This window comes from Ipomoea nil, unplaced genomic scaffold (assembly GCF_001879475.1).
Source record: "Ipomoea nil cultivar Tokyo-kokei standard unplaced genomic scaffold, Asagao_1.1 scaffold1259, whole genome shotgun sequence".
Lineage (NCBI taxonomy): Eukaryota > Viridiplantae > Streptophyta > Magnoliopsida > Solanales > Convolvulaceae > Ipomoea > Ipomoea nil.
Genome location: NW_017617687.1, coordinates 3018328 through 3079275, shown reverse-complemented (window position 1 = coordinate 3079275; position 60948 = coordinate 3018328). Strand labels below are relative to the sequence as shown.

The following is a 60948-nucleotide window of genomic DNA, read 5'->3' as shown; positions in this document are numbered from 1 at the left end:
TCTCTCAGAGTATAATAATTTTACCACGTTTAGTCTTAAACTTTCAAATTAACTACCTGTGATCCTATCCGTGGTTCTTCGGTTTTCAAATTGTTACCATTCTGGTCCAAGTTAACCCGTCCATGGTCAACTATCAAATTTTAATAATTTATGGTTCTTCCAGGAAGACTGCAGTTGTTTAAATTTTAAAAGTGGTCAACTATCAAATTTTAATCATTTATGGTTCTTCCAGGGAGTTGTTTAAATTTTGAAAGTTGAAAAACCGTAGGTAGTTAACTTGGACCATAGATGGTAACAATTTGAAAGTCGAAAGATCACAGTTATCAATTTGAAAGTTTAGGGGACCCCATATGACATTAAGTCACAAATTATTTTAGCCAAACCAAAGAGAAACAACCAAGGACAAGTTTAAAAAAGTAACCATAATCAACAAGTAATGCCAATATCTGCTGGCTGCTTTTTATTATTTTCTTATTTTCTCCCGGATGCAAGAGCTGAAAATAACTATACAACCAGAATTTATTGTCAAACACTCCTCTTCAGTGTGGCTTCTATTTTCTGAATCTCCTCTCATTCTTCTATATATCCCTTTATTCTTCTTTGGTTTTCAGTCTCCTTTTGCTACATCTCGTGTTCTATGAACAATACAGAGAGTATACGCAAGGATAAACCTTCCTAAAGATGCCACTTTCGTGAGGAGTTGATGGTGAATTTGTGTCGTTGAATCACATCAGGTTGTTCTTATGGCCTAGGTTGATCATCTGGGTGAACCTGGAATTCAATATGATAATAAGTTAATGTTCTCCGAATTGAAAATGAAAACTAATCTAAGAAAGAATGATTATATTGGTTTTCAGAGTTACAAACCACCTGATGCCTTTCATTGACGCTGGTAGACCTGTGTTTCAATTCGCCTCTGCGAGTGGTCATCTCATCCAATATTTCAGCAGAAGTGTAATCGTCGTCTTCATCATCTCCCTCCTGGAACCAAAGAGGATGTTTTATTCAACATAGTCGTGATTTTCATATAAACATTGAATTCAATATCATGAAAGTTGCACCAAAATCACATGGAATGTATTGTGGATCAATAGTATATCGGAGACAAAAATAGCTCAAAGCAATCTGTATGTGCATGGGAGAACATAAACCAATATTTAACCTACCCCAACTAACTAAGAGCACGACCATGTAAATGTGTACCTTGGGAGGCGTATCCCTCTCCCTCGAGTGAATTGAACGGCCAGCAATTTCTTCATACTCAGCGGCGTCTAATTCCTTAAGGTACTCTGGAGGAAAAAACTTTGGAAGAATGTGTTCTCTTATGGATATCATAAAGAAGAATGGCAAGGGGAATAGTATCCCAGCAATTGGTATCCATGTTACTCCAAAGCAAATCAAGAGATACACAAACTGGAAGGCCGTGAAAGCTGCAATATACTTAAATGGTACTACCTCCACAAATGAGGCATGGAGACTCTGCAAGACTCTGCAAAAAGAAAGGGTTATTGAGTAATTACTAATTAATTTTAAGCTACAACCGAAATCCTATTGCTTGGTTCTGCAATGCCAAAAATATTAGTGTGTGCTAATTTGATTCATAACATACTTGAATCGCCGGCTAGAAGGAACAAAGAGCAGTAATATTCTCTCCCAGAATTGATTACCAGGGAGGCTGTCAGTTGCCATGTATGCAAAGTAACCCCAAAGAACTGATGTTGGTATCATCTTTATCACAGGCATGGCAAATATAGCAAGTCCTATGAGAAGGGATTGCAATAAGTTACTGACTCTTTGTTCATTAACTCTAACAGGCAAGTGGGCATCAATGTGTTTGGCAGGGTCAAAGTTCTTATCGTCTTCTCCATCACCCTGTTTCAGCACAGCTTCCTTCAAATTTTCCAACTCTTTGTCCACTACAGGCTACAGGGGATCAAATAAATCTTATCAATACATAAACAAGTTACGACAAAGATATGCAAGTATATCCTTAGACCCATATAACTTACTGTTGGAGATGCCTCCATCTCAATGAATACAGCATGCATTCTCCCATAAATCTCTGATTTGCTTGCTTGCATTTTCATTCCTTCTTTTGCAGTCTTCACCATTTTCTTTCGAATCAACTACAGGTCAAGTATCAAAGAGATTAATGTGTATCAACACCGTATGCACAAGAGGTAAAAAGAGGAAATATTCTTAAACTCGTTTCCTACCATCCTTTTAAGGGTAGCAAGACTCCTTGTATGCATTGGTGATTGAGGAAGAACTCCATTTGAAGGAGGGAGTCCGAGTAAACCACAAACCAAAGTCTGCAGAACAAAGTTCAAGATTTTTGTTATGAAACAAATGTATTACAAATCTGCTTAATATAAGGTGTAGGATACATTATACATACCATGACGCCAAGCACAAAGATATCATAATGGTATGCAGATGGTTTCTTAAGATTGAACTCATTCTGTTGGGCCATCTGTGAAGCTACACTGTGATCAAAAAAGTATAGGCCTGCTACCATAACAGCAGGAATGATGGCAGCAAAGATGTAACCTACTGGGACTCTTGCCATATCCTGCAATATATGATGTCCAGTGGGAGTTCATGAATTTTTCAATGTGAATGCAGAACTTAGGAAGTATACACCTATTTTATACTTTGCATCAAAGGAAATCAGATACAGAGCCTAGAACATTTAACAGGATTTTAAAGTAATTATTGCATAAAAGGAAATCAGATACAGAGCCTAGAATATTTAACAGGATTTTAAAGTATTTACTAGGAGAATTGGTTGCCCAGTGCTTCCACATCAACCCCACAAGCTCACAGTCCAATCTCAACTAGTAAATTGGGTCTTAAATGTACGAGGATAAAAATCAAGATAGAACCAGAAATACCTTGGCCACTGTCCAGTGGTACAATGATGAAGAATCCCAGGGAAGAGGAGAAAAGAGCCTTCTAGGAATACTGGATGGAATTTTTCCAGGTACTGCATAAGACATTGCTGTCCACAACACAACCATTAGCGCAACACCATAGTCTGCTATAAAACCTCGCAACCATCCTGTTCGTAGAGGTCAAGAACAAAATATTAAAACTAACCAAAATCAGATAAAGTAGCCACAGTATCTCATTTGATCACCTACCTGTACCATAAGGCCAAGTCCTAGCCTCTATGCTTATAAGGGATGTTATAAGTACCCCAAATGAGAATATTATTGCCAATAACCCATTTGTATAGAGCCATTGGAATTGGTACTCCTCTAATGCAGGATTATCACCTTTAGGAATCCCAAATTCACTAACTAGTCCCTGTGATTAGATAACAAATACCATGAGCACAGAACTTTATCCATTTCAACAAAAATTTTCTTTTTCCTTTTCAATAGTATCATCAGAGATGTGTTCACACACTGTAGGGAGGGAGATATAAAAACCTTTATAGCCTCTTGGTAAAAAAGAACAGTAATCAGCATGCCAAAAAGTTCCCCTGAAATCCTTGTAAATCTAGTGATGATTGTGCAAGCATTAAATATAGCAAGAAGAAACAGCATGAAAGCAGTCCAGACACAAACCCTGCAACATTATATATGCAAAATTTCCACTTAAAAAATCCATTTTCAAACCCAAAAGCTTGCAGAATATAAGGAAATAATAAATTTCTTTACCATCCTGCCCAGGCTATAAACAGTTCCTTCCCCATTTCTGGGCTCCTGCCGGCAAAAGTGTACAGATAAGTATACATGATGATTGTAGGCTCTGCAACTCCTAAAATCAATAGAGGTTGTCCACCAAAAATTGAATGAATGATTCCACAGATTGCAGTAGAGGCAAGAGTTTCAACTGTGGTCAAGCTTCCATCTGTTACACAACCACCCTCATACGTTAATAATATACTCTGTATAATAATAGGGACCTCATAACCAAAGGCAAAAAATGGTATAATATATTCAAAATATCTCTAGTTATGCATATGATAAAAACAAACCGACCTGTCTCCCTGCTCAACTGTTCACCAAAAGCAATGACCGGAAGAGCAGACGCAAAGAAAATGTAAGTTGTTGGAGCCAGTATCCTAATATCAATTACAATATATGTAGTAATATTATCAATTTTACTGAACTAAACAGTATTCCATTCTACACTTGATCCAAAATCGATCAAAAACATTATACCTCATGCCAGAACTAAATGAACTCATCCAGTCATCTTTGTAACATTTTTTCCTTCCTTTGAAATCCTCCACCATTCCCTTGAAGGGAGTTTTTAGGTTATCCATGGCCGAAGCTGCAAAACACGAAATTAGCCAAATTAGAGTGCTCGATCTTAGGTTATAAGAATCCTTCCAACCGCACCCAAACAGTTTATGTTGGTCTTAGTATGCAATCATGCACTGCATACAGCTTTGATTAAAACCGATTCGCGTGACAATACGAAGCAGTACTCGCATCATATTCAAAGCTAATGTTCATTGAGCTTGAACAATCAAATTCGACCAATGCATTTCTTTTCCTCTGTAAAAATATCTACATTCGATTTCAAAACCGGAAAAATCAGGAAAATTCAGAAACATATTTATTCGGATTCTTTCCATTAACTAAAAAACATCAAAAAATTCATCCGCACACATTTCCACATAATGAACTGCCAAATCTGCACATCATATTTCATACATAGACAGCTAGGACCAAAATCATACAATAAGTGCACATGCTTTACATATCTATCCTGTATGCTCAATGCACACATGCAGGAGTTTAGAGTGTACATACGTCAGAATGTATGGCCGTGCAGGTTGATCTGAGGAGCTTGGAAAATGAGGAGAACGAAGAAGGAGGTGATCGGAAACGTGCCGGCGACGGAGATAAGTTTAACAGTTGCGGTGAAAGTGGAGAGTGCAACGGTGGAGGGTAATGAATGGAAACGCGACAATGGGAAAAGGAAATGGTGAGTGATGAGGATCTGAACTTTGACGTTGATGTACTTATAGCAGTTTGCCGTAGCCCTCGCTTACCATATGAAATTTGCTATTTTCTAGCTCCGCTTGTTGTCTGTTTTTTTTTTTTTTTTTTTTTGTTTTTTTGTTTTTTTTTTGTTTTTTTTTTTTAAAAAATAACATAAATATTTTTTGCTCTACTTAAAGACTAATTATTATTATATTTCAAAAAAAGACTAATTATTAAATTATTAAATAATAATAATAATAATAATAATAATAATAATAATAATAATAATAATAATAATAATAATAATAATAATAATAATAGCCACATGATTTTGCCAAATAATAATAATAATAGCCACATGATAATTTGATCAGCTTATAGGAAAAATTTATCATGCCATTAGGCATATTGGGGCTACAAAAGGCAAAACATCTCGCCCCTAAGGCTCCACATACCGACGGGATTGTGAAAGGGATAAATTATGGTGACTCAGCAGTCCATTATATGGAACTCTCACACTGCAATTGTCAGGACTCAATCCTACGTCCTTACTTACAAACGGCTACTCAAGAACCAACTGAATAATCCGTGCAAGCTCATTAAAAGTATTTTGTATTTTGAAAAGTTGTGCCCTCCTCTTACATACTTTTATCAAAGTATAAGATAAAAATTTACAATATATATATATATATATATATATATATATATAACAAAAGTGTCTGGACAAGTTTTCCCATCCAAAAGTAATCATTACCATAATTTTATATGTGTAATAATATATAAATTGGAATAATTTGCATAGTTGTATGGACGTAATAATATGTGAATTAACGTAATAATCTGTGAATTTGATTAATTATCATACTTTTTTTAATCTCCTTTAGTTATGGACGTAATATGTATATTATCAATTTCTTTCACTAATTAGATAAAATTTATGTTATGAAAAGTATTAATTCCTTAATTGTCATAAGTTTATAGATTTTATTCAAAAGTAATCAAAGAAGTGCACGTAATTGATATTATTTGAACTAAAAATAAAAATAAAAAATCAGAAGGGATTCTCTATGTTTAATTACCATAATAAATTTTGAGGGAAATTGCACTTTTCGTCCATAAATTATAGGGTAATTGTAAAATTCGTACCTGAGTGTTGGTCATGCTCACTTTTCGTCGCTAAGTTATCATTGGCGTTGCACTTTTCGTCCCTGAGTTATAAGATAATTGTAGGATTCGTCCCTAAGTGTTGGTCATGTTCACTTTTCGTCCCTAAGTTAACATTGACGTTGCACTTTACGTCCTTGAGTTATACTAAATTGCAAATTTCGTCCCTAATCACTACTACATAAATGGTATACTACGTCACTTAATAGATGACAGTTTTTTAAATAACCGTCGTCTAATATATTCTGTTATACTACGTCACTTAATAGACGGCGATTGTTTAAATAACTATTGTATATAGTTGACATACACGGCGGATGTTTAACCGCCGTATATAGTTAACATACACAACAGTTTCCAAAATTGTCGTAAAAAGTATATATTTACAACGACAGTCACTTACACGCGCAACATTTTGAAAACCGCCGTGTGTGTGTAAAAAAAAAAAAAAATCATCGGTGGTTATTTAAAGTGTATGACATAAAAAATTAATTAAGGTCTATACGGCAGTTATTTAAAAAATCGTCGTCTATTAAGTGACGTAGTATAACAAAATATATTAGACGGTGGTTATTTAAAAAATTTCCGTCTATTAAGTGATGTAGTATACCATTTATGTAGTAGTGATTAGGGATGAAATTTGCAATTTTAGTATAACTCAGGGACGAAAAGTACAACGCCAATAATAACTTAGGGACGAAAAGTGAGCATGACCAACACTCATGGATGAATTATACAATTACTTTATAACTCAAGGACGAAAAGTGCAACACCAATGATAACTTAGGGACGAAAAGTGAGCATGACCAACACTCAGAGACGAATTCTATAATTACCCTATAACTTAGAGACGAAAAATACAATTTCTCCTAAATTTAAATGTTAAATACGGTTGGTAATTACCACGGGCTATTTAGATGGTAAATAGTGTATTGTAATTACCTATATAGATTACTATAATAAATGGATTAACATATGGATCAATATTATAACAAAGGAGGAGGCCTTTTAGGTAAGATATATTAGGAAAGTATCATTTAATTAAAATATGATAGGAAAATTATATTATATAATTATAAAATATATTAGGAAATTGATTAGCTAGTATCAATCCTGTTAATTTTTTCTAATTCTATATTTGTAATTTTCATTATAAATGGATTTAATAGGAAAATTTAATTAGAAACTTATATTATGAGTTTTGGATTATTATTATTATATTATTAATATTAGGAAAATTATATTAGGAAATTATATTAAGAATTTTAGATTTTTATTATTATTATGGAGTATTTTATTATTATTATAATCTTAACAGAATAGATTTTAAATCAAGGCTACAAAATTTAATACTATTATTTCATTTATTCAAATATAGCAATTACCATTTTTAACTAATAACTGTGCAACGGGAGATTTCAACTAAACAACAGTATTGTGAAATAATTAATGATAAAGATTAGTAATAATTGGAATCAACAATCAATGATATATGGAATGATACAACGACCCATGTTTAGCTTCTGATGCACCATTTTTAATAAAAGGAAGAATTGGAATGATATAACGAAGAATTGGAATGAATAACCGACGATTTATTCAAGTATAATAATCACATTTTTTATTGAAATTAATGATAATCGGAATCTGCATTCATTGTGATATGGAACGATACAACGATCCATGTTCATCACCAACCCACTCTGATTCCACCTCTTAGTCATGATTACCATAATCATCATCGACTGTCTTAGGTTCATGAGTGGATATCCCAAAACACTTCTTATCCTCAACACACTGAGCAACATCATCGTTAGATTCGGTAACATTACCTTATGTTCTCTGCTTTGGTTTTGCTACTTTTTGTGTTGCAGTCTCGACGTCTTCATGGAAGTCGCCATCATCTTTGCAGCTGCCAAGGAAGATGTGGGGAAATTCAGCCTTGCTTTGGCTCCCCTTTAACTGAAGGCATCATGATCATAAGCTAGGGCAGCATCTTCTACGCTGAAAAACGTGCCTAACCAAAGGCGAGCTCAATTGAAAGGGAAGCGAATCTCCGCCACCCATCTTTCCAAGTGGTGCTGCTTCACTCCCCGGTACAGTTTGGGCAAGGGAGAGGATGCCTCATCATGACCCAAACCAACCCGCCCAGAGCTAGATTTGCGACATTATTGTTGGATTTGCAACATACAGATTTTTGTTGCCTTCAATATCATCCATTGTTTCTCTACATTACACAAAACCAAAATTTTAAATAAATGCATCCATACTTTACATGCATACAAATCCAAACGATAGAGTGCAGGAAGAGACATACCTACTAGTGAGGAGCTAGGCAGAGAAAATATTGAGACGCCAGGCTTCAACAGTCTATACGGATATAAGTATGCAGCTATGTTATAATATGATAACATTTATAGAGGAGGTAGATTTGTAAATGTATTTGACTAAGATTCATTGATTGTTGATTTTATGAAAACATATATGGTTAATTAATGAAATTAATGGTTTTACTATATTTAATGCCGCATAAAGTCCTTCAAGTATAGTGGTTTTGACACGTTTAGTCCTAAATTTTTAAATTGACCATCTGTGGTCCTTCGACTTTCAAATTTACCCATTCGTGGTCCAAGTTAACTACACATGGTCCTTCAACTTTTGAAATTTAACCAGTCGCGGTCCTCTTGAAAGGACCATGGTTGGTTAAAATTTAATAGTTGAAGGTCCATGAGTGGTTAACTTGGACCACGAATGGTTAAATTTGAAAGTCGAAGGACCACAGATGGTCAATTTGAAAGTTTAGGACTAAACGTGGCAAAACTACTATACGCGGAGGACCTCAGATGTAATTAACTCGGTTTTACTAAAATAACCCTGAGTTTGGGCTAGAAAACTTGGCCAGATACTTCTGTTATTTTATATTAGTATTTAAAAACTTTAAATAATTAATTACACTTTCCTTTTGAAAAATCTTCCAAATTATGTGTATCACATTTTACACTTATAAATACAATGAAAGCAAATTTTATATTGCAATCTTGATCTTCTCCATCTACGGATGATGAGAGTGGAAGCGATAGATTAATACAATAACTGAAATCTGAATACAAATATACTCTCCAGAGAGAGACCTAAATATTAGGCTAAAGACTAGAACAATTATTCTATGCTACACAATATACAATAGAATAAATATAATTAATAACATAGTCTAACACTCCCCCTCAAGTGCAAGGTTGGTGACAGACCACATTGAGCTTGCTACGTACAGTTCCAAACTGTGCTGCTGGAAGCGGTTTGGTGAAGATGTCCGCAAGCTGATCTTTAGTGGAGACAAAATGAACCTGGAACTCTCCGGAAGAAACCTTATCCCGAACAAAGTGGTAGTCCACCTCAACATGCTTGGTGTGAGCATGGAACACAGGGTTTGCACAGAGGTACGTGGCTCCCAGATTATCACACCACAGTGCCGGCGGCGTGGAAGAACACAAACGAAGCTCCCATAACAAGGACACTATCCAGGTAACCTCAGCACAGACATCGGCCAATCCCTTGTATTCAGCTTCGGTGGACGAGCGAGCCACAGTTCGATGCTTCCATGAGACCCACGAGACCAGATTAGTCCCTAAGAACACAGCATACCCGCTAGTGGACTTCCGGTCTACCTGACAACCGGCCCAGTCCGAATCCGAGTAAGCATGGATATCAAACGACGCAGAAGGTGAAACACGGAGGCCGTAGTCGAGGGTGCCTTTTATATAGCGTAGCACACGCTTCAGCAGCCCCCAATGCTCTTCTGTTGGTGTATGCATGAACTGGCATAAACGATTGACTACGTAAGACAAGTCTGGCCGGGTGATGATGAGGTACTGCAGGGCCCTAGTGAGACGACGGTAATGAGTCGGGTTGTGAAAAGGTTCAGTAGACTGACTGACTGGCTGAGTCACCGCGGCTGGAGTGGCTAGTGGTTTGCACTCGGACATGCCGGCTCGCTGGAGAATGCCTCGCATGTATCGCCGCTGAGTTAGAAGCATGCCATCTGGGGTGGTAACTGTCTCTATGCCAAGGAAGAAGGCCAGCTTCCCTAAGTCCCGGATTTTGAATGTCGTCGACAGTCGGTGCAAAAGAGAATCAATCAAGGTAGTGTTATCACCCATCATGATAATGTCGTCGACATAGACGAGTAGAAACACTCGGGAATCTCCAGCAGTGTAGTGAAATAGGGACACATCTGTTTTGGAGGCAATAAAACCTGTTACAAGTAAAAAATCATGTAAACGATTGAACCAGGCCCGTGGTGCCTGTTTCAACCCATAGAGTGAGCGCTGTAAGTGGCACACATGGTTAGGATGATCCGGATCTTCATAGCCTAGAGGCTGCCTCATGTAGACAGTCTCGGATAGATGCCCATTTAAGAAAGCGTTATGGACATCCAGCTGTCTTAGCGTCCACCCGCGTGATACGGCAAACGAGAGCAACAACCGTACTGTGGTCGGTTTAACCACCGGACTAAATGTCTCGAAGAAATCCTCGCTAGCGACCTGGTTAAAGCCCTTGGCTACTAACCTGGCCTTGTAGCGTTCTACCGTACCATCAGCCTTACGCTTAGTGCGAAAGACCCACTTGCAGCCCACAATATTCATGTTCGGTGTAGCCGGAACCAGCTGCCAAGTGTTATTATGAAGCAAGGCGTTGAACTCTTGGTCCATAGCATCCCGCCACTGTGGATGGCCAACAGCCTGTGAATAACAGGTCGGATCAACAGTAGTTGCCGTGAGAGCGTGCAACTGCTCTCCAGTGTCGTGTCATACGCTGAAGCCGCATAACATGGTCCCGTTGACCTGGTTGAGCCCGCTGCCTCCGTTTCCTGGGTGCACGAACAGGTGCTTGAGGAGGAACGGGAGGCGATGGGGTAGGGACGACACAACCTTTCTGATACCAGATGAGAGTGGAAGCGATAGATTAATACAATAACTGAAATCTGAATACAAATATACTCTCCAGAGAGAGACCTAAATAATAGGCTAAAGACTAGAACAATTATTCTATGCTACACAATATACAATAGAATAAATATAATCAATAACATAGTCTAACACGGATGCTCTTGTAATTAATTCGGTAAAACAAATGAAGAGGCTTGATCTTCTCCATCTACGGATGCTCATGTAATTCGGTAAAACAAATGAAGAGCCTACAATCTATGGATGCTCATCTACAGATTGCAGAGTATGCAATCTTGATCTTCTCCACCTACAGATGCTCATGTAATTCGGTAAAACAGCATGTGAAAGCACAAAGGCAAACCTCGCAAAATCGCAAAGCAAAAAAAAAAAATATGGACCCCGTACACCGTAATAAGAAGAAACGAATTGTATGTTGACGTTTTCAATGATTATCTATGTTTATATCATTCTATGTATGTATGTAATGTTCAATGCACAACCCGTATACTTTAGAACTCATTTCGAATTTCCTTTTCAAAGTCCACCCCGTATATATGATATGATGTAAGTAATTATTATGTTAAACATAATTGCATAGAATGTTTCTATGTTTCTAATTACGGAATTAAGGAATTAATTTCATATACATTAGTATAATCTTTTATTATTATGATCCCGTATATATGATATGATATGATGTATGTATGATTGTATGTAATTGTTATAGTAAATATAATTTCATAAAATGTTTCTATGTGGCTAATTACGGAATTAAAGAATTAATTTCATATATATTCCAGAATTAATTCATTCATTCCAAGAATTATATCAACGTACTTCTATTGTATTTCTTATTATATCAACGTATTTCCATTGTATGTCTGATTAGATTAATTAAGTTTCCATTGTATGTCTTATTAGATTAAGGATTTAAGGAATTAAGGAATTAAGGAATTAAGGAATTCAATAATTAATGAATGAGTTTATGGGAACAATATAATAACAACAACAACAGATGGATTAGAGTTACGACTAAGAAGGATTATTTTGTCCTCACATGTGTAACTTTTCTTCTCACATTCCATTAAATTGCAAATCATGGATAGTTATATGTTACAATTTCAAGGGTTACTACTTCAAATGGGTTGAAAATATTGATTCGTGATAATGAAAGCAACAAAACAACTTTAACAGCAAACATTCTATACAAGGAAGTTTTTCAAAATTTGACCTTATTATAAAATTATATTTTAATATTATAATTGCTATTAAATTTATTATCTTCTTTACTTTCTATAGCAAATTTACTAGAGTAGTAATGAAATAATTGCAAATTCATATCTATATACTAAAATAATTGCAAATAAACGAATCATATATTATTGATGCTTTTGCACTGATCTTATAATCAAATAAATATACACTTTCAAATATTATAATTATTTATAACTTTACCTTTAATTTTTTTATTTAAATATATAATAAAAAAAATTTCCGTGTATCGCACGAGTAATTTACTAGTACAGTTGATTCACTAAAAAAAAATATTAATTGTATCATCGTATATGTATAGGCACCAATTGAGTGAAAGAAAAATAAAGACAAAATGGATCATTTTAAACCCAATAATTAATACGGAATAACATATATAATCCAAAAACTAGTTTAAGTGACAAAATGGTAAATTGTGGGGAAAACCTTTAGTCAAGTTGCTTCAATAATTGACTTGGTAATTACAAGACTCCAAGTTTAACACGCTGAAAGTTGTTTATTAACTTTATTGATTTGAATTGATCAATTATGAATAACATAGACTAGTTTATTTCCTGGTGGGTTTCGCCAGGCAAGCAACATTAGGTAATTGAGTTAATACCAAAAATCATCCTCGACTATAGTGGTTTTTCTCAATTTCGTCCTAAACGACTTTGGTGACCTAATATCGTTCCAGACTTTTGTGTTTCGCTCAATTTAGTCCCAGACTTTTGTGTTTTTGCTCAATTTCGTCCTTCATTTGTTATTCTGTCCATTTGGTGTTAAATAAATAGACAAATCAGTAATTTTAATATTGACATCTCTTTACTCATAGACATGTGAATTGTGAAATCTTTTTTTTTTCACGAATTACTCCTAAAACTGCGAATATAAAATTTGATTTGCAGGTCCGGGAGTAATTCTGGGCGTAATTCGTACAAGAAAGAGGAATTTCGCACTTCACAAGTTGAAAGTAAAGAGAGATCAATATTGACATTACTGAATTGTCCCTTTATTTAACACCTGACAGGATAATAGGGCTGGCACCCGACCCGGATCACAAATGAGCATCTGACTCAGCATCACATGGGAACCCAACGGGCAGAACTCCAACGGTTAGAATCCAACAGGTGTCACATTTATTGTCATTGAAGCCACCTTTGATGCCACCACTGATGAGAGAGAGTTAAAGCCTCAACGCCTCATTCATGACTCTTCATATTCTTGCCGTTAGCTCAGCTCCCCAAAGATGTCTCTTCATGTTGTTACCGTTAGGACCTAGCATAAATAGAACTTCCCTCAGCTGAGCAGGGGACACACTGTACTTTCTATACTGAGACAAAGGCAATACAACTATTGTTACTCTCTTATTCGTTACTCTTATATTATATTTCCGGTAACATTATTACCGTCATTGGTGCTTTCATTGAGAGCCTGAGTCCAATACTCAAGCAGGCTACAACACAACTTTTTTTTCTCTTTCAACAGCAAGCTTGAAAGAATGGCGTCCCACAGCTCCCACGGTTCTCGCAACGTGAACAATGGCAACGCCTCAGGTGACCTCCGTGACCTACTCACAAACAATCGCGGAGGGGACCTCCGAGAACATCTCAACAACGGGAGGCCCGGGGACCTTCGAGATCAACTCAACAATGGAGGAGGCCTTCGAGACCAACTCAACAATGGAGGAGACCTCCGAGACCAACCCCACAATGGAGGGGCGAACCAAGTCATGAACTTCCAGGCGACTGCCGATGTCATTCAGCAAGCAGTGACGGCGGCGCTAAATCAGGTGGCGGTGGGACTGCAAGGTCAAGTGCCCCCGCCGCGGCCCCAGGAAATAAGGGTGGAGACCCAAAGAAGTGCACTGGCCAGACGACAACCAGGCCCTTCCCAATCTGCACCAGAACGACTGGGACAAAGGGCGCCCGTGCGGCAAAGATTAGGATCACGGGCCAAGGGATCCTTTACCAGAGGTCCTCGCCAACACGAAAACAGAGAAGCTGAGAGATCACCCACAGAGGAGGTGGGCGAGTCTCAGGAGCCGATCCCACGCCAACACGTTGATGAGTCGGCCTTACGTCGACACTTGGAGGAGCGACGCGTCGAAGAGCCGGCTCCGCGACGGCACTCGGCGGGAAAGCGACGCGTTGATGAACTAGCTCCACGACGACACATGGAGGAGCGGCAGCCGGCCCCGCGCCGGCACCCTGAGGAGTCAGCCCTGGTCGAGAGGCTGCAGAGAAGAATCGAGGAGTTAGCAAGAAGGGTGGAGGCACGGGAGCAGTCGCCGGAACCCGAGATACGGATGACAGCACCATTCTCCCCAAGCATCATGGACGTACCTTTGCCGAGGGACTTTAGGTTGCCCGCTATCAAGGAGTACACGGGGGCCACTGACCCACGTGTCCACATGACGAGGTACAAGGCTGCTATGGTAATGATCGGGGCAGGGGGACGCCATCATGTGCCGAGCGTTCTTGTCCACCCTGGATGGAGCGGCCCAAGACTGGTTCAACACCATCCCAGATGGGTCGATCCAAAACTTTGGGGAGTTGTCCAAGAGCTTCCTAACATACTTCTCCGGTAGCATACAGCGTAAGAAACCCTTCTCTCACCTCTGTGTAGTGAAGCAAGATAGAGGCGAGAGCCTAAAAAACTTCCTGGTCAAATGGAAAAAGGAAGTCAGTAATGTCTACGACTTTGACTCCAAGGCGGCGATCCCAATATTTATCCATGCCTTAAGATCAGGGTATTTCCACAAGCAGCTGAACGCCCACCACCCCCGTTCTTACGAAGATTTGATGAGGACGGCTAGCCGCTATGCCGAGGCAGAGGACGTCGACAGGAAAAAGAAAGATGAGGAGGACAACAGGAAAAACGGGAAACCTGGGAAAGCTGGTCCGCCCAGCCAGGCACCACTCTCGAACCACCCGACCGCAGGGAAGGGCCGAGACTACGAACGACCTCGCCTAGTCCCCTTGCGTAATTTAACTCCTCTTACCCATCCCGTCAGTGTCATTCTAAAGCAAGCTGAGGAGATGGGAATGGTAGAATTCCCCGAGGAGTGCATGAAGGTCTCCCCAAAGGCAGACCAATCAAAGTACTGCAGGTTTCATAGGCATGCCGGACATGATACGGATGAGTGTCACGTTTTGAAGAGACAAATAGAAGACCTCATCCAGCAGGGCTACTTCCGACATTTCGTCAAGAGATCCAAGCAGCAGCAACAGCCGCAACACAATCCACCAAAAAATGTCTGGATGAATGAGGATGGCACCGAGCCATCCACCTCAAACGCCAAAAAAAGAGACCACGACCAAATATCTGAGCAGAGTGATAGCGAGAAAGAAACCGAGGTGGCGCCCAGACGACAAAAGAAGCACACCATACACTTTATCTATGGTGGACCGGCAGGGGGCGACACGCCCGCAGAAAGAAAGAAGTGGAGCCGACAGATATACGTGGGAGAAGTGGCGAGTCTTCCTAGAGAAAAGAAACAGAGACAGGAGGCCATCACCTTCTCTAATGATGACCTCCCAGAGGGCCCGCTACCCCATCGTGACGCCTTGGTGATTGAGATGGACATCAACGATGTCATTATTCGCCGCATCTTAGTCGACACGGGAAGCTCAGTCAATGTGATGTATTACGATGCCTTCACCAAGTTGGGGATACCTAGGAACCAGCTCAAAGAAGTACGTACCTCACTCTCTGGATTTACGGGTGATTCAGTGGAGACGGAGGGGTCGGTGGCCTTACCAGTGGAGATAGGCACGAGTCCTAACATTCGCAAACTTGACATGGAATTCATCGTGGTAAGAGTCACTTGTGTGCACAACATCATTTTGGGGAGGCCGGCACTGGAGGACCTCAAGGCCATAGTGTCGGTGAAACACTTGTGTATGAAGTTCCCTACTCCGAATGGGATAGGGGTCGTCAGAGGAAACCAGCGAGCAGCCCGCAGTTGTTACGTTAAAGCATGCAAAAAGATTGGCAGAAATGATCCATAAGTCCACACCATCTGTAAAGATAATCGATCGGGTATGGAGCTAGGAACATTTGATTAAGTATTTTCCTTAATATTCTAGTAGTCGTTTGGTAATCGCGGTCCGCCCGCTTTGCATTCTGAAATCTTTTGGAATAGTATCTCGTGCTTGTGGTGCGCCCATGTTGTTTCCAAAAAAAGAACAAAAAAAAAAAAAAAAAAAAAAAAAAAAAAAAGAACGAGTCGCACGCCCCGGCCACAGGTTGGCCGAGACGTGACTCAACTCGGATGGTCGAGGAGCCCGCCTCGGCCACAGTCTGACCGAGGCACGCCTCGGCCACAGTTTGGCCGAGGCGCAAGCCTCGGCAAAGTGTTGGCCGAGGAGCCCGCCTCGGCCACAGTCTGACCGAGGTGCGCCTCGGCCAAGTGTTGGCCGAGGTGCGCTTCGGCCAAGTGTTGGCCGAGGCGCCCGCCTCGGCCAAGAGTTGGCCGAGGCACCCGCCTCGGCCAATGGTTAGCCGAGGCGCACACCTCGGCCACGGTTCGGCCGAGGCGCCCGCCTCGGCCAACGCCGAAGTCCGTCTCGGCCAAAGAAAAAAAGAAAAAAAAAAAAAAAAAAAGGCCGGAGCCTGCCCCAGCCACGATCGTTCGAGGCTACGCCTCGGCCGCGATCAGCCGAAGCGCACGCCTCCGCCACGAGTGGTCGAGGCGACGCCTCGGCCACGACCGGTCGAGGCGACGCCTTGGCCACGATCGGACGAGGCGACGCCTTGGCCACGATCGGTCGAGGCGACGCCTCGGCCACGATCGGCCGAGGCGCACGCCTCGGCCACGGTCGGTCGAGGCGACGCCTCGGTCACGATCGGTCGAGGCGACGCCTCGGCCACGATCGGTCGAGGCGTCGGCGACGCCTCGGCCACGGTCGGTCGAGGCGACGCCTCGGCCACGGTCGGTCGAGGCGACGCCTCGGCCACGATCGGTCGAGGCCACGCCTCGGCCACTATCGGTCGAGGCGACGCCTCGGCCACGATCGGCCGAGGCGCACGCCTCGGCCACGGTCGGTCGAGGCGCACGCCTCGGCCACGATCGGTCGAGGCGACGCCTCGGCCACGATCGGTCGAGGCGACGCCTCGGCCACAATCGGCCGAGGCGATGCCTCGGCCACGGTCAGCCGAGGCGACACCTCGGCCACAATCGGTCGAGGCGACGCCTCGGCCACGATCAGTCGAGGCGACGCCTCGGCCAAGATCGATCTAGGCGCACGCCTCGGCCACGATCGGTCGAGGAGACGCCTCGGCCACGATCAGTCGAAGCGCACGCCTCGGCCACGATCAGTCGAGGCGACGCCTCGGCCAAGATCGATCGAGGCGCACGCCTCGGCCACGATCGGTCGAGGCGACGCCTCAGCCAGAGGCACGCACCTCTGCCAACCTAGGCCAAAGCCTATCTCGGCTAGCATAAGAAATAAAATAAAATTATATGTGATTAAAAAATATATATATATATAAAATCACATACACAGGATCAAATAAAATCACATATCCTAAATCAAGCAGGATTCTACACAGGATCAAGATAGATTCAGCCTTACTCCCAAGTCAACTCAAACACATCCGTTGACTCAGGAGTAGGGGGGACTGGTGACAGGATAATAGGGCTGGCACCCGACCCGGATCACAAATGAGCATCTGACTCAGCATCACATGGGAACCCAACGGGCAGAACTCCAACGGTTAGAATCCAACAGGTGTCACATTTATTGTCATTGAAGCCACCTTTGATGCCACCACTGATGAGAGAGAGTTAAAGCCTCAACGCCTCATTCATGACTCTTCATATTCTTGCCGTTAGCTCAGCTCCCCAAAGATGTCTCTTCATGTTGTTACCGTTAGGACCTAGCATAAATAGAACTTCCCTCAGTTGAGCAGGGGACACACTGTACTTTCTATACTGAGACAAAGGCAATACAACTATTGTTACTCTATTATTCGTTACTCTTATATTATATTTCCGGTAACATTATTACCGTCAATACCAATTTGACAGAATAACAAATGGAGGACTAAATTGAGCGAAACACAAAAGTTTGGGACGATATTAGGTCACCAAAGTCATTTAGGACGAAATTGAGAAAAACCACTATAGTCGAGGACGATTTTGGGTATTAACTCTTAGGTAATTGTTAGTACTTGGTAAAGAAAGTAGTATTTTTCATATGAAAGTTTATTTTATCTATACTCTTTGATATAAAAATTTAGTTTAAACGACATTTTCCTAATAAAAATAAAATAATAATAATAATAATAATAATAATAATAATAATAATAATAATAATAATAATAATAATAATAATAATAATAATAATAATAATAATAATAATAATGTACTCAAAAAAAATTAGGAGATACAAATACCAAGTAATGATCAGATTGTCAAGCACTTTGTACTCAGATGGTACTTTTGTGGCTCCCCTTTAAGGGTATGTTACATGATCGAATCCCGGTGGTGGGGTCTTAACTATTTGGACTAATACAATAGATATAGAAAGTATAGAATAGATAATAGAGTCAATAGTAAATAAAAAAAAAAAAAAAAAAGTAATACACCTAGAAATCCCCCCCCCCCCCCCCCCCCCCCCACACACACCTTTTTTTTTTTTTTTTTTTTCAATTTCAAAATTTAAAGTAAAATAAAGAGTGAATTCCATTTTTGGTCCTACTGTTATAGGGGCGTTTCCAATTTCAGTCCACTTTAATTTTTTTTGCCACTTTATAACCACTGTTATTGAATGTGTTCCACTTTTAGTCCACCGTTAATATTTCCGTCAAGAGGCCGTATAATCAAAGGGTATTTTGGTCTTTTTATGTTTTTCTCTTCTCTTTTAATCCAGGCGCTTTGTCCTCCTCCGACGATATTCGAAGATGGATCTTCGAACAACGAGAATGGGAAGCCAAAGCTACATTGTTTCGTTCGTTCCAACATGGGCCGGCGAGGTTTCTTAGGTTTTAGGTTTAATGTTCTCATTTCTTTAGTCAAACACTCAAACATAGTCTTGGATGAGAAGAAAGGTCAAAATACCCCTAGATTACACGGCCTCTTGATGAAAATATTAACGGTGGAACTAAAAGTGGAACACATTCAATAATAGTGGTTATAAAGTGACAAAAAAATTAAGGTAAACTAAAATTGGAAACGCCCTATAACGGTAGGACCAAAAATGGAATTCACTCTAAAATAAAACTCTTAACTTCAGACAAATAATAATACCGAGTGTTGAAATCATATATCATCATTTGAAGCCTTACCTTTTTTTAGATAATATATTCTTTTGGGTTGAGATTTTCTTTTCCTATTAAAGGTAAAAAAAAAAAAAAAGGTCTAAAATAACAATTTAGTGGTTAGCTATATAAGAAGTAAAATCGTAACAAAATTTAATTGTTTTATTACTTTTAAGACTAAAATTATAACTTTATAAAGATGTTAGAATATAAATTGCAATGATAAAAAGTGATGAATTAAAATAATTATTAGAAAATAATTGAGATGCTAAAAAACTATTTTTTCAAAAGAAAAATGCTCAAAATAAAATGGAATGAATTTTTTGAGAGGATGGAATGAATTAGTTGGGAGTATATATATATATATATATATATATATATATATATATATATATAATGAAAGTTACGTGAGGAAGTTCAAAGTTTGGAAAAAATAGGATTCATGCATTCCTTGCTTGACTATCTCAGCACGTGCGGCCTCCAATGTCATTCTCAACTAAACCTACCATCTTATGTTTTTGGCCAATTAAAAATTGAATGTTACACACAAGACCCTAACTAACTCTAACCAATTACTCACATGGAATTTTAGGTTGAACCGCTCTCCAATAGCTGTAAAGGCTTTTGTGCATACGCATGGCAATAACTAACTCATTTGATCTTGTGAATTATTCCCTTCAATACCTAATTATATGATCTAAGAATTTAAATCTAACTTATCTGATCTTATGAGTTATTCCCATCATATCTATCCCTAATTATATGATCTAAGAATTTAAAAATAACAAGACTATTTTTTTTTTGGTGAATTTGACATGTGCTAAGACAGGGAGAAGCTAAGGAAGGAGCCACCCAAACTACCAGACACGAAGGGTGCTGGCCCCGAAAGCATCCGCTGTGAGGAGATGCTTCAGGCTATGGAATATGTTAAGTATATTTCTAGAGGCAATTTTTTTTAGATCAATAGGAAGGGATACCCACAAAGAACAAAAAATTACACAGTCTCCTGGTGCCAAACAGGGACACAAAACCTATCAAATTCTAAGAAACGTATCAGCTCATTAGGGGAGAATAAAAAAGGATCAAACTGCTTTGGCCAATCTGCTTCTTAGAGGCAATTTGATAATTGCTTATCAATTAAATTTCCAGAAAATAATTACAAGGAATACATGTTAAGAATAATTTTGTTAGAAAAATTAACTAAATTTTTTTATGTTACTCTGAAAACATAATAATTATATTACTAAAGTTATTTATGGTTTGTACTAATAAGCAAACTAGGGTACGGTACATATATACAATATAATGCTTAATCAACAATATTTTTGATGAGTGGTAATCTACTAATCTTCTGTCATCAGTTGAGATATTTTTTAAATGGTAAAGTGTTATTATTCTTAAAATATGTAAAGTAGCAACAAGCATGTCAATATTGAAAAAAAGAATCTAACCTCCTTTAATTTAGGTCAGATTTTTTTCCCTTACTTTAAGTTAGGGATTACACTCCTGGACATTTACACCATTAGCAACGGGATGTCGTGGTGAATGAAATCCGCCCAAGAACAGATTGAAGGTAGATCATTAAGGTTGTTCTTTCATCAATCCAAGGAAGAAGTGCTTGAACAGAAGACTGAGTCTCTATGGCGAATGGGTACATCACTTGGTAACTCGGTATTACCTTTCTTTGTTAGTGGATTGGGCATCCACGGTTAGTGGCCCCCAGGGTGTAGGAGAAAGTTTATATCCGAACTAGGTAAACAAATCTTGTGTGTTCATTTAAGAGTTAATTCCACCAGAGGTCCCTTATTTTTGATGACAGTTTCAAATTTAGTCTCAAACTATCATTTTTATTATTTAACATCATAGACTATTATTTTTAGACATTTTTAGTCTTTTTCATGACTTTTCCTATTTTTAGTAAGGACATTTTTGTCTTTTCATATTTTTCTTTTGTTAATTTTCAGGTTTCAACCGGTTTAATTGGTTTAGAACTTTATATAACCTATGATTTTTAGTAACCATAACTTTCATCAGGTTTTTAGTAAAGTCCTAAACCAATTAAACCGGTTGAAACCAGAAAAATAACAAAAGAACAATGTGAAGAGACAAAAACGCCCTTACTAAAAATAGGAAAAGTCATGAGAATGATTAAAAGTGTCCAAAAAATAATAGTCTAGGAAGTTAAATAGCAAAAACAATAGTGTGGGATTAAATTTGAAATTGCCACAAAAAACAATGAACCTCTTGTGAAATTAGCTCTTTATTTAATTTCCACTACAATTATTATCACTGTTTAAGGTACTGGCTAAGCAGTTAGATAAAATGAACTAAGCACAAGTTGTCTAAACATTAATATAAAATTGGGCCCACATAGGAAGCTCAGTTGATCATATGACTGAAGTTTGGAAAGAATGATCTGGGATCGAGTCTTACTAGCGGCAGTGTGAGAGCAACCACTCAAAGTGTGGGGAGCTCCTTGTGCGAAGTAAGCAAATGTCTAGTCTCTGTGATTCAACTGAGTTACCATAATTTACATCTTCCCAGATGCTCTGTCGGGCTGAGTTGGGGATTCAACCTTTCGGGCTAATTAATTTCCCAAAAAATACCTGTGTCACCTGATTATGATGATTTGTGGTACTGGTATGGGGATCCAAATGGTGAATATTCAGTCAAGAATGGGTATAGGAGACTAGTGGGTAATTTCTCCCAACCACTAGGGACCTTTGATAAATGGAAGATTTTATGGAAACTCAAAAACCCACCAAGGTGGAAGACATTTCTATGGAGAGTTCTGAATAATATCTTGCCCACCACAAACAATCTACTTATAAAGAGGGTGGATATTGATCCAACATGTGCTATGTGTGGGGCATCACATGAGGATATAGTGCATTCCTTGATCACATGTGGCTATATAACAAACATTTGGGCACAATCTCACCTTCCAATCCCCAATAGTGTCACAAATGTTTTCAGTGATTGGTTTAATGATTTGATGAATATTTTAGATGATAATCAGATTATTTATGCAGTGGCAATTCTATACTACATTTGGCGTGCGAGGAATGGGGCTGTTTGGGACGCATGTTTGTCCAGGCCTCAGAAAGTAATTGCGATGGCGTCTTCAGCTGTACACTCGTGGAGAATTGCGCACCCGACGCATGTACAATTGCAGGCCGATGCGGCTGTAGTGGACCACGGTGGAGCGCCAACTGCACTGCTGCTGAATGCCGCAACCAATACTGCCGAACCGGCAGTGAACGGCCTGCTGCCTATGACCAGCGCTGTGATGATGCCACACGAACACCAACTGCCACAAACAATTGCGCCACACGCGGATCCCCTCAAGTGCTACTTCGACGCGGCGTACGACCCACAAACGAACAAGGCGGCGGCGGGTGCTATTATTCTAGATGCGCAAGGAGGATATATTTCCGCAATGACCACCCCTATATCAGATTGTTTTACACCACTAATGGCGGAGGCTCTAGCGTGCAAGGAAGTATTGTCATGGTTGAGAGATCGCGGTATAAACTCTATCCAGCTCTTCACAGATTGCTTAGTACTACAACAATATCTATCATCTACGACTCAATCATCACGGTCTTACTTGGGCTATGCCATTGATAGCTGCAGGACTAGTATGTTGACTTTTGAGAATTATTTAATTCGACATGTTCCTAGATTAGATAATTATTTAGCTCATACTTTAGCATCTATTGCCGTTACTCAGACGACAGTTATGTATTCGGACTCGGGTCCACCAGCTGCTATTTCCGCATATTTTGAATAAATGTCGTACAGGCTCCTTTCAAAAAAAATTAAATAGAATTTATTAAATATTCGCAATAAATACACACCTGTGATCGATGTAGTCTATCACTATTTTAATTAGTCGTTATATCGTAGACCACGGTGCACATGCACCACGGTAAAAAACGATACCGTTTCTTTAAGTAAAGAAACGATTCGCCGTTACCGTTAACGAAATCTGTATGTTTGGTGTATTATAAACACCAACTGACACTACAGTACATCTAAACCGACATTGCCTCACGTATTATTTTTATATTATTAAATGAAATTAAACTGCAGTTATATCAAAATGATACTGTAGTACAGTTGTGGTGAAATGAAATTGCAGTGTATATAAAATGAAACTGAATAACATTTCACATATTTGAGTGTACAATGAAGCTGTAATTATATCAAAATGATCATGTAGTTGTGTTTTAATAAAACTATAGTGTATATAAAATAAAATTAAATAACATTTTCACATATTTGAGTCTATAAATATCGAATGAAACTGTAGTTATATCGAAATGAAACTGTAATTGTGTTGAACTAAATGCAGTCTATACAAAATGAAACTGAATAACAAAGTTATTTTTTTGCGGAAGGGTGCGGAACGGCGAAAAACAAATGTCATTTCTTTTCATTTAACAAAACGACGTCATTTTGATGCGCGGTGCATAATTGATTATGCACCGCGGTCAATTATGCACCGCGGTGCACGATATAATTTGCCTATTTTAATAGTGAAAATTTAACTGGAGAGATAAAAATTTAGCATATGGTGAAATGTTGTTATACGAATCTTTTAACAATATATTTCTTATTATTTTATAATAATCTCTAAAATGTGAAAATATATTTATGCGAGTACTACAATACTACATGCTTTTTTAATTTAGAACAAATGCTCCTACACAACTTTTCTAAGCTCCATTGTTCCAATTTATAAGTATATTTTAATAATCAATTTCTCATTTATCAATTTTATATATTTTAATAATCAATTGGTGATGAACCTAAATCAATATCTCATTTATCAATTTTATATATTTTAATAATCAATTGGTGATGAACCTAACTCAAAATAGTACCTCAAAATGATCATTACCTCAAAATAGTACAATCAATTGGTGATGAACCTAAGAACAATTGAAGTCGCTTTCGCAACTAGAGAATTACTATTTACTAAACTCACCGTCACATTAGAGATAAAAGAAATATACACGTTTATATTTTAGTTTCTTATTTATAAAATTTAAACAATGGCAAATTAAGGTGGCTCATGTTTATAGATAGAAAACAAAATAAAGTAGCCGACATATTGACGAAGAAAGCGTTAAAGTATAATAGGGGCATGCACTCACTATCTCAATTGGAGAGTGACATTCTCAAACTTCTGAACGATGATTTGATGGGTGTTCCTATACCCCGGGTCGTCATCATAAATAGCTAGTTTTGGGGTTTCTCCCTTCTAGCCATACAAAAAAAAAAAAAAAAAAAAAAAAAAAAAAAAAAGAAGAAGAAGAAGAAGAAGAAGATTATATATATATAAAAGTAAACAAAAAATTATATTATATATCAGCCCTCATTCAATGGATGCATTTAAATCCAATATTTCTGGTGTTAAATCAGTCCAATAATACACTTATCATTTTTGCATTCAATGTATGATCGTACATTTTCCTTTAGTATACAAGTATGCTACTACACTCCTTTCGTCTTGGCCCCTTTGATCAGGCATAAAATTTAATACAAGCTCGTGCACTGCATTCTGTAAGCTTTAACACTCAAATCTCTTTCAATTTTTCTATATTATTATTTTTATTTGCCCACTAGTCAAATATCGCATTTGTCTATTTTGTTTTATTTAAAAGAGCAATACTACACCTCCTTTCTAAAGTTTTAATATGACATTATCTAATTGATTTTTTTTGAATGCTATTAACTCTATTACAATGTGATATCTGTCTATAATTACTTTCTCAACCTAATGAAGCACAAGAGCCAATATCGCCTTCACTAAGCCTCGAACATACAACCTCTCATATAAGGGAACAACTTGACACATTATCTAATTGATTTATTTAATATTTGACTAAAAATATGTGGAATCAGCCCATTCAGAGCTTCTAATCAATATAAGCCATATCATGAGAAGAGCTTGGATGCTAATAAAGTTATTGGAATATACTTATAGAAAGGAGTAAACAAGCAATAATTGTGTTGCTTAGAGTTTGAGTACAAGCTTCGAGTGCCGTATCCCCTTGTCACAGGGGCTCGGTATTTACATTAGATAATGGCTAATTATTTTAGTCTAATAAGTGCAACGGCTCTCCTAAACAAGTGTCACGATTCTTTAATAATTGTTGTGCACCCTAATAAGTACATTGACTTTGCGTTAAGTGCAACCGTTACACTTGCTCTTTGCTCAACTCCGGATCATTATTATTTGCTGTCTTAATTGACTTGCTTTCACTGCTATTTCGGGTTAGACTAAAAGTCTACGGATCATGCCTATAATTTATCCAATTATACCGTAAAACTTATTAAGAGAAAATATCCTTAGCTTAACAAATGTTCAATAAAAACATAAAAGTACGGAAGGAAAAAGACAATAATCTAACTACAATTGGAATAGTGGCCGGCTGATAATTCAATGCTGAAGTGACAAGAGAGTTTGTTTGATTTAGTAGAATAGTAGTACGAAATATTTTCAACCGAATGAAAAATTGAAGTTTGTGTATAAGTGGATTTTGATTCATTTTTGTAGCTTTTTTTCCAACAGTGGCGTTTTGATGGCTGGTTATTTAATGATTTTTTATTTTTTTATTTTTTTTTTAAATCCTTAAATTGGCCAACTTTTAACACATAGAAAATGTATTTTTTTTTAATGGAAGTGGAGAATGAAAAAAATAGATAAAAATGACACTTTTTGTTCTTAAATTATAGAAAAATAATACTTTTCTTCATTAAGTTATATATGTTATCACTTTTCGTCTATTGATTGTCTAAAAAGAGACTTTTGTGTCATTGGATTTTGATCTATTAAAGTTAGGTTAAAAAAGTTATTTTGTAGATAATTGAGAGGTGATAAAAATTTTGTAAACAACTGAAAGATAAAAAGTATTGGTGATATAATTGAGGGACGTAAACTGTCCATTCTTCTTAGTTTGGAGATGAAAAGTACATTATCATTTTTTTTTTCAAAAAAATAGAAAAATAAAAAGAAATTGAAGTGGATGGGGCCGGGATTGGAAAAATTGCTTAGGTCTAGAGTTATGAGTTCAACAAATATAATATAAAGAAAAGAAAGTTGAAAAATGTAGTAGAATGCAAAATTTTCTATGCTTTTAAACACGTACTAAAATAATATTTGTATTTTTAGTCAAACCTCATATAGAATATAATATGAGTATAATACTTTATTTTCACCTTCGAAGCACCGTATTAGTCTTTGTAAAACAGCCACTTTAGCCGTAGGTAGGCGGTTAACGAACCAAACATAAATGAACGGATGTTGTTTGTGTTCGTTTGTTAAGATTTTTGGAATGTTTGTGTCGTGTTTGTTTGTTAAGGATTTTAAAAATTCTTTTTGTGTTCGTCTGTTAAGCGTTCATTAGTGTTTGTTAACGTTCGTGAACATGTTCACGAACGTGTTTGTTAACATTAATGAACACGTTCACGAACATGTTTGTTTACGTTCATAAACACGTTTGTGAATGCTTAATAACCAAACATATGAACATGTTCATGATTACAATTCGTTCGTAAACAAGAAATAATATATGTTCACGAAAAATAACTAAATAAGTAACAACCACAAAGAGAATACAAACAAATATTAAGCGAACACAAATGAGCTTGTCCATGAACATTATTAAACGAACACTAAACGAGCTTGTTCGCGAACATTATTAAACAAACACAAACGAGCTTGTTCACGATCTCTTAGAAAACGAGCTTACAACTGTTCAAACTCTGTTCGTTTATAAACCGAGCTATAAATTTTGTTTGTTAATGTTCGTTTACCTTAATAAATGAATATAAACGAACGCTTACCGAACACAAACACGAGTAGTTACCGAAAGCTATGCTCGCTAACACCTCTAGCCGTAGGCTAACCCAATCCTTGGAATTCAACTTTTTGCAAGGTGATGCATATTTTTTTATTATTTATTTATTTATTTTTGTTTAGGTGGCTTGGAAGATTTTTATTTTTATTTTTATTTTTATTTTGTAAGGTTGCAAGCAAGTATGAAAGTTGGTTATATCCAATAATATTTTGTACTTTTTAAAAAAAAAAAATTGTAATATATGTATTACTTTATTATTATATTACAATATGATGTGAAGGTGAAATTATTTTTGAAAATGAGAAAATTGCAATGATGTTGAAAAAATATTAATTGATTGTAAATTTGATGATGTAAAAGTATAATTGACTTTTAAATATAAAAAAAGTATTACAAAATAAAAGATAAATTAAAGGTAGCCTGTTGACTTGGGACTTCAGTGCAGTGATGATCCTACCCCAATATTTGAGATATTGGATACCTCCTATGTATATCTATATGAATATGATTGAATATATATATATATATATATATATATATATATATATATATATATATGTATAGACACACATATATGATTGAGAAAATATTTAAAAACTCCTCCCTTTATACTTGAGTTGAGAATGATATGATGATGATGATGGTATGATATGATATGAATTGAATATGAGTATGACATATTATGATTATGCCTGTGAGCTTACACTTACTTATGTTCTATCGAGAGATAAAGACACTTTGAGAATGACTATACTTATGTGAGATCTTGTGAAGTATACTATCATCTGCTGAACTATATATATCTATACATATATGTTGATATATATCTTTATACCTTCTAAATCGTATTATTACACTCTTTAATGGCTATTCTTATCTTGTGTTGAGTTGAGTGTGTGAGTAAACAAATGATTTCCAAAACTATAACTTAAATTGTTTCTAACTACAAAATCCCGTATTTCCAAACCTATAAAAATATACTTATTTTACGGGTAGAATTGTTCTTACTTAGCATTTTTATACTAACTGTTTGCTTCTTGTGTTTTCAAACTTAACATTTTTCCAGATTTTGCTAATGCATGATGAGAGTGTTAGTCGAGGCTTGACTCTTGGTAGTCCTATCTTCGTAGCTTAGTCCTTCTAGACATCCCCTTGATGTACCATGAGAGTAGTTGACTCTTAGACTATTAATGTGGATTCTTGTAGCGTTTCCTGGTGACCTTTTTGGTTTTTGCGATGCGTAAACATCTGGGTCTTCGAACCCTTGTTATTTTTAGCTTATGAATGTTGTTTTGTAGTTTTAGCCAATGCAGCTATCAGGGAGTGGGTAGTTGTGGTGGTAACATTTCCCGACTGACGGTTATGGACTCTAGACTTTTATATTAGTTTAATAAAATCCTTTTGATTTATTCTGCTGCGTAAGTTATATTTAATCTAGGCTCTAGGGTTGGAATTCAGGGATGTTATAATAGACGTGTTGAAAAAAAGTCCTTTGGAGGGAAACCAATTTCAAACGGCTATTAACCAGTGGGTAGAGACCGGCGGGTAATTTGCAGGGTAGGTAAGCGTGTCAAATTTTTCAGTCGTTAAAAGACTTAATTTGTGCTAAACATTCTTTTTGTTCTGCACAATATTTCAAGGCGTTTAAGGAAAAATCCACCTTGGGATGTGTTCCTAGGACTTCTTTTTCCTTGGACACATTCGCTCAGTTTTTAAGGTTTCGAACTGTTGGCTCAAAGAATGTCTTGAACAGTTCTTTTCGAATGGTTAACAAGGTTAACGTTTCAAACCTTAAACCTCTCGGATACGAATGGTTGTCCTTACCAATCATCCTTATTACTACTCGAAAGGCAAGTCCATCCATCTTTCGACCTTTTGTAACATTTCGGTTACGAATTGTTGACTTCTTTACCATTCGTTTACCTTTACTTCGAAAGGTACGCCCTTCCACCTTTCAGCCTTTGCAACCTTTCGGTCTTGAAGTCTTCTACCCTTCGAATCTTCAGTCTTGAGTCTTCTAATCTTCATCTCGAGCCATTTGAAAGGTAACCATTCGAGTTACTATTCAAGCTATTTGTTGAGATTGATTGAAACTTGACCTTTCGAGTTAACACTCGGATTGATTTGTTTAACCAAATTGTGACTACTCGAGGTATTATTCGGACTATTCAAAAATTGAGCAGAAATAATCCTAAGTTTAGAATATAAAAGAATTTGGGGACTAATATTCTTATCATTTGGTATCATCAAAATCTAAATACAAAATGTTCCTAACTTCCATATTTTTTTTGAATTTCCTTTATTTGGAAATCTTTAGTACCTTCCAAGATTAGGAAACTAACGAAATAACACATCAACCACCTTTTCTAATCTAAGTTAGTTTTGATTAAAAATACACCAATACAAATATTATACTAACAATTTGTGAGTTCTACTGAATGATTTAACTCGAACACAGATGATTAATGTCATCCTATATCTAGGGTTGCAATCTACTCCCTTCAATCATGTCGGATCATCTACATATACAAGGGATATATGAATCTGAAAATACTTAGCTCAATCAAGAATTTAATAAGTCGACAATTATTAATTCAAGTACAATACAAAACACGATTGAATCAAAGGAAGAACAATTATTTTATGGCAAGAAACAATCAAGAATGATGTCAAAATAAGAATGTCAAATGATGAGAGTGTTCCAACAAATATAAAAGGTTGCCTAGTGGACTTCCGATCAACCGAACACCAAGCCCAATTAGAATATGAGTAAGCACGAACATCACACGAAACCGAGGGGGTCAGCCGCAACCCAAACTGGAGAGTACCCTTAACATAATGAAGCACCTGCTTAAGTAACCCCCAGTGCTCAACAGTCGGAGAATGCATAAACTGACATAGCCGGTTCACTGCATAAGAGAGATCATGCCTAGTGACGGTTAAATACTGAAGCGCCCTGGCCAACCGCCTATATTGAGTGGGTTATCGAACAGCTCGGCATCAGTCGAACCACCACGAGTGACCACATCAGGAGTAGCAAGCGACTTGCAGTCGGTCATCCCGACCCGCTTGAGAATCTCACCTATGTACCGGCGCTAAGATAGAACCATGCCGCCATCCACAATCAAGGTCTCAATCCCAAGAAAGAAACTCGGAGCACCAAGATCCCGGATCTTGAATACAGAAGACAGATGCTTAAGTAATTTATCAATCAAAATCGAATTATTACCCATCATAATAATCTCGTCAACATACACTAAAAGAAACACCCTCGAATCACCAGCAATATAATGAAACAGAGAAATGTCAGTCTTCGAGGAACAAACTCGAAAGACAACAAATAATCATGCAAACGCGTGAACCACGCCATAGGAGCTTGCTTCAACCCATAAAGCGATCGTTGAAGGAGGCACACGTGATCAAGATGAACAAGATCAGCATACCCGGTTGCTGATAATTTTATACTCGAAGGATGTTTGCTGATAATTTTATAATCGGAGGACGTTTGCTAGTAAAAACACTATACTCGAAGGACCATTGGAGGTATTAATCATTAATTTCTTGTTTTACTAATTTATTCTTTTTATTTTTTTCTTAAACATTTTACAGTTATGTTGATGTTCTTGGGAAATGATGAATGTGAATGAAGAACTGAAGATAGAATTTACTCTAAATTGTCTTTGTAGAATTGTAGTCACTAATGAATTTATGGACTTTTGGATATAAATTATGTTCGAGCGTTTGGCTTGTTTTGGACTTTTAGTTAAGTAGAACTAAACTTTTAATGTTGATTCTCGAGTATTGTGTTGAAAAATTTGTAATTTTAATGTTGAATGATCTGTTGGAACTTAAAAAATTTGAAACATTTTTAATCTTTTATGTACTAAGTTTTTCATTTTGTGCAAATGTATAAGTATTTGTGTAAAATATGCTGTTACTCCCTCTGTCCATTTTACATACCTTGTTTACTATTCATTAGCCAAATCAACTCTTTCTTCTCAATTATTTTCTTTAGTTTGTTTTAATTAATTTTTAAAATTTTATTTTTTGTGTTTAATAGTATACTGATGTTAAGATTATGAGAAAATTAAATTAAAAATAACTTAGTAAGCCAACGCCGAAAAATATATTTTAGTACACTTCGATTTATACAAAAAGAAAAAATAAAATCACCTAATCTCAAAAATTCATTACTTAAACAAAACTCTCTAGTTCTTGAGTCCGCATAAGTATCAGATTTGCAGATCGCGCCAGATAGGGGTCGAACCTATGACCTTCTGCTTAGGAAACAGACGCTCTATCCACTGAGCTACAGGCGCTATGCAGACTCGGCTTGGAGTGGTAATTTATAATGCAACAAAAGCTTTAGATATGGAGTAACCAACAAACCCAATATAAGGTAGGATTAATGTAAATTGATTACAGTAAAGAACAGGCAGTATGGGACTTGTAAGTTTGATTACTGTATAGAAATACAAGATGCAGCCATTCCAATAAGATGGATAACGCATCAAAGAATAAAAAAAAAAAAAAAAAAAAAAAAAACCAATACTAACAACCAAAAGAAAACCAAAACAAAAATCTAGTCTAGAAATAATAAGAAATGTATACTTTGGTGGCCATCCACCAATCTCTTTAGACTAGGTCAACAATTTTCAATGTTTACCATAATTGCCATCCAGCTGCATCTTTCCTTTCGCTATCATCTACAACAACCATATATGAAAAGGTTTTATAGCGTGTTTGGTAGAAATGATTTGCAATTTCTTTCATACTTAATTTTAAGAAGTGAAAAAAAAATTTTAAACTTTGATTGTCAAGAATTGCAATTTCATAATACATAAGAACAAATTTTGGCATTTTTTGTCAAGAATTCCCTATTAATACTACATCTTTCTCTAAGAATTGTAATTATATTGGCATTTTTTATCTTTATACTGTTTATTCTTTTTTAATTTCATATATATCAAACACTATAATTAAAGCATCTTGTGCTCAGATAATACCTCTGTGACTCTCCTTGAGGAAAAGTTACAAGATCGAACCTTGGTGGTAGTGACTCCCCTTGATGGAAGGTTACATGATCAAACTCTGGTGGCCTGTAGGATGTTAACTCTTTGGGGAATTTGAATTCATACTGTATTCTTTCATTTTCCATTCCCCATGAAATTACAATTATTTTCCGGCAATTTATATCCTACACCACGGTGCGCGTTGCACTCTGCGCCCAGATGGAAAACGACGTCGTTTTAATTTTTTTTTTTTTGAAAATTTTCCGCCCCAGTGTATGACAGATATTTTTTCTTTACAACAAAACTCCTGTTCAAAAATGTACATAATGTTATACTAGAATACACATAATTGTATACATGAATGTACATAATTATATAACAAAATATACATACTCTTTTTAAAAGATAATACACATAATCTAACATAATACATAATAAACATAAACTTTTAACATAATACACATCAACTCTTAACATAATACACACAAATTTTCTGATTCGGATGTACATAATTGTATAAAAAGAATGTACATAATTGTATAAAAAATGTACATAACTGTATAAACAAATATACATAATTGTATGAACGAATATACATAATTGTGTGAACAAATATACATAATCACAGCAACTTCCTACCGCGCTTTCCCAAAACTACCCCAAAACGACGTCGTTTTTGGAGGCGCGCGCCGCACAGTGCTACGCGCGCCGTGGTGTAGGGTATAACAATTGTTTATTTCCCCCCCTAATTTCCTCCTTCCAACTAAATAGCATGTAATGGATATTTTTAAACATTAATAAAAGTGAACTTGCTTGATGGATATATTGGAAATGACCCAATAATAATAGGGACGCAGGGTGTGGGAAGTGGCCCACCACGAAATTAGCGAGTTAGTTAGGATTATTTTGTATAAATAAACATATATGCATTTGTCCTATTAAAGACATCACTTGCTACCTTGTCTAAAAGGACAAATCCTATGTAATAGCTTTGCAATACGGTTCAATATAATACTCCGTGACCCTACAATATCTATCTTGCCCATTTTATTTTTCCTTATCTATCGGGTTAATTAATTCGGACCTATGGATTAATTTTCTCCATCATTGGTATTCTTTATGAGAGCTGATGTACAAGCTTGAGAGTGCTGGTCTTTTTTTTTTTTGCAAAAACCAAAATGATATTTTATTAAATCAAATGTTCAATACACGAAGGAATAAGGAAATCAGAATGAGAATGGGCTGCCCTTGCCAATTCATGAGTAGCCGTATTTATTGATCTCGAAATAAAATCAATAGACACTGATTCAAAGTGTCTTTGGAGCTTTCGGCATTCGTTAATAATACATCCTGCAAATGACAAATCTGATAACAAATCCTTGAGCAAATTACACACCTGCTGACAATCTGTGTATATCCTAGCCTTCAGATAGTCCCGTTCCTTTACCCACGTAAGAGCTTCTTTAATGGCCATAGCTTTCGCCAAATGATGGTCATCCAGACTTCTAATCGGGGACTAAGAAAACCACCACACCAATCCTGTATAACAATACCAAAGCTTGCTTGTTGAGAGGCATTAAATACTGCAGCATCAACAAACACGGACACCATACCTTCAGAAAAATTAGGTGTCGTACTCGTCGAAGAAGATTGAACGTGAGTACGTACTGCTTGATGGACCTGCCGTTAGAATCTGCCAATCATTAACAAGGTGCTGAATATCAATTCCAATCATTCCATACAATATCATTTCGCATGCACCATATGGACCAACAGAGCGCTACACAATTTGTTAGAAATTTATATAGTAATGGAGATTAATGTTTCAGATGAACTACCATGAAAAGCTTAAATAATATTTGGAGTTGTGGAGTTGTAAATATTATTTTAGTTTGGTAGAAAGTAAAATGGGAAATATGATTTTCGTATGGTTGAAATCGAAAGTACTCAGATTGATTTGGGTTGTATAATTGCATTGCTTAATCGCGTAGATGGTTTCGTTCTCTTTTGTTGGTTACACGAAAGATGCATTATAACCTCTCAATTTGTTGTTGGTTTCGGCGAAACATGGTTACACGAAAGTTGTGCATTTCCTGTTGGTTTCGTGCGTGAGACATGAAAGTGAATTTCAATGTTAGCTTTACATGTGATGCATGAATATCAATGATTGGCATCTTTCGTTCACATGGGTTTAATATGTCTGCATGCATGTAAAGTATAAATATATATTATTTATTTATTATGTTGCATTGCATGGTTTCTACATGCATTGAATAATAAATATATATAATATATATATTACTTTGTTATTTTGTATGCAGTGCATGAACCTATGAAGGTCCATATGATATGAATATATATAATATTCAATTATATATTTCCCATGTTTGATATATCAGATAAGATATATCTTATGGAAGTTAAGTTTTAAATTTAAATGATTAACCTCCATGTAACTTCTCCAAAGTGCTGTATTTACATCTATAAATACTTGGAGAAATGTCTGAAAAATAGACATGCAATAAACTTGCATTAAACTGAGATATTTCACAGTACTGCATTTCAACAGGAAGTTCTTAAACAAGCAACTTAAGAATTTCATCATCTTCTTGTATCCCATAAGATTAAATCTTGAACCTTGTTGCTTTATATAAGGGAGATTTAAAGCTTATAGGAAAGTGATCACACGCCTGAAGATCCTGTTTCCTCACTTCCCTATCATCAAACACTCCATTTTTCTAACAATCTATAAGCTTTAAAATTCTGTTTCTGAGGAAGGATGAGTTCTGGACTTTTGGACTTTGCAACCAACTTCCCTAAGTTGGAGCAGTTTGAAGGCGTGGGTTTCCGTAGGTGGCAGAAGAAGATGAAGTTCCTCCTTGCGGCTCTGAACGTGGCATACGTACTAAGTACCCCAAAGCCGGAGGAACGGGAGGATGTGACTCTTGAGGCTACTCGCCGGAGACTCAAATGGGAGAATGATGACCTTGCTTGCCGCGGCCATATTCTGAATGGTATGTCTGACACCCTCTTTGATATTTATCAGTATGAGGAATCCTCAAAGGACCTCTGGGATGTACTTGAAGCAAAGTACATATCTGAGGATGCATCCAGTAAGAAATTCCTGGTAAGTGAATTCAATGATTATAAAATGGTGGACAATCGTCCGGTCATGGAACAATTCCATGAGATTGTCAGGATATTTGGGCAAATGAGGCAACATGATATGCATATGGATGATTCCATTGCCATAGCTAGTATCATTGATAAGTTGTCCCCTTCCTGGAAAAAGGTACAACGTACCTTAAAGCATAAAAAGGAAGCTCTTCGAGTTGAGGAGGGAATCAGACCGCAGGAAAGCAAGAATGCTGGTAATGCAAAGGTCACCAGGGCTTCGGGTTCTGTCATCAACTATATTGATGAAGGCAAATCAAGTGGGAACCGTAAAGGAAAAGGGAAGCCAGGAAAGACCACAAATTCTTCAAAGTTTAAGAAGAAAGGAAAAGGAAAAGGAAAAACATCTGTTTCATGCTGGGTGTGCAACGGTCCACACTTTAAAAAAGACTGTGAAATTTGGAAGAAAAGAAAGGCACAAATGGAAGGTAAAAATTCTGGTGATCATGGCCAGGGAAGTGGCCAATGGAAACAAGGTAAAATAATTAATCTTGTTTCTGATAGTACTGAAAATTTCATTGCTATGATATCTGAAATTTGTGTCATGCAGACTGATGACTCGTGGTGGGTTGACACTGGGGCAACCAGACATGTCTGCAAGGATATAAATCTTTATAAGATTTATAAAAGTCTGAATGATGGTCCAAGCCTGTACATGGGAAATGATTCCATGGTGAAAGTCAAAGGCATTGGACAAGTTGAGTTGTTGCTTACTTCAGGTAAGAAGTTGACACTCACAGATGTATATCATGCCCCAGATGTTAGAAAAAATTTAGTTTCTGGCATTGTATTAAACAAGTGTGGTTTTAAACTTGTTTTTGAAGCAGACAGATTTATTTTATCCAAGGCCAGTATCTTTGTAGGCCAAGGATTTCTGTCTAACAATATGTTTAAGTTGAATATTAATAATATTGTTGGTTCTGTGTATTCAGTTTGTACATCTTCATTATGGCATTTTCGTTTATGTCATGTGAACTATAAACGTGTATGTGAGATGGCTAAAGATGGATTAATTCCATCCTTTGATCTGAATATGGAACAATGCAGTGCATGCATGTTAAATAAAATAACTAGGAATCATTTTCCTAGTATAAAAAGGAATTCAATTTTACTTGAATTAATTCATAGTGACTTGTGTGATTTTCATAGCACCCCATCTTTGGGAAATAAAAAATATATAGTCACATTCATTGATGGCTATTCAAGACTCTGCTATGTGTACCTCCTGCATTCTAAGGATGAAGCCTTAGAAAAATTTAAAATATTTAAATTGGAGGTGGAATTGCAAACTAGTCAGTTAGTAAAAATATTACGTACTGACAGAGGTGGTGAATATTATGACCCATTATTTTTCCAATTTGTTGGTATCATTCATGAGACCACAGCTCCTTATACACCACAACAAAATGGTGTAGCAGAAAGGAAAAATAGAGTACTCAAAGAAATGGTAAACTGCATGTTATCAGTTTCCGGTCTGAGTGAAGGTTTCTGGGGAGAAGCCATGCTAACTGTATGTTATATTCTCAACAGAGTTCCTAACAAAAGAAATAGGGTAACTCCATATGAACTTTGGCACAAAAGAAAACCAAACTTAAGTTATTTGAAAGTTTGGGGTTGCAGGGCCGTGGTACGGTTGCCGGAACCTAAACGGAAGGCTCTGGGAGAAAAAGGCATAGACTGTATTTTTATAGGATATGCAGAACACAGCAAAGCATACAGGTTCTATGTTATAGAACCAAATGACTTTATTTCGGTTCATACTGTAATAGAGTCCCGAGATGCTATTTTTGATGAAAATCGTTTTTCATCAATAAATAGAACTAAGGATTTAATTCCTAGTTCTAGTGGGACCAAAGTTGATGATCAAATTCATGATCATGCAAGTTCACAGGAACCTGAGCTTAAAAAAAGTAAAAGAACAAGAAAGGAAAAGACATTTGGACCAGATTTCCAAATGTACTTGATAGAAGGATCAAGGGAGTCTACAGAGACTAAAAATCTATATTATTTTAATATAGAGGATGATCCTAATACTTTTGAGGAAGCCATGAATTCTCAAGATGTTGCTTTCTGGAAAGAAGCAATAAATGATGAGATGGATTCTATAATGGGGAATAATACGTGGATTTTAACTAATCCACCAAATGGTTGTAAACCAATAGGCTGCAAGTGGATTTTCAAAAAAGAAAATGAAAGTTGATGGTACCATTGATAAATTTAAAGCCAGGCTTGTCGCACAGGGCTTTAAGCAAAAAGAAGGAGTTGACTTCTTTGACACTTATGCTCCAGTAGCAAGAATTGCTACTATTAGATTGTTAATTGCCATTTCGGCTATACATAATCTAGTGGTTCACCAAATGGATGTTAAGACTGCATTTTTAAATGGTGAATTGGAGGAGGAGGTTTACATGAAGCAACCAGAAGGTTTTGTGGTTGCAGGCCAAGAAAATAATGTTTGCAAATTGATTAAGTCACTTTATGGCTTAAAACAAGCCCCTAAGCAATGACATGATCGGTTTGATCAAGTGGTGCTAGCTAATGGGTACAGAATAAATCAGTCAGATAAATGCATCTACAGCAAATTTAATAACCAAGGACAAGGGGTTATTATTTGCTTATATGTAGATGACATGTTGATTTTTGGTACTGATTTGGAAAAGGTTAAGGAAACTAAGGATTTTCTTAGTTCCAGTTTTTCCATGAAAGATTTAGGAGAAGCAGAAGTTATTCTTGGGATAAGAATAATTAAACTTCAGGATGGTGTAAGTTTAACACAATCTCATTACATTGAGAAAGTGTTAAAAAGATTTAATCACTTTAGTGGTTCCCCAGTTTCTACTCCAATGGATCCTTCATTGAAGTTAATTCCTAATGAAAGTGATCCGGTCTTACAATTGGAGTATTCTAAAGTGATAGGATGCCTTATGTATGCAATGACAAGTACTCGACCTGATATTGCTTTTGCGGTAGGGAAACTGAGTAGATACACTAGTAATCCTAGTGCAGTACATTGGATGGCATTAAAAAGAATTTTAAAATATCTGAATAAAACCATTAATTATGGTTTAAAATATTCAAAAGATATTTCCATCCTTGAAGGATATTCTGATGCCAGTTGGATATCTAATCAGGAAGATTATTCCTCAACTAGTGGATGGGTATTTCTGCTTGGAGGAGGTGCTATCTCCTGGGCTTCTAAAAAGCAAAGTTGTATTTCAGACTCAACTATGGCATCTGAATTTATTGCATTGGCAGCAGCATGCAAAGAAGCTGATTGGCTAAGGAATTTAATTCTTGAAATTCCAGTTTGGCCAAAACCGATGTCACCTATTTTAGTACATTGTGACAGTGCTACTACACTGGCCAAAGCATATAACAGTGTTTATAATGGCAAGTCAAGACACATAGGCTTGCGACATAGCTATGTGAAAGAGCTCTTAAGTAATGGTGTTGTAGCACTAGACTTTGTACGGTCCCGGTTCAATCTAGCGGATCCGTTTACAAAAGCCTTGGCAAGGGACATGGTTTTAAAGACATCGGAAGGGATAGGTTTGAAACCCGTTGATAGTCAAGAGGTGAAGGAAAGCTCAACTCACGCCTAAGTTATCACGTTAGACCTTGAGTTCAATGTAGATGATTACTTCATTTATTGGCGGCAAGTACTATATTAAAAGGTATCCCTAAAGTAAGTACTTGGTCTGCATTGTAGTAGGGATGAGTTTAACTCTTAATTGATCTTTTGAAAAAATGCTTGGTGCAGGGCATGAAATAAAAGATCAACCTATGTGAGCATGAAGTGTGGCCGCTTCAACAAGTTTGGGTTTGGCTTGGAAATGCTTATGAATGGATACGGACACAGGGCCTTTAATAGTGTCAAGTTATTTTGAGTTGTAGTAACTGTAAAGCTTGTGTGTATTGTATCTACGTTTTTTCAAAGAGACTGCGTGATTCAAGGTTCGTCCATCACTGCAATCCGAATTAATGTAACGCATATAATACTATGTGAAAGTTCAATCTGTAAGACACTTTCATTTATGCATGAGTCTTTGGATCTATCTTGGTACAGTATTAATTTTTACTATATAAATGGAGGAGGAATGTTAGAAATTTATATAGTAATGGAGATTAATGTTTCAGATGAACTATCATGAAAAGCTTAAATAATATTTGGAGTTGTGGAGTTGTAAATATTATTTTAGTTTGGTAGAAAGTAAAATGGGAAATATGATTTTCGTATGGTTGAAATCGAAAGTACTCAGATTGATTTGGGTTGTATAATTGCATTGCTTAATCGCGTAGATGGTTTCGTTCTCTTTTGTTGGTTACACGAAAGATGCATTATAACCTCTCAATTTGTTGTTGGTTTCGGCGAAACATGGTTACACGAAAGTTGTGCATTTCTTGTTGGTTTCGTGCGTGAGACATGAAAGTGAATTTCAATGTTAGCTTTACATGTGATGCATGAATATCAATGATTGGCATCTTTCGTTCACATGGGTTTAATATGTCTGCATGCATGTAAAGTATAAATATATATTATTTATTTATTATGTTGCATTGCATGGTTTCTACATGCATTGAATAATAAATATATATAATATATATATATTACTTTGTTATTTTGTATGCAGTGCATGAACCTATGAAGGTCCATATGATATGAATATATATAATATTCAATTATATATTTCCCATGTTTGATATATCAGATAAGATATATCTTATGGAAGTTAAGTTTTAAATTTAAATGATTAACCTTCATGTAACTTCTCCAAAGTGCTGTATTTACATCTATAAATACTTGGAGAAATGTCTAAAAAATAGACATGCAATAAACTTGCATTAAACTGAGATATTTCACAGTACTGCATTTCAACAGGAAGTTCTTAAACAAGCAACTTAAGAATTTCATCATCTTCTTGTATCCCATAAGATTAAATCTTGAACCTTGTTGCTTTATATAAGGGAGATTTAAAGCTTATAGGAAAGTGATCACACGCCTGAAGATCCTGTTTCCTCACTTCCCTATCATCAAACACTCCATTTTTCTAACACAATTGTGTATTGTTAAACTATCATCCAAGGTAAGCTTCCCTGACAGCCAAAACAGAAAGTCATCATCAACACTAGGAGGATGACAACCAACAATATCAAACCATAAGTGAGCAGTATGTGTACACTCACAAAACAAATGCGATAAGGTTTCTGGTTGTTGCTTACATACAATACAAAGAATATTCACATCAAGGCGCCTAGTTGCCAACACAGACATTGTTGGGATAATACCTTTAAAACATCGACATAGAAAATTCTGAACATGCGGGGGAATTTTCAGCTTCCAAATGATTTTCCAAATATTAGGAGTACTGGAAATAGCAGTGTTATCGGACTCCGAGAGATATCTATAACCTTGCTTAACTGAGTATATGCCCCTAATATCACCCTTCCAACACCAAACATCTTCATATTGCACATGAACTAGGATTTTTAATATAAGATCCACATCTCTTTGTTCAAACAGATCATTAATAAGCAGTGTATTCCAATCTTTCGAAACAGGATCAATGAGATCACTAACCTGCATATTCCATCCTAGAGGCATAGAGCGTGTTCTCCTTAATCAACCTATTTTCTACAAAACCAACACCTCAAGAATGAAAATATCCCCCTACACCGATCACAGCGATCACTCTTCGGTTACATTACACCATCTCATTAAACCAATCATAGATCTGCACATCCACCTCGAATGTTAGCCTTACACACCCCGCAATGATCTCATCTCCCATGTTCGCTTTACGCAATGATTCGGGTGCCGAAACTAATTACCTCCGGTTCCCTAATTAACATCATCATCTATATAACCCTCTCTCAAACCTCCATCTTCTTCCCATACCCATATACACAACATACATGCATGCACATGTATATGTCTTAGATTCGATACATACATAAAAATATATTTTGCATACAGTAGTAGATGGACTTACGAAGGGCAAAAACCCCCAAAACTACTGCACTATTGTTGCCAGTGAACTCCTTTCTAGCTTGCGTCAAACCTACAGCTTCGGACTCCGAAGCTCCGGTGCCATCGCCGGCGAGGCCGAAGAGAATTATTAATTTAAGGCCACCGACGTTGCCGCTAGGGACACAACGGTTCAAAGACCAGCGGTGGCTTACTGTAACACCCCAGATTTTCAAGACTTTTAAAACTTATAATAAAGGTAGAATCTTATTAAATCCCAAGATATAAATACAAGCGTTCGGGGTGCTATGCCACACCTGGGCTAGAGAACCCAAGTGCACAGGCTAACTAACTAATATCCTCAAAGCGTAAATACGTAAACGTGGCACGCAGGCCAAAAGGGAAACTATCTACTTCTAAGTTCTAGCGCACTCCAGTGACTTAATCTTCTGTGCCTGAAAGCCAAATATATCTGTTCAGCGAGAGATGCTGGTAACCCACTCCAACGCGTTGAAATACAATACATATAGAGATATATATAGATATACAAAAACCATTTTGAGCATGAAGATATATCCTACGAACTCTAGCTTTAAAAACCGGGAATGACTCGACAGATAAGGCCAGACGCAAGCAACAGTTATAACGAGCATATGCAGTTCACAACACATAAGGCAGATAAGGCAAGGCATAAACAATGATCATAACCCAACATGAACAATCCCCAATATAAATCCCATAGTCACAACCCCCCCAAGACACTTGTAATCACAACTCATCCATATCACAACACATAGCACACTTTGTTGGCGCCACAGGACCAATCACACGCCCATACATGAGGGTCAGCGCATATAGCTCTGACACGGCCCCGCAGCACCCTGCCCCGTATCGCAACACGGAGGGGTCGATCGCAACCGACCGATGAACCGCAGCTCATCATAGTGTTTGATCGCAACCAAACAGTGGACCGTAGCCCAAGAGAATGTCATCTGACCGCAGCCAGGAAAAAGGACGAACCGCAGCTCGTATAGAAACGTTTGATCGCAACCAAACGGTGGACCGCAGCCCAAGAGTATCAATCTGACCGCAGCCAGCTTCTGAACCGCAGCTCAGGATAACCAATCCGATCGCAACCGAATTGGGGTAACACCCACACATAACACATAGCAAGCACATGCAACCCACATTACACATTAGGAAGGGGGAGAAACGTATAACAAAACCTATGCGTGATCCATCACATACTAAGAATAGTCCTAAGGGGTTCATACTTCTACCACCTAGGTCAACGGGGTACCAATTCAACTAGCATGCAATATAATAGACTCATAAACCTACGAACGGTACCCGAAACATCAAACTAGACATAGGCACGATAAACGGAGTCCGTTGGGACACCACGGGGAACGGGGGAACATCAAACGGGGAAGCCGGGATCCCGGGTGGGATGAATTTCCAGCGGGTAGCCGGTGGGTGGGGGGCCACCCGCCGGCTGCCCGCCGGAGTGTACTGTTCCGGGCAGCGGGTCGCCGGCGGGCAGCTGCCCGCCCGCCGGCTACCCGCTGCCGGCGGTGTTTCTCGGCCGTGGGTAGGTGGCGGGTCCCCTACCCCCCACCTACCCCCCACTGACTCTTTTCACACAATAACGTCCCGGGAACCTTTGTGGAACCCGAAACCATGCTTAGACACTTTACAACGCAACTAATAATTAACACGTAGACAATTAACGGATCAAATACGAGAAACGTATGGCACATAACCTATCATGCTTTTCTAAACATAAACATCACCCAAACATTCGATTTCCCCACCCGATAAACCAAGAGTAATATCATACGATACAACCTAGGGTTCTAATCACTTTTATATCAACAAGAATACGATTCGTCTTCTAATTGCAAGATTCGGTAATAATAGCACATAAACATCAAGAGCATCACACAATCATTAAGAACAACACCTAGTCATCAAGAATTCCGTATAATCATCAAGAACACCATAATTATCAAGAATCTCCCAATATCAAGATTATCAAGATCCCTCATGGGATCATCACATCAAACATTAATAATCATCATCATATCTCGCCAATCACAATAATATGGGGGAAACCCTAAGGGGGAATCATAGCTATGAAAATAGGTTTTGTTGAGACATGGGTTACCTCTTAGCCTTAATTAATTCCTTGGCTATGAAGTGTCTTTCTTTAAGCTTTCTTGCTTTCTTGATTTCTTCTAAGGGGATTCTTGGAGCACTTTGGGGTGGTGGAACGTTTATTGTGGTGGGGGGTTCTAGGTGTCTCTTAAGTCCCCTATTTATATATTTAGGAGTCCTGGTTAGGAACTAATATTATAGGCTTGCTAATTCTATTCCTTTTGGAACTAAGGATTGGGTTTAGGGATAAGGGTCCATGGTCCATAGTGGACCATATTAATTAATTAAAGGGAATCCTAATCGTAGTCTGAATAGTAAAAGGCCTACTTCCTTTATTCCTAATAGATAACTAGGTCTAGGATTCCTAATTAGAATCTGAATAGTAAAGGGTTTACTTTCTTTATTCCTAATAGGCTTAGGACTCTAATTTAGGCAAGGGTCCACGGTTCATGGTGGACCTTTATTAATTAATTAAAGGAAACCTAACCGAATTAAATCCTATTTAATTATTATTAACGGGATTAATTTAATAATTAATCCGGGATTGAAGGCCGTAACACGGGGTGTTACACTCTCCCCCCCTTACGAGAAGCTTCGTCCCCGAAGCTTGGAAATCATTGCAGGGTTAACGAGTCAAGAGAAGAACCGTGGTCCTATAGAGAAGGTATTCCACGGGGAAATTATATACTTGCACGCCTATGTGTGTTTGGTTTTTGGGAGCGATTAGGTTTTACAGGGCTAAGAGAGTGGCTTTCAAACTTGAGGACACGGTGAATTCAGGAATTAGGATCAAGTTTTCGAGGTTGCAACTTAGGTTGTGAGGTTGCCACTTGTATGGAATCGTTAAAACATGGGATTGAGAATGGGGTCTGAAGGGTAGAAAGGGTTTTGAAATAAGGAAGGGGCCGATTTTCCGAGGGAGGGAAAGGAATTCGGCTAGGATGGGTTAAGGTTTCTCGATCCCAAGTGAATAATCTGGTTAGATGCTTTGATCACGATGCGCCGACGAGCTGATGATCCTCCTTCCTTGGTGTTGGTGCTTGCTTGACTTTAAGATCCTTGTTAGACCTTGCTTCCCAGGCTAAGGTTTCATCCTTCTCTTCTTTCTTGAGGGAATTTCCCGTGGTGATTCAACACTTACTTCTTTAATGCGCCCAAGGTCTTGACCGAGTTGGGTCAACCAAGCCAATCTCTTAGGGCGCATTTCCCAAATTCTTCCCAAAGTCTCTTGGGATCGATGGACTTTGGGTTGAATTTCTCTTCTTATTGAATTTCATCTCCTCTTTAGTGGATGAAATTCTTAGTAAGACTTCATGTCTTACCCGAGGTTCGGCATTGTTGTGCCCTGTTTGTGTTATTTATAATGATGAAGGTGTCCTTGCGTGCCCTTTTTTCTTTTAAAGCGCAGTCGGTTACCAAATCTCGTTGTGGGATGACTCGGCGACTTTACGAGTCACCTCATCTCCTTGTAGGTCCTTAATGGCCCTTGAAGTCTTGGCGCGAATGTGTTCTTCACCCTTTTGCTTAGCACCATGGGCTACGTAGTTCTTGATTCCATACAACTTGTAAGGAGTCCTCTGATTTGCTCGAACGATGTCTATGGTTTGGAGGAGTCCCGGTCCCTCCTTAGCATTTTGACTTTTAAGGTTTTCGTGGGTTCTTAGTACGAGTTCCCAACTCGCCTCCTTAGTTTGCGCAATCCTTTAAGCCAAACATCCCTAGTCGGTTGTATCGTAGGATCCGATTTCAATTACTCGTGCAATGTAATTGATTGTGATTTCCCGATGGTGTCTCGTGCATCAAGGTCTTTTACGTAGGACACTATGTTTGGGTGGTCCATGGTTCCTTACCCAAGACTCATATTCCTCAATCGAGGCACACAAGTGCGCCACAAATCAATAAAATGAGGGGTTAAGAAATCAGCACATTGTACCAGTGGGCGCGAGGTGGGCGGTCGTCCGCCTGCCAAGCTCCTGCCAAGGACCCGCCAAGGTCCCGTCAAGGACCCGTTGGGGACCCGCGGGAAAGTGACTAGGAATAGTCAATTCCTTCGGGAAAGACCCCAAAAATGCACAGATTCATGTCCTGACAAGTCCCATGCCCTTGTGCACAATAAAAGGGACTTGGATACATAGGATGACCCATCGTACAATGCTCATTGATCCTTAAGCACGAGTTCTAGAGGTAGATATACATACATATATATATCTATGTTTTCTTGGTCTCGGTTTAAAGGGGTGTAAGGAGTGCAAGGGCTAGGTTTCAAAGTCGAGGGGCGGATAGGGTCGATGTCTCAAGGTCGTAATACAGGAAGGAAGGTTGCCACCTTATACGGGTTCGTCTGTAATGAGGGATCAAGAGCGAGGTTTGGAGTGATAGGACGGATTCTTTAACGAAATGGTACTTGATTGGCAAGAGGAGGGAAAGGGCTAAGGACTCTTGCTTCGAGTGATTATGCCTGTTTGGGGCTTGGTTGTGGCGTGCAGTCGAACTGGTGATCCCTTTTCCTTGGCTTTGTTTGATTCTAAGATTTTCGTTTGATCTTCTCTTCCCGTGTCGAAGTCCCCTTCGTTTCTACGGCTTCCAGGGGAATTCTCGTGATGGTTTCCGTGCACGTTCCCCTCGGATGTCCAAAAGTCTAGACCCAGTAGGTTTAGTGGGTCAAACCCCTAGGTCTTGACTCCTAATCCTTGCCGAGGGTTCTTAAGGGTAAGGGGGGTTTCAGGTTAGTCTTTCTTGTTCTATTGGGTTTCATCCCTTCCTTGGTGGATGGAATTCTTAGCAAGGATTTATGTCCTCCTCGAGGTTCGGCCTGTTGCACCTATTTGACGATGTTTTCTGTAGCGAGGGCCCCTGACACATTGAACGTATTTGTTTGCCCGCTCTTGTCAACGCATGGCGTTCTTCGATGGTGCACGTACAGGCTATGGTTTCTCGTGAAGCCTTCACGGTTTTCGTGCAAGGGTGGGGTGATACGTATTCGTAACCTCCACCTACTTCGCCGATTCCTATCTAACAACTTATTTTAATATTGAATCAATGAATGTCGGTTCCTCACGCTCCTGGGCAGGGTAAGGGCCTTATGCTGCTCTATGGTTTTTAACAGGGTTTCCAAACGGAGTGGGGATGTGAACTTAGAGTAAGGGCAATAACAATTTAGGGTTTCCGAGGGTTTGGGTTAAGCGCAACAAAGGGTGAGCAAGGTCATGACGGTTGCGAATTTGCTCTTAAGGTAATTAAGGATTCGGGGTGGGAGTTTTCAACAAATAGGGGTATCAAGATGCTGGGGTTTCAGGGCGGATGATATTTTAAATTGGGGTGGTGGGGTCGCAAGGTGTCGCGATATACTTACCTTGCACCCAAGGATTCGACTAATGGTGTCGTTCCTTCGCTACTTTAATAGGTGTCCTAGTTCTCCTTCCTGTTTGTTGTAGCCGCAACCCGGGTTTGCCGAGATAAGGCAACTTGTCGGAAGGTGCATGTCATTTGTCTGACTCGGGGGTTATCGTGGTTACCCTGGGTTGGTGCGTATTGCAGTCCGTCCCTTTTAGCAGTCCTGACTGTAACGCCTCTTCATAGTAGTCATCCAAATCTTCCTTTTCTTTGGTCAGGGTCCTTGTCAAGTCTTTTGACGGGAGTTAGGACGAGGCGATTTATCGGGTAAGTGTACGTTACCCAGTTGTGGAAGTAAACTTATCTATTCGCACCCTTACTTGGTGTGGTAAGCGTAGGGGGAGGTTCCTTTAAGTTAGAGAGGGATGAAGTGAGGGGAGGTTATGTGTAGGTTTCACAATCTCACTGCGCGTCCTAAGATTCCTGGATCCTATGTTCCTAAGTACCTAGAGTTCAAGCCTAGTGTCCTAAAGTCCGGTCTTAAGAGTCTTATCCTAGGGTCAAACTTAAGCTCTGATACCAACTGTAACACCCCAGATTTTCAAGACTTTTAAAACTTATAATAAAGGTAGAATCTTATTAAATCCCAAGATATAAATACAAGCGTTCGGGGTGCTATGCCACACCTGTGCTAGAGAACCCAAGTGCACAGGCTAACTAACTAATATCCTCAAAGCGTAAATACGTAAACGTGGCACGCAGGCCAAAAGGGAAACTATCTACTTCTAAGTTCTAGCGCACTCCAGTGACTTAATCTTCTGTGCCTGAAAGCCAAATATATCTGTTCAGCGAGAGATGCTGGTAACCCACTCCAACGCGTTGAAATACAATACATATAGAGATATATATAGATATACGAAAACCATTTTGAACATGAAGATATATCCTACGAACTCTAGCTTTAAAAACCGGGAATGACTCGACAGATAAGGCCAGACGCAAGCAACAGTTATAACGAGCATATGCAGTTCACAACACATAAGGCAGATAAGGCAAGGCATAAACAATGATCATAACCCAACATGAACAATCCCCAATATAAATCCCATAGTCACAACCCCCCCAAGACACTTGTAATCACAACTCATCCATATCACAACACATAGCACACTTTGTTGGCGCCACAGGACAGATCGCATGCCCATACATGAGGGTCAGCGCATATAGCTCTGACACGGCCCCGCAGCACCCTGCCCCGTATCGCAACACGGAGGGGTCGATCGCAACCGACCGATGAACCGCAGCTCATCATAGTGTTTGATCGCAACCAAACAGTGGACCGCAGCCCAAGAGAATGTCATCTGACCGCAGCCAGGAAAAAGGACGAACCGCAGCTCGTATAGAAACGTTTGATCGCAACCAAACGGTGGACCGCAGCCCAAGAGTATCAATCTGACCACAGCCAGCTTCTGAACTGCAGCTCAGGATAACCAATCCGATCGCAACCGAATTGGGGTAACACCCACACATAACACATAGCAAGCACATGCAACCCACATTACACATTAGGAAGGGGGAGAAACGTATAACAAAACCTATGCGTGATCCATCACATACTAAGAATAGTCCTAAGGGGTTCATACTTCTACCACCTAGGTCAACGGGGTACCAATTCAACTAGCATGCAATATAATAGACTCATAAACCTACGAACGGTACCCGAAACATCAAACTAGACATAGGCACGATAAACGGAGTCCGTTGGGACACCACGGGGAACGGGGGAACATCAAACGGGGAAGCCGGGATCCCGGGTGGGATGAATTTCCAGCGGGTAGCCGGTGGGTGGGGGGCCACCCGCCGGCTGCCCGCCGGAGTGTACTGTTCCGGGCAGCGGGTCGCCGGCGGGCAGCTGCCCGCCCGCCGGCTACCCGCTGCCGGGCGGTGTTTCTCGGCCGTGGGTAGGTGGCGGGTCCCCTACCCCCCACCTACCCCCCACTGACTCTTTTCACACAATAACGTCCCGGGAACCTTTGTGGAACCCGAAACCATGCTTAGACACTTTACAACGCAACTAATAATTAACACGTAGACAATTAACGGATCAAATACGAGAAACGTACGGCACATAACCTATCATGCTTTTCTAAACATAAACATCACCCAAACATGCGATTTCCCCACCCGATAAATCAAGAATAATATCATACGATACAACCTAGGGTTCTAATCACTTTTATATCAACAAGAATACGATTCGTCTTCTAATTGCAAGATTCGGTAATAATAGCACATAAACATCAAGAGCATCACACAATCATTAAGAACAACACCTAGTCATCAAGAATTCCGTATAATCATCAAGAACGCCATAATTATCAAGAATCTCCCAATATCAAGATTATCAAGATCCCTCATGGGATCATCACATCAAACATTAATAATCATCATCATATCTCGCCAATCACAATAATATGGGGGAAACCCTAAGGGGGAATCATAGCTATGAAAATAGGTTTTGTTGAGACATGGGTTACCTCTTAGCCTTAATTAATTCCTTGGCTATGAAGTGTCTTTCTTTAAGCTTTCTTGCTTTCTTGATTTCTTCTAAGGGGATTCTTGGAGCACTTTGGGGTGGTGGAACGTTTATTGTGGTGGGGGGTTCTAGGTGTCTCTTAAGTCCCCTATTTATATATTTAGGAGTCCTGGTTAGGAACTAATATTATAGGCTTGCTAATTCTATTCCTTTTGGAACTAAGGATTGGGTTTAGGGATAAGGGTCCATGGTCCATAGTGGACCATATTAATTAATTAAAGGGAATCCTAATCGTAGTCTGAATAGTAAAAAGGCCTACTTCCTTTATTCCTAATAGATAACTAGGTCTAGGATTCCTAATTAGAATCTGAATAGTAAAGGGTTTACTTTCTTTATTCCTAATAGGCTTAGGACTCTAATTTAGGCAAGGGTCCACGGTTCATGATGGACCTTTATTAATTAATTAAAGGAAACCTAACCGGATTAAATCCTATTTAATTATTATTAACGGGATTAATTTAATAATTAATCCGGGATTGAAGGCCGTAACACGGGGTGTTACACTTACTTTGCTACTCTCCAACCAGCGGTGGTTTCTTCTTCAGCCTTCGTCTTTCTATTGATTTCGCAATTTCTCTGTTGAGAGTGGAAGCACTTTTGACAATCTTGGAAACTAAGGCCGATGGAATTTCACAGAGGAATCCGGATCAAACTCTAAGAATTTTATTTCGGCTTCAATTCATTGTATGCAAAAATGTACAGCTCACATATATGGCCTGAAAAACAGCGTTCACGACTGCACGGTTTGTTTACCGGAATCCCAAGGCGACGGCTATGTCCACACGCTTCCAGTATGTTCACACGCATTCCACGTGAACTGCACTGACGGCTCCGGTCGCATGCGATTTGTCCATTGTGCCACCCTAGAATATTCTAGCCAGATTCGCCGTTCGCTCCAGTCTTGGCAGCGAGAATACGACTGTCACAACCTAGGGCTTCTAACAGAAAATACAGTAAGAAAATCAGGGAAGGGAAGAGCAGAAAGGGTACGAAATTTGAGAGATAATTGGGATAGAGGATTAGAGTTTGATTGAATTTCCCAAAAGCATAAAATGTCTAAGCAAAAAATACAAGTATATATTAGAGTATTAAGATGGCAGTTAAAAGTTAGTTAGGATTTTTTTCCAGCTCATTGGCTTTGTATATAAGGTAGCAGCTTGGCTTTGTAAACTCTTCTTCTTGAACAGTTCATCAATGTAACAGTACCTTCTTCCTATTTCCTTTTTCTTCCCTCTTTCGATTCTCTTTTGTGATATGGTATCAGAGCCATAAGCCGTACTCATGGCTTGGAATGGAGCAGCGAATAGATCACAACCAACTGTGGCGGCACCACCACCAGCGGCAACCACAGCACCACCACAAGCCGCACCTGTGAATCTCGCCGGAACCAATTTCGACCCTAACGATGCTGCGAGTCCTTATTTCTTGCATCCGAACGAGAATCCGTCATTGATCTTGGTTTCGTCTGTCCTCAATGGGAAGAATTATCACCCTTGGGCAAGGGCGATGGAAATGTCACTCCTCTCCAAGAACAAATTAGGTTTTGTTGATGGCACCATTCCAGTGCCGAATGTAGGAGAGGTGAAGTAACCTTACTGGCAGAGGTGTAACAACATGGTGGCAACTTGGATCATGAGGTCTGTTTCTCTAGAAATTGCATCGACGGTCCTCTGGATTGGAACAACAGAGAGAATATGGAGCACACTGAGAGCTAGATTCAGTGAAGCAGACATTTTCAGAATCTCAGACTTACAAGCTGAGATTCATCAAATTAGGCAAGGTGATTTGAATGTAAGTGCCTATTTTGCCAAATTAAAGAACTTATGGGATGAACTTCAAGTTGTTAGACCTTTGCCTACATGCAAGTGCGAAAGAACATGTGATTGTGGATTACTGAGACTCTGCAACAACAATTGGAGAATGACAATTTATCTGTTTTTCTGAGGGGTCTTAATGAGACTTATTCCTCTGTCCAATCTCAAATAATGATGACAAAACCATTACCTACTGTTGATGAAGCCTTCATGATGGTCCAACAACAAGAAAGAAGGTTTAATGGTGGGTTGATGGGACTACAAGTCCAAGAAGCAGGCAGTATCATGTTCACTCAAGGCAATAATGCAAGTTCCAAGAAGTCCTATTCAAACAGCAACAAGAAGCCTATCTGTTCTTATTGTGGCTTCACTGGACATGTTGCAAAAAAATGCTACAAGAAGAATGGTTATCCACCTGGATGGAAGCCAAGAAGTAGGGCTGTTGGTACTACTAATCAGGTTACAATCAACACAGATGATCAAGGCCCTAATGGGAATGATGGCTCTGTCACCTTGAGTCAAGATGAATATAGAATGATCAAACAGCTTCTTCAGAGGGATAGTGTGGTTCATCAATCACCTCTGAACATGACTGGAGGAGTGGCACCCCAAGCCAACCTGATTGCAGCAAACTTTGCTCCCAATCCTCAATTGGAAGGTAATCATCCTAAACCTTCTCTTGAAAGTAAGGATAATTGGATACTAGATAGTGGGGCTACCCATCATGTTGTCTGCCACCATGGTCTATTGACAAATGCCAAAAGAATGCAAGGTATGTTTGTTGAGCTACCTAATGGTAATAAAGCTGACATTACACATATAGGATCTGTACATGCTGATAACCTGGTCCTACAAAATGTGTTTTGTGTGCCTGCATTCCATTATAATTTGGTTTCTGTGAGTGAATTGATTAAGACTTCCAAATGCAAGTTGTTGCTGTATTCTGACCTATGCACCATATAGGATCAGGAGTGTGGGATGATGATTGGCTTGGCTAGATTGCAGAAAGGTCTATATTACCTTGAAAAACCAATGTTTCCTGGTTCTGATGGAATAATACATGTTAAGGCCAATGCTTGTAATTCTGCTAGTACTTGGCATGCTAGATTAGGACATTACTCCCATGGGAAGTTGAAACAACTCCCTTTATCAGATGTAGATTTGAAAATGAATAAAGATGATGTTTGCAATATTTGTCACTTGGCCAAACAGAAAAGATTACCATTCAACATTAGCATTACTGTCTCTGATGATTGCTTTGATTTAGTCTATATTGACATCTGGGGACCATATCACACACATACCATGTATGGACACAGGTACTTCCTGACTATTGTTGATGATTATAGCAGGGCCACATGGGTTTATTTACTGAGAAGCAAGGATGAAGTCAGGGGACTGGTTCAGGGCTTCTGTGCTCTATCTGTGACTCAATTTAAAAGGATGATCAAGTGTATAAGAACAGACAATGGACAGGAGTTCAAGATGAGTAAATTCTATCAAGAGAATGGCATAGTTCATCAGACAACATGTGTTTACACCCCCCAGCAAAATGGTGTAGTTGAGAGAAAGCATGGTCACATTTTGGCAGTAGCAAGGGTCCTTAAGTTTCAAGCAGGACTGACAGATGTTTTTTGGGGAGACTGCATATTACATGCAGTATATATCATCAACAGGCTGCCCTCAATAGCCCTACAAGGTCAGGTTCCTTATCAGGTTCTTTTCAAGAAGGCACCACAATATTCTCACCTCAAGATCTTTGGGTGCTTAGCCTATGCTGTCATGCACAAAGGACATCAAACCAAATTTGCACCCACAGCCAAAAGATGCTTATTCCTTGGATATCCCAATGGGACTAAAGGGTACAAGCTCTATGACATGGACACCAGGGAAGTTTTTCTGTCAAGGGATGTAACCTTTTATGAACACATCTTTCCTTATGAAGCACCTAATCAGATCAGTGAGCAATTCCCTCAAGGACTAATTTTGCCAAGTGAGAATGTGCCTTTGGAAGACACTACTCCACAGAGAGTTATTCAAAGAGAAGGTAGAAGAGAATGCATCAATCCTCAAGGATCAGGTGACCCCATACTTGAAGCCACTCAGAACAGTGCTGAATTGCAGCAACCTGATCCCAGTCCAGTTCAGCCTAGAAGGTCCACTAGACAGGTATCAAGACCTGCCTATCTTAGTGATTATGCCTGCAACCTGCCTAATGTTAGGACTTCTCCTCACACTCTCTCAGCAGTACTGTCCTACTCTCAGCTATCTCCTAAATTCAAAGCTTTTGCCACCAATATTCTCAGTATTCAAGAACCTAAATCCTACAATGAAGCCATTAAACATGAATGTTGGAGGGCTGCTATGCAGGCAGAAATAGATGCTTTACAGGCAAACAATACATGGGAAATGACCACTCTTCCACCTTCTAAACAATCAATAGGGTGTAGGTGGGTCTACAAAATTAAGCATAAAGCTGATGGGACAGTAGAAAGGTGCAAGGCAAGGTTAGTTGCTAAAGGATATACTCAGACCTGTGGAATAGATTATGTTGACACTTTTAGCCCAGTGGCAAAAGTCACAACCATCAGAACCTTGATTGCTGTGGCAGCTACCAAAGGATGGGAGTTACATCAGCTTGATGTGAACAATGCTTTTTTGCATGGTGATCTTAAGGAAGAGGTCTACATGACCATCCCTCCAGGTTTTGTTCCTGAACATCCTGGACAAGTTTGCAAGCTTAAGAGGTCTCTCTATGGATTAAAACAAGCAAGTAGGCAGTGGAATGCTAGGCTATCCACTGAACTAGTCAACATGGGATTCAAACAGGCAGTATGTGATAATTCCCTTTTCACTAGGGGCTCTGGTGATAAGTTCATTGCCCTCCTGGTATATGTGGATGATGTGATCTTAGCTAGCAGTGACAGAATGCAGATCCAGCAGATCAAAGAGTATTTGCATTCTGTTTTCCAAATCAAGGATTTGGGGACCCTAAAATTCTTCCTAGGATTGGAGGTGGCTAGGAATAAAAAATGCAAATCCTTGACTCAATGAAAGTATGCTTTAGATTTGTTGCAAGATGCAGGCTTCCTTGAGAGTAAACCTGCAAAGTGCCCCATGGTTCAGACTAGCAAGCTTTCTAAAGATGATAGTGAAGCATTAGAGGACAACACTCAGTACAGAAAGATGGTAGGAAAACTCCTATATTTAACCATCACTAGACCTGACATCTGCTTTGTTGTGCAGCAGTTGTCTCAATTCCTGGACAAGCCTACTGTTCTTCATCTACATGCAGTCCACAGAGTGCTGAGGTATATCAAGAGTTGTCCTGGACAAGGTCTCTTCTTTCCCACAGATTCCAACTTAAAACTTAGTGGCTTTGCTGATTCAGATTGGGCTGGATGCCTTGACACAAGGAAATCTGTGACTGGCTTTTGTGTGTTCTTGGGAAATGCTTTGGTGTCCTGGAAATCCAAGAAGCAAAACACCATATCTAGATCATCCTCTGAAGCTGAGTATAGAGCGCTTGCTCTTGCTGCCCGTGAAGTACAATGGCTATACTATCTTCTTGAAGTCCTTGAAGTTCATTTAGGAGAAGCAGCCATACTGTTTTCTGATAGCAAATCTGCTATTGCTATAGCAGAAAATCCAGTTCTACATGAGAGAACCAAACATATAGAAATAGATTGCCATTTGATAAGAGAGAAAGTTCAAAGAGGGATCATCAAGTTGTTGCATGTTGTAACACCCCAGATTTTCAAGACATTTAAAAACTTATAATAAAGGTAGAATCTTATTAAATCCCAAGATGAATACAAGCGTTCGGGGTGCTATGCCACACCTGGGCTAGAGAACCCAAGTGCACAAGCTAACTAACTAATATCCTCAAAGCGTAAATACGTAACTGTGGCACGCAGGCCAAAAAGGGAAACTATCTACTTCTAAGTTCTAGCGCACTCCAGTGACTTAATCTTCTGTGCCTGAAAGCCAAATATATCTGTTCAGCGAGAGATGCTGGTAACCCACTCCAACGCGTTGAAATACAATACATATAGAGATATATATAGATATACGAAAACCATTTTGAGCATGAAGATATATCCTACGAACTCTAGCTTTAAAACCGGGAATGACTCGACAGATAAGGCCAGACACAAGCAACAGTTATAACGAGCATATGCAGTTCACAACGGATAAGGCAGATAAGGCAAGCATAAACAATGATCATAACCCAACATGAACAATCCCCAATATAAATCCCATAGTCACATCCCCCAAGACACTCATAATCACAACTCGTCCATGTCACAACACATAACACACTTTGTTGGCGCCACAGGACCAATCGCATGCCCATACATGAGGGTCAGCGCATATAGCTCTGACACGGCCCCGCAGCACCCTGCCCCGTATCGCAACACGGAGGGGTCGATCGCAACCGACCGATGAACCGCAGCTCATCATAGTGTTTGATCGCAACCAAACAGTGGACCGCAGCCCAAGAGAATGTCATCTGACCGCAGCCAGGAAAAAGGACGAACCGCAGCTCGTATAGAAACGTTTGATCGCAACCAAACGGTGGACCGTAGCCCAAGAGTATCAATCTGACCGCAGCCAGCTTCTGAACCGCAGCTCAGGATAACCAATCCGATCGCAACCGAATTGGGGTAACACACATATAACACATAGCAAGCACATGCAACCCACATTACACATTAGGAAGGGGGAGAAAACGTATAACAAAACCTATGCGTGATCCATCACTTACTAAGAATAGTCCTAAGGGGTTCATACTTCTTCCACCTAGGTCAACGGGATACCAATTCAACTAGCATGCAATATAATAGACTCATAAACCTACGAACGGTACCCGAAACATCAAACTAGACATAGGCACGATAAACGGAGTCCGTTGGGACACCACGGGGAACGGGGAACATCAAACGGGGAAGCCGGGATCCCAAGTTGGGGGAATTTCCAGCGGGTAGCCGGTGGGTGGGGGGCCACCCGCCGGCTGCCCACCGGTTTTACTGTTTCGGGCAGCGGGTCGCCGGCGGGCAGCTGCCCGCCCCCCGGCCACCCACTGCCAGGCGGTGATTCTCGGCACCGGGTTGGTGGCGGGTCCCCTACCCCCCACCTACCCCCACTGACTCTTTTTCATCAATTGCGCCCCGGGAACCGTTGTGGAACCCGAAACCATGCTTAGACACTTTGCAACGCAATTAACGATTAACACGTAGACAATTAACGGATCAAATACGAGAAACGTACGGCACATAACCTATCATGCTTTTCTAAACATAATCGACACCGAAACATGCGATTTCCCCACCCGATACACCAAGAATAATATCATACGATACAACCTAGAGTTCTAATCACTTTTATAACATCAAGAATACGATTCGTCTTCTAATTACAAGATTCGGTACCAATAACACATAAGCATCAAGAATGCCAAACAATTATCAAGAACGACATATAAACATCAAGAACTCCGCTTAATCATCAAGAACATCATTATTATCAAGAACCTACCAATATCAAGATCACCCATGGAATTATCCCATCAATCATCAATAATAATATCACAATTCATCAATATACAATAATATGGGGAAATCCTACGGGGGAAATCATAGCTATGAAAATAGGTTTTGTTGAGACATGGGTTACCTCTTAGCCTTAATTAATTCCTTGGCTATGAAGGATCTTTCTTTAAGCTTCCTTTGCTTTCTTTATTTCTCCTAAGGGGATTCTTGGAGCTCTTTTGGGGTGGTGGGGCGTTATTGCTGTGGGAAGTTCTAGGTGCCTCCTAAGTCCCCTATTTATATATTTAGGAGTCCTAATTAGGAACTAATATTATAGGCTTGCTAATTCTATTCCTTTTGGAACTAAGGGTTAGGTTTAGGGGTTGGGTTTATATATAAGGGCCCATGGACTATGGTGGGCCTTTTTCCCTAATTAATCATTATAATTCATTCTTTCTCTTGGGCTATTTATTAATTAATTAATTGGTTTTAGGACTCGTAACACGGGGTGTTACACATGTATCTACAGAACATCAGACAGCAGACATCCTAACTAAGCCTTTACAACCATTGTTGTTTCACAGATTTGTATCCAAGCTGGGGCTCCATTCTATATACACTCCAGCTTGAGGGGGGGGGGGGGGGGTATTAGAGTATTAAGATGGCAGTTAAAAGTTAGTTAGGATTTTTTCCAGCTCATTGGCTTTGTATATAAGGTAGCAGCTTGGCTTTGTAAACTCTTCTTCTTGAACAGTTCATCAATGTAACAGTACCTTCTTCCTATTTCCTTTTTCTTCCCTCTTTCGATTCTCTTTTGTGATAGTATATAGGACAAGGTGAGCTAATACATCCAAAAATTTATCCTAACAGCTTCCGAATTCCCTGCTCAGCAGCTTCTTCCCCAGCCAAGCATGAAATGTGGTCGTCTGATTTGGTCGTTCAACCTCCAAGCTTCAAACGGCATCGTTTTCCTTTATATTAAAACAGCTCTCAACTTCCCATCTTCCCACAATGTCGTTCCGATTAGTAATAACCGCCAATAACTTCCCGGTTACATACGACGCTGTTTTGGTCCCTTAACTTTACTAAAAAAAAAACACTTAGCTCCTGAGGCTATCTCTTCTGCCCTTTTGAACCTCCTCTCAGTAGCTTCTTCTTCACTTGTCATAATCGTTACATTGCCCTCCCCTTCAAAGGATCCTTGTCCCCAAGGATCAAAGTTTGGGAATTGTCTTGTGATGTGATGGAAATTCTCCCAGGTGGCTGCCTCCTTGGGCAAATTTGCCAATTGAGCTAAGATCTCAACCTCTGCTTTATTGTTCCTTTTGACCAGCCTTTTCCCTATGGTTGCCAGTGGCTGGGTCAATACTATTCCTTCAGGATCAGTAAGTGGAAGTGTAGGATGCGGACCAATCCCTTCTCCAACTCTTTTCTTTAATTGAGAGACATGGAAAACTGGGTGTATAACAGCTGCAGCAGGCAGTTCCAGTCTGTAGGCAACTTCTCCAATCCTTCCTATGACTCTGAAATGACCATAGAATCTTGCAGTGAGCTTCACATTGGACCTAACAGCCATAGAAAACTGCTTGTAAGGTTGATTTTTAGATAAACAAAGTCCCCAACTGCAAAACTCCTCTCACTCATGTGCTTGTCTGCCTGTTGCTTCATTCTAGATTGAGCTTTCTGTAGGTTTTCCCTGAGAATGGCTACCATGGAGGCCCTCTCTTTAAACCAATCATTTCCCTCCCCTTCTTTCACCACATCAAAAGTCAGAGTTGGTGGTAGATAATCATAAAGAGCCTGGAAAGGTAAGCACTGCAAAGATGTATGGTAATTGGTATTATACCAAAGCTGAGCTAAGTGCAGCCATTTAGCCCATGTCCTAGGCTTGTGAAAAACCATACATCTTAAATAAGTTTCTAGGCATCTATTAACCCTCCCTGTCTATTCATCAGATTGTAGGTGGAAGGTTGAGGACATACTCAGATTCACCTGCAATTGCTTGAACAAATTCTTCCAAAACTTACTCACAAAGACCTTGTCCCTGTCAGTCACAATATCTTGGAGAATTCCATGGAGTTTGTAGACATGTTCCATGAACACCTCAGCCACCTTCTCAGCAGTATATGTAACAACCCCGATTTTCACAATTTTCAAAAACATTTAAAGCTTAGTAAAGAGACAAAGTCTACTCATCGAGATTAAAGTAACGCGGAAGCAAAAGACAAAATACGGGAGATGTCATGCCACACATAAACATCTATAGGTGCACAGGCTAAATCTAACGAACATACAAGTCATGATCATAACAATCCATGGCTCACAGGCCCAAAACTCTAACTAAAACAGTCAAGGGTGCTACACTATCTAACAACAGCTAGCGCGCACTGCAAAAGCTACTCAAGACCTGTAAAGCAACATAAAGAAAGGGACGACGCTCGGTCAGCGAACATTGCTGGTAACCCATCAATACGCGTTAAATAGCATATATAGATAGTATAAATCAAAATCATTTTCAAAACGGAATACAATATATACCAGTCTGAAAGTCATAGAGGAAAGTCAACTGCAAAGACTCAATTTCACTCTCAAAGGAACATGGGAAATCAACATCCCAAGACAACAACAAGACAAGAATACCAACATTACAATACAACTCGAGATGTATTCTACTGATCACAAAGTAGAATACATCAAGACATGCTCGATAGCAAAGAAATAGATACTCACAATGGCAACTACATGCCACAGTGACAACTACATGTCACAAGAATACATACACACATTGGCAACTACATGTTACCCCGACCTTATTACAGTTCCAACCTTTACCTCCTAGTGCCACCCTGTAGTTCCGAGTCCAACCTTTTGCCTCCGAGGGCTGTCGCCCCCCCGCCAACACCGCCACCGATCTCTCAGTACACGAGGGTACCATTCAATATCATAACACAAAACCACCAATCTCATGAACAACGCTCAAATAACAAACCACCAATCTCAATCATGGCTACACGAGGACCGCATCAGTACCTTGGAGATTAAGGCCCCATAAACCTTATTCGTGCAATCAAGGTACAACAAGTACATACATTTACATCACAGTAATCAATCAATGGATCACAACAAAGATATGAAACCATACTCAACAAGAAAGGATTACGATCCGATACCAACGATGGTCAATACAAGTTGCCAATCTCAATAGGAAGGTACAAACTGCACACACTAGCATTACAACATCAAATTAGCATGCTTATCAAACGGGTAAACCAAAGATAGTTCCATAGAACATACAAGACTCATCATAGTCCAATGTAGGGGTGTGCAAACCCGAAATAATCGTTGGGTAAACCCGACCCAATCGGGTAAATCAGCCCTTTCGGACCGAACCGGCACCTGGCTTCATTTAATCGAACCAAGCTAGCCATTTTAACAGTTTAATGAAGTCGGTTTGGGTCTTGTGTTTACCCACCCGACCCTTCCGACAACCCGATGAAACCTAGGGTTAGATGTGGTGTGAAGTAAACGGCGTCGTGTCCATAGTATATATATATATGAGCGTTTGTACGCTGCGCAGCCTTTACTCTCTCATAGTCTCATACTCTCATTCTCTGATTTCTCTCTCGACTCTCAACTCTCAACCTAGGGTTTCTCAGTTCTCCCATTCTCTCAGCTCTCAAGTCTCAATCTTTGAGAGTTGAGACTAAGAATCTCCGATTCTCCAGTTGAAGCCTTTTCTCTGATAGTCTGATTCTCTATTTCTGTCTTGAGTTCTATGGGTCTGTGTCTATGAGACTGTGACTTTGTCTCTGAGTTCTCTCAAGTCTCAATCTCTGAGATTCTGATAGTCTGGTGGAAGTCCTTTCTCTGATTCTCTCTTCGATATTCTCTGGGGTCTCACCGTGTCAGGCTCTCAGTTGTTCTG

General features: G+C 39.1%; 1 protein-coding gene and 1 non-coding gene across 2 annotated transcripts; both read right to left on the bottom strand.

The window, feature by feature from the left end:
- Positions 1-322: 322 nt before the first annotated feature.
- LOC109184384 (probable boron transporter 7) lies at positions 323-5044 on the bottom strand. Its single transcript, XM_019334386.1, has 14 exons — positions 4770-5044; positions 4173-4284; positions 3990-4072; positions 3666-3858; positions 3435-3573; positions 3144-3309; positions 2895-3061; positions 2399-2572; positions 2217-2312; positions 2010-2126; positions 1610-1923; positions 1204-1489; positions 871-981; positions 323-771 (listed from the first exon to the last, which is right to left on the bottom strand). The coding sequence occupies exons 2-14, from the start codon at positions 4274-4276 to the stop codon at positions 742-744; spliced, it is 1980 nt and encodes a 659-aa protein (XP_019189931.1). The 5' UTR covers positions 4277-4284; positions 4770-5044; the 3' UTR covers positions 323-741.
- Positions 5045-31687: 26643 nt separating this feature from the next.
- Positions 31688-31760, bottom strand: TRNAR-CCU. Its single transcript has one exon. It is a non-coding gene; the product is annotated as a tRNA-Arg (tRNA).
- Between the last annotated feature and the right edge of the window lie 29188 nt (positions 31761-60948).

Coding starts and splice junctions, on each gene's coding strand:
- LOC109184384 (XM_019334386.1), bottom strand. CDS start 4,276: ATGGATAACCTAAAAACTCCCTTCAAGGGAATGGTGGAGGATTTCAAA. Junction 4,073..4,172: donor TCATTTAGTTCTGGCATGAG/GTATAATGTTTT, acceptor AATTGATATTAG/GATACTGGCTCCAACAACTT. Junction 3,574..3,665: donor TTTATAGCCTGGGCAGGATG/GTAAAGAAATTT, acceptor ATAATGTTGCAG/GGTTTGTGTCTGGACTGCTT.